A 72089-nucleotide genomic window follows, 5' to 3' on the forward strand; every position below is an offset into this window, starting at 1 on the left:
ATCCGACGTCGAGCACAGAATCGATGTCAAAGCGTATTCCACCTCCCTAGTCAGAGTAATCATAAATCCTTGATATCATTTCATAATCAATCATATTAACACTTCTTGAAAATTGATGGCGCTAAGCCTTTGTTCTGAATCCCACCCTCAAAGACAACATATCGATATGTCGATTTCTGCTTTTAATCCATAGAAAGTGGTCTTGCGTATTGTTTTTTTTTTGTTGTTGTTGTTGTTGTTACATGAAAGCGAGGTTGCATACTAAAGCACTTTACTGGCTCCTATAATCTATGTCATGAAACTCACAAAAATGGGTGATATTAGATTATAACAAGTGGAATAATACTGGTTGGTGTTTGGTTCTCTGTAAACTGCATACTAGAGCATTCTTCATCATCAAAAAGTTATCACAGCAATCCCAAATAGGAGTTATCGCCTTGATTGACGACTAATCACAATCACAGATTGTACCGACTTCGCGAGGAGGAAGAGTATGGAGGACATGGCATGAACACGACACACTACTGACAAAATCAAATCAATTAATTATTGCATGATTACCTGGAAAGTATGGGACATCCCTGGACCCATTAAAATTACATCGATAGATGATACTAATCGACGACAGTATAATTATTTCTACTCAGCTAAGACTGGTACGTAGTGGTTCTAAAGTTAATCGACAATAAATAACTGCAGGATGAATATAGAGCTTATCTAAAATGAGATATTTGATTTCATTGATTGACTATTTCGTTAATACCAAGCCCGTTCAGGTGATTGTAATTGAGAAGAAACTCAGGTAAACTGTTTATGGGAGCTGGGAGTGAATATTGTGTCATAATGTGTCATAATCAAACGTAGATGGCGTACTTCCATGAAAAAGGACCATTGGACTAGAGTCCCCTTTACGAAGGACACTCTTGGAAGCTGCAGTGGTGTCACACAATAAATTGATCAGGTTTAGTGAAGTAACAATGTAAGATGCACAAAATGCAGTGTATTAGGATAGTCAAAGTAGTGATTTGTAACACACTGACATGTTGACATTATGCTAAAAATATACAATCTCCGAGCGTAAATTTCATTATGTGTTTTAGATGTAATCACAACAGTGAAAACAGTTGGATAATGAATGAAATGCTATGCATATTATATATATATATATATATATATATATATATATATATATGAAGAGATTGCTTCCAAACGACGCTAAATCCATTGAAAATTGATTTAGCGCCTTTTGGAAGCAAGCTCTTCATATACATGCAGAGAGAGAGGGGGGGGGGAGGGAGAGCTTCAACGGTAAACTGTTGTTCATTTTATTTCCATTGGAAAGAGATGTCATGTGCCATGGTTTTGAGAATAATTATACATTTAATAACAGCACTGTGTATTTGGAAAGCTTTTGAGATTGCAGAGTGCCATTGTAGGTCTTTAAATACAAATGTACTTCACATGGATGTTTGTCGTATCTGTAGGCAGAAGTTGGATCCTCATGGCTGGGTCGAGGATACAGGTGCACGGCTGGGCATGTTCCCAAGGAGAGCCAGTCGTCTGTGAGGGCGCTCTATCAAAGCGTAAAAGGATGAGACGAAAGGACGAATAATGTTGACGAGTCTCCTTGAAATTTGGGAAACAGAAGTTGATTGTTGCGGAGTAGTCGACATGCAGACAGACAGATCGACTCTATCTTTATTTACGATGCAGAAATGAGGTTTTGCGATTCTCAGTCCCCTTCACAGCAATCTAGAGGACGGCGGAAGTAAATCATTCCTGAATATAAAGCCCTCTCAGGTCGTGACCTTTCGAGTAAAGAAGAGAAACGCAAATTAGCTGCTATAAATCTCTCAAACGGCGCGTAGCGCTGGACTCTCCTCGCGTCTTGACAAACTCGATTTATGCGCGATCAGTTTCGATTTTGACTTTTATGAAATTGATGTGTACATTAGTCATTACGGCGGAGAAGTAAATTCTGATTTACGGTCGTTAAAAATCCTACCGCCCAGCTAATCATGGAAGGTCATCCCCCACCGTCTATCTTCATCACAAATGAAATCACAGGGGCGAATGTTAGAGTAGTAGCTATGTATATCGCATAGAAGTGGGAAGATGGGGCAACAAACGGTCAAAATGATACAATTAGATACCTCCAGTGCATCCACTTGACTCAGCTGTACGTTTAAAGTAGAATGCGATACGGGCCTACATGTTATACTAAAAAACTGAAGATACCCTATAGCGTTATTACCCTGTACGATAATACTATTGCATTTCTGTTGTTTGTTGCTGCTTTGTTGTTGTTGTTGTTGTTCAAGTCAACTGCGTTTTCCGTGTTGAGGTAAATGTGTACCTCCAGTAGATAAGTAGATCCAGTAAATATGTTTTAACTATGATTTAAAAAAAAATACTTTTTCGGGTTTAATATCAAAGTCTCAATGCAAGGTGCATACTTCGACCATATCATCAATAATATTGAGCCGAAGTTGTGTAGAAAGTAGACACAAGCACTGAAGACGATACACGGCTATTCGCGTGCTTACCACCAGAGTTCACTTTGCGACGAAAAGACATTGCGAGTCTTGTCGGACTTCCATCGCATCTCGTGGAAGACGAGACTCTAGCGACGACCCGTGGGCGGGGACGAGATGGTAGTGAACCCTATTCATGGTATCGCGGGGGTGACTCTTGATTTACGGGTGGGCCTCGCGATGGCAGCCCGGAACCAAATATGTGTACATTAAGCCGATTCTCCCGTCGCCTGCTCGTGGCCCGGGGTCCCTAGCTCTCCCGAGATGTGGGTAAATAGATAAAGAACAGTCATGACACGTCGACAAATCACCCGCCAAATCAGTCTGGATTTCAGATGAGGACCAGGGAAGTGGAGGAGGAGTGTGGGTAAGGAGTGTACAGAACTGAGCACAAGGCTAGACAGGGAGGGTTAATGGATATAGGTTGGGGAAAGACTGATCCTTAGGGCATTATTTGGGGTATAAGATGACAACGATAGATGAGATCACAAAGAGTGCTTGATAGATACGAATAACAAAGAAATGGTGACAACGACAATTATGACAATAACGACAACATAAATTAATGATGACAGTTAATGATGGCGTATCAATCGTTCTAATCATAGTAATGATTACAACCTCTCTTATTCTACATCCTGTTATTTTCTTCTTTTCCTTCTTCTACTTCGTCTTATCATCATCATCATCAACATCATCATCATCATCATCATCATCATCATCATCATCATCATCATCATCATCATCATCGTCATCCTAACATGACTACGATGAAGCATGTCTGTGCGCAAAACTTCGTTACGAAAGAAGAGGAGGACGAACATATCATTTTGTTTGACGAAAAGAGCTGAACATGATTACAATGACAGCAGTGATGATGACCACAGACGGGATGGCTTGGGGACACTAAGACGGCAGTTTACTTCCTCCAGTTTTCAACTCAGCCACTTTATTGTCGATATCACGTCGGTGAAGAAAATGCTTGATATTAGAGGCGACAAATGATAGCACTGCACTCTTTTCCTATTGTCAAGCCAAGTCCTTTTCCTCCCGACGGGATGCTTTCGGTCCTGCACTTTAACTTGCAATGTTTCGTAGTTGGAAGGACTTAATGAACAATACACGATTACAAAGGCGTTTAAGTTGTTTTATACTTCCTTTATAGGAGTCACAAATTGCAAGAGTATAATCTCTAAAAGACCAATGTAATATCTATGGACAAAATGGAATCGCTGTATTTGACTTTAAAGATATGAACCGACATGCTAATCCAACATTTTAATTAGCTGCTTTTTATAAGGTTACTGACAATACTGAATACAGATTATTGACACTGTGTCGAGAAGGGAAATATTACCTTGCACTGCATTGATGAGATATGCTAGCTAACATGGATATCAAGATTATGTTGTGTTATCGTTTTTCATACGGTACAAAGGTCACTCTCTTTCCTCGTTCATGAATTATGTCACACATGCAACAAAGATTTTAAAATATATAAAATGTATAAAATGCTTTTTGCTTTGTTCTGTTTGTTTGTTTGTTTTAGTATAGAATTGGTCCACAGTTATGGCCACTGCAGGGGGAACAAATCGCGAGCATCTTTACAATGGCAGCTAGCTGAAATCGGCAGCTTTTTGAATTATCACGATGTGCGGACGGAGCTGATACCACGAAGTTCGATGCGTATCTCATCCAGAAGAAGGGATACTTCCAGCATACCTTTATGTGAATCTTTCTTGGTTCTCAGATAGCTTATACAGTTCTACCGCCTCCACCGATTTTCATACTTTGGTTTGTGCGCAACTTACAAATTCTTCCATTCAACTGACCCACGACTTTGTGTCTGACAGCTGCCCTGGAAAACAGAAAAAAGGGAACACGGATAAACAATGGATTTACTTTTTGATATGACTGCAAAACGCAATTGCAGAAACGCAGACGAGGGAAAGCGAAAACAGACAAGGTAACATCTATCATTTGAACTTGATCTCTTGTTTGTTGAAGTTTTCTTCTCTCTGCGAATTTCACCGTAAATACGAAAACACTCGCTGGTAATATATAACCCCAAACTCTATCCAGGATCCACAAATTGCAAGTGTTTGTCACTCTGTTTATGCCCTGATCTGTTTGATTTCCCAAATAAATGTTCCAAGAAGACAAGGTTCCAGTCACATAACAGAAGGCAAATCCGAGCTGGTATCTGCTGTTTACGTTAATGCAGATAAGTAGAAAGTCTAACATTCATTACGCGCGGGCGATGTCCGCTTCGCGTCAATACCTTATCACTCCCGCAATATTTCACGAGCGCAACGATGTGTCATTATGGATGAGAGTGTATCATGTCATTTTTCCAGCGTCAAACTTAACCTCAAACTAGTCTTTATCTGCGTACATGTGATAATTTCACCACGTTTTCTGCAGACGTAGTTTTATGATCCTTTGTTGAGCGGGACCAGAATATTAAATCCGACTGCGTATTACACCACAATTATTATGATTAATCTACTGCTTATTCTGTTTTGCTTCTTCCACTCAACAGGACCAGCTTACAGGCTTAAATTTCCTACTGACCATGTATGTCAAATTCAAATCTTTGTCCTTACATTGCGGATCGTTTCTAAACATTCGTCAGCGTTGATAAGCGTGTTCGGTCCCAATGCAAAACAGATCTCTTTATCATTCCAGATTTGAGTTTTGTGTTTGGTGAAACAAGACACCCTCTGAGATCGTCCGTAGATTTGTTGACTCCGTAGAGACACATAGCTAAATTTAATGTTATTTAGCCACTTATAACAGGTACTACATGAAGTAAGTAAGCTAGAGACAGCATATCTAAACTATCAATGTCAACCAATATATGTGGGAGGATAAATCTACTGATGGCGCTATAGGCGAGCTATCCTGAAAGTCAAATAGTAGATACAAAATATCCTATTACAGACAAGCAGAAAAATATATGTCTTTAAAATGGGGTGGGCGAAGTGTATGGAAGATAGGCCTCGGATGTAGGCCCTACAGTTTTCAATCTCTGCCACATTGCACTTTTCGACATGAGGCATATTAAAAAAAAAAAACAAAAACAAAAACAAAAAAAACCCCGATAATGATTCTATAGGAGAGTGTCTGTCAGGGGTGTATTGTTTTATCACTGCAGTGTATATAGTCATTTACAAAATTCTAAACCTGCATAGCAATTATCTCTCTCTCATTTTCTTTTGTCGTGAAACAGTTCTCAGAACGTCATAAGACAAAAAAAAAAATGAAAGAAGAAATCAAAGTTTGATGACAAGACTAATGTTGGGAAATTAACGGCGAACATGCGCATTTTTAGCATTATGGTAACATGAAATGAAAGGTGACTATAACATCTCATGTTGATAAACAGTGCGCCCGTGTTACAACTCCCTTGAGAGATCGTACAGTCAGTCTGAATCTGGTTCTTCCATCTGTTGTGGGTCAAAACGAAACTGGTCTCGATCATTATATAATTGGAAACGACTTTGAGCTTTGTCGCGTACAAATGTTTATTTTTAGTTGTATCTATTTTCTAATAATTTCCCTCACAGATTCTAGTTTGAAAACATCTAGGAAGGTTTTATGAAAAACTGGCAATAAATCATGAAGATTAAAGGCAACAGAAAATATTCTATTTTTGATGTAATGTAAGACTTTGACTTTTTCATAACGCATCCTTTAGTAAAGTGTGCCAACCAGGTTCATGGTACTAGTAATACCTTGAATAAGACTTTGTAGGGTTTTTATTCATGTACATGTATTAAAACTGTTCTATTTTGTTCTAGAAGTAAAGAACATATCTTGAAACACCGTGAAGTAGAAGATTATTTGGATGAATCTAGATCCCATGTTCTATTTACATATAACAAAGTCAAGCTGAGGGCAAATATCAAGCGATTTTTTTTTCAATGTAGGAAGGAGGCCAATTTGCTAGACATAAGTAGCACGTAACATAGATGTACATGATGCATTTCACCAGAGAGATGAGACTCACGTCCCTGATTTCACCATTGTACCAGCACTATTCAGGTGCACCCATGGAGATATGGCGCGCCCAAGGTTTTCAGATTGGTCACAAAAACGTCATTTTCTTTTATTTGTTTATTTGTTGTTGTTGGTGTTTTTTTTTGCAAGTCATAAAATGCAGTGATATAAGGAAGATCGCTGTATACTTTCCGTCGAATTTCGTCATAAAGATGGTTTCAATAGACTCAGTGGTATGTCAATGCATGATCTCGAACAGAAAAAAAAAATCCGTGCTATTGTCTCCTTTTGGTATACGTTTCTTTGTCATATCATGTAACCCGAGCGAAAATAAGTTACCATTTGCCCCTGAGAAATCAATTATACATCTATTTGAGGCACAATCTGCCCTTCATTCCAAAGAGAGGGTGAATGACACATTAGCCCCGAAAACTTCTTATAACAAATAATGGAATCATGGCAGCTTGCGGGCTCTGCACCTCACCCAGCCAGTCAGTGACCACATTCATTAGCGTTGATCGTCACTATAGCATAGGCCTAATCATACAACTACTTTGAAAACGCGTAAGTAATTATTGGATGGAAACTTATTACTTCACAGCTATCGATAAATAATTCTATCGACATCATTACCGATGACAGTCGGCGGCGTTCCATAATGATTTATTCATCCTCGTGCGCCTGCGCTGACTATTTGAAAATATTGTCATCAATTTGGCAGTCTAATGGCTCCATATATCAGGGGGCTAGTCGTCAACGAGTCGCTACGCTGTGACCTCTCGTTGCTTCTACGACGGGATGATAGACGAGATCCCACCGTGACTGGGCGAGATTATTCCGATAATCACCTTTTTTCCTCCTCCTCTTCCTCCTCCTCCTCCTTTTACCCCCTCTTTCTCCATTCTTTTGGTGTCAAGATGTTTCGAGAAAGTCCCCTCCGTCAGACTTTACTCTATCGATATGGATAGCTAAACTGGCGTCAATAGTTATGCCTCCCCCACCGTCCATTTAAGAAGAAAAATACAAGCCACACTTTGTGTGTCTACACGATTGGCTTCACCATGTCATCAGACACCTTTCGACATGATTGCAATTCAGAAAAGATCTGCGTGTGCGACGCGATTCGATTGCGATTCCAGCAGTACCAGTAGTGTCCAGCATGCGATGTTTTCGTCGTTACATGATTATGCGCCTGCGCCCACGCATACGTCAAGCAGACGTACTCCTACACAATGAAGATCCACCCAATGTTTTAGATGATATCATCCGACACTGCGAAATGAAATTAACGCAGCAGGGTAGGACTAAAATAGAAATTATGGAGATTTTTATGTTTTCCGGTCAGAACATTGCGATCGGTCACAGTCAAACGTGCAAACTACCAAATAGATTTATTAAAGGTTTCTTATTGTCTCTGTTGTCGACAAGACATGAATGAACATCCAAAGGCTTGCATTAATGCTAGTTAGACTTACATTATTGTCATGTTGTGATAACACAAAGAAGCAGATAACACAAATTTCCTCTAAAAGTAATTATAATTATTATAATCTTGAGTTTGGATTGCTGGTATGCAAAAAAAAAAAAAGCAAAACAAAGTGGTATCTACAGTATATCGGATGAGGTATGAATGAACGATGAGCTCCTGTTGTCAGCGTTGGTTAATTTTTGTCATAAATCTTGAAACAGATTGAATTACCGAAACTACAATCGTCTTACACTTGAGAGACAGTGAACAGTTCCCTGCAGCTGTTTATTTTCATATTTCACATCACTTAGTCTGTACATGTACTTAACAAAAACAAACAAAATACAAACAAGCAATTAACAAAATACAAAATATGATATAAGGTTGGTCATTACAAGGAAGTGTGTCAGCATATGTACACAAAAGACAATTCTCTATAACATTGTGAAGTACGAAGGAATCGCAAAAGCAAAGCTTGTATTCGCGTGTTCCAGGAAAAAAAAATCAATGTAAATTCGTTTTGCAATGAGATACCGTAGACACAAAGTACTAATGACGAAACTATTTTGAAAGCTAAAACAGCAAGGTACAAAGAGCAGAAGAAGTAAAAGAAAAGAGAGAAAAGGAAGAGAATAAGTACTGATTGATAAAAGATAGCATAAAAATACACTGGTAAACGAGCATGACCTATCTACGATCAGTTTCATAACGAGTTCAAAGTATGAGTACTATAGTGCAGTGATTACAATGGGAGCATAAACACGATAAAAGCTGAAACCAGCGGTAAAGCAAACGTACACTTCAAATTGATCTCTTGAGAAGGGAACAGACTGCATGAAAATGATCGGAAATGAGGTTTCTTTAATTCTCTTCTTTAGATACTTGATTCTTTGTTCACTCGTTCTGTAACCAAATTATTTGCCGATACATCACATACAGGGTATCAAGTCACAACAGGTTATATCCAATGCTATTTGCTATTTTAGAGGTTATAAAGCCCATTTCTGGTGATCACACACGCTAAAATACGAGTACACTGCAGAGGGACTAATGGGCGTTTATTAGTAACTGTTCTTCACAGTGAGAGCAGAGCAGTGCTAAGAGTAGTATCGTCTATATCTTCGTACATCTCCGTCTGTCATTGTTTTGTAGGGAGCTTTCGCAGTGGCGACGCTAGTCTAGCGGGCGACGTATTTTTAGCCTAAATCAGTGATTGGCAGTCAATAGAGGGCGCGACGATGTGGAAGTCAAGGAACTTGACTTCCACATCGTCGCGCCCTCTATTGACTGCCAATCACTGATTTAGGCTAAAAATACGTCGCCCGCTAGACTATGGCGACGCGGGCGTCCCTGGGCCCCCTTGGTGTGAACATGTAGGTCCATGGTGTGAATAACGAAGCGGCGTTTTTATTCAGGGCGCCCTCTGTGTCTGAACAGTATACACTGCACAGACATGAACAACGACCACGGTACTGACCTCAACAATGGACCTACAACGTAGGTCCATGCCTCAACTAACAACGACCAATGATGACAACGACCAACCCAAAAAGTTCTTTGATATCCGTGCTAAGAGGTCTTATAGTACTGTGACCTTTTTCTAGTCAGGTTTCTCTTTCACTGTTTTGTTTGTTTGTTTGTTTGTTTGTTTGTTTCGTTTCATGTTGGTGTGTGTGTTTTTTTCTTTGTTTGTCTCAGATGACTATGTGATAGGTTTCCCCCTTTTGATAATGTTCATTTGGGGGTTTTGTGTTTGTTTTTCTCATAACGATGCAATCAAATTCCTTTCCAGAGAAAACGTAAAGGTATAGCTTAGATGGATTATTCACATATCTTTGATACGGCTTTTCTTCTTTTTTTTTCTTTTTTTTTAGGTTGTTGTCGATAAAGATGATCATTTGAGGACTGAAATATTGATCATGATGAAAATGATGATTATAATGATAATGACAACACACAGAAGACCAATAATCATAACATCATATGTGTCATTGATCAATACTGTATATCATCAAAATAATAATAAATTACACAGGAAATTAATTAATACATAAATTATCGAATGAATAGATACAAGTAATCTACAACTTTGTTTGGTGTTGAATTGAATCAACTGCATTCATCTGAACCAAGGAGGTACGAGAGAAATGAATTTATTTCTTCGGTACAAAAACATTAAAATAATAACAAGCACAATCATGACAAAGTGTAGGCCTACAGAGTATTGCAAATCAATATATATTTCATGTTTATGCGTGAGGGAAGCAGTCAACAAAGTACACAGTGAAATAAAAAATGTATTAGCTATACATTGAAAGGACCTAGTTGATGTTCTTTAAAAAGAAATCAACAAATAAACAGAACTAATGCACAATATATAAAGAGGGTATACATCAATTATTTAATATAGCCCCCCCCCCATGTAATTTCAAGCAACGCGGTTAAATGCAATATCTTGTTGACCTATCCTAATGAATTATTTTTTGTATTCTCTTATTCTCATATTTCTCACATTTTTTTTTACATTAATGTAAATTAAGTCATGAATATTCATGACATCGAAAAGTGATGATGTAAAAGACTGCAATCCATGCTTCACCATGCTACAGTATGTCTCCTACCTGTGTAAAATTAGTCCAGATACTGGACGATTTTTATCATCCGCAGTACCCACACACTCGGCACCCACCCAATGCGTCCAACCGCTGATTGCGACACTCCACCAATTGGTACTCCCGAAAAAAAATCATTCAGGTGGGGTGAATTGTGTAATACAGTGTACATACAGACACCATCAACGTACGTCCGTACACACGCGGGCACACTACATTGTACGAATACAGTCCAGGAAGTGGACTAGTGTAAAATCCGATCCGATTCAACTACGTACTGTACATACTAGCTTGGCCCTTCATGCATCTGCGGCGACGCGCGCGCGCGCGTGCACGAGAGCTAGCTGCTACCGTATACCGCTGCGAGAGGAACGGAGAAAAGCGAGGTAGCTTTGCGGAAACTACCTCTCGTCTACGACTACACTGTCCGTGAGTTAATTAAAGGTCGTGTCATGTTGTTTATTTTAATGTATCAAATAAGACTAATGTAGTAGTTGTTAGTAGGTGGCCCAGGAGTATTACACTGAGCACATGAATGGAAAAAAATCGCTGGGATCGGAACCGATGTTTCCCCAGTTCGTAATAGTCCCATGTATAAGGTTTGTTGTGTGCTCAGGTAATGACCATTGTCATTGCCTATAAATTGCCATTGAATTGCATTGTATAATATAAGAGCCCTATTGCATTTGAACTTCAGATTGAAGAGCCGTCTTGGACGTCTCTAGGGAGATCTTAATTCTTCATCCTCTTCTTCTTCTTTTTCTTCTTTTTTTTTCTTCTTCTTGTGCTTCTTCTTCTTCCATTGCTGTTTGTAAAATTACAGTCCTCTTTCTTGTCAAGTATTGTCGTGTATGAATTGGTGAGGCCACAGTTACACATGACATTAGGTGAAGGACTAGATATCTAAACTAAACAGTGCAAGTAAAAAACATCTCAACTGGTGGAGAGCTAACAAAGTGTGAGTGGGCCTACTTTTCTAGTACTTGTACATGTAGACAGAGCAATACTACTCACTAGATCTCAATCATGTCAATAGACAGAGCAAAAACCACTATTTCAGGTAGAGCATGCTACTGGCAGATGGCAGGGCCGGTAAAAAGGGGGGGGGGCAAACAAACTGTGTTTGAAAGTACTGTGTTTAATTGGCAAGGATTAAGCAGTGTTGTTTGAATTGTAGGTCAAAATGATGTTCTCTGACTCTGGTTTGGTGTTCGGAAAAAGGGTATCATAGTAGAACTCGGCATGCATGTAGGCCTATAAATGGCTTACTGAGAATAAAAGTAGAGGTCTGCTGACAAGGGGTTTATACACTGTAGTTATGAAATGCCAGGACTAGTAACAGGAGCAAGAAATATCTATTTAATCAGCTTATTGATGTATAAAACTGCACTTTGAAATTTTGAGTAGCACTGAAAAATGAAATGAATAAAAGAGCATGGACAGGCTTCCTTACAATTTGTCAAATGATTTATATCTAAATTAGTCTTTTTGTCGATGACATTGATAATATTAGAGTGGTACCGGTAGTCATATGTAATGTATATTGTGTTTATGAATATGTGATAACTGCAGAAAGTAGACTGCAAGGGCTAAACTTAGATTTGTTGTGCAAACGGATGTTTTGTTGTTTACAAAATCATACAGTTTGTACCCAAGCTTGTATGACATAAAGATATAACTGAATGAGCAGACATAAGTTTTGGGAAAGGGGGGGGGGGAAGAAACCAATTTGAACCACTCAATGACATTCTCTGTGAAGGTTTATGATACGAAAACTGAAAATATTAGAAAGTAAACCTCTAATATCCATTTGTGTGTGTGTGTGTGTGTGTGTGTTTGGGCAGAAAGATCATTTGTGCCCGTGCATCACTAAACCAATAAAAAGTCGAACACACTGATTTTGTGTGAGGACTCGAAAAAGGCAAAACTGGCCAACCGAGTCAACCTGTTATTTTTCATATTTTCTGAAAGAGCTATTATTCTTCTACACTATTCTAAACTTTGGGATCATAAAATGAATGAGAAATTGTGTTTTGAGCAATTTTTTTAGAACACTTTATTTTTGATTTTTTTTTTTTTTTTTTTTTTAGAATAGTGTGATTGGATATGTCCTGGAGGCCACTTTCCAGGGCTGCACACTATCCCATTTCTTCTACTGGTCCGACCTGTCTGTCGGACTAGTAGGTACCCAGTATTTCCATTTTTTACTGGTATCGCAAATTCCTGAAAAAGTTACTGGTCTGTCAGTGCTTTTTACTGGTCAGGGACCGTCGGACCAGTGCCAGTGTGCAGTGTTGCTTTAAGATCCTTTACACACTCTTCATTTTCAACTCTGTTAACTTTTGAAAGGGTGATGCTACTGCTTTGAAAGTTGGTATTAGTCATGGACAGAATGTGCTTAAAGCAGGCTTAATTTCAGCTTAAACAGACAATTCCTTCATTGTTGTTGCTATGGTCATTTATATCCTGCTTTTTGTCCCATTCATTGCACAGATAGCATGGCTTGGTAGAGAACACTTGTAGACCCTATACTTTGGAGCCTCTTTTTCAGTTCACACCCCCTCCTAATATTTAGATAGGTTAGGAGAGTCTGTTTGAATTGAGTTATACATTGTTGTAAAGCTTAAAGTCTGCTCTTTTAGAATCAGCCCTTAACTATTGTATAAATCCATTTGGTGACTTTTTGTTGGTTTTGTGATGCAGGGTCGACGACTGATATCTTAAAAACTTCAAATGTAGCAACTTTACTGTTGACATAACATTTTTCTTTTTTCATATTTGTTCCTTTTATTGTAGGTTTCTAATCAGGCTTCATGTATGAGGGATCTTGATGTTTACCAGGAGATTCCAGTTGTTGCTACGTCCCATCAAAGCTGCATCTCTGCTTCATCCATGGAAATCAGAATATGGTTTGCTGAAATTTGTTGACATCAGTAGTTGCAAAACTCTCAGTGCCATGGCATCAGTGCATTCTTTCACTGAAAATGTTTTCAGTCTGTCAGATGGAGTCAAACCGTCAAACACTGTTGACAGAGATGCATTTGCCAAGACTGCTATCGTTCCAGCACTGAAAATCGACAAGCGGAAAATACACAAAGTCCTCAAAGCCTTCAAGGGTGCCACGTTTGAGAGAGTCCGCTTCCAGGCTGTCCGTGATGTTCCAGGCAGTCCCGACGACCGGTTCCTGCTGTTGGACCCTGGCAAGTTGTCGAGAGTCGAAGCTCTGACAGAGAGGCAGCGTACAGTTCTCGAGGAGAATGAGGTGGAGAGAAAACTACACGAGTTCCAGTTGAATTTGACCTATGATGACTGGCAGGCCCATGAGGTGCTCCAGGGTCTGTTGCCTAGCAACGTGGAGGTGCCAAAAGGATTCAGCCGGATTGGGCACATCATTCACCTCAACTTGAAAGATTCACAGCTAAAGCACAAACATCTCATAGGTCGGTTGAGTAGTAATGGCAAAGAAAGTTGCTTTTACAAAGATTCTACAGTGTATTCTACAGTATCTTTGCACCTGCAATCTACAATATATCTTTTTTATATGTTGTGCAAGTTTAAACTCTGACCCTGAAAGATGAGCTTCTATACTTTTTGACATATCTAATTTGTAGAGAACAGATGGTTGTAATATCCTGTTGTTTATGTATGTGCATACCAGAATTGCTCTTAGCACCTAATGCCTTGGAATGTTGCTTTTGACTTCTAATAGTTCTTTGAGAATATGAGCTTACATGTTATGAATCCAGTAAATTGTACTAATTCTGCATTGTATGAACTGACTTTCAAACCCCCACAATGAACATCTGGAATGGATTACTAGAGTACTTGTAGATATTCCAGTTACACAAAACACACTTTGTGTGAAATCTGTCGCAAATGATTAGGTTTGTCACATTCAAGCCTTGTCCATATTGGCCCAAATTCACGAAGGTGGTACAAATGAAACTATGGTTTAAACCATGGACGAAGACCGTAGTCTTTTATGGGGTGCCAAGTGTTGCATAGCCTATCTTATTACGAATCCAGTCATTTCGTCGATGAAATGACCATTTCGATAACGAAATGATCATTTCATCGACGTAGTGTTAATATTTTAGTAACGAAATGAACATTTCGAGGAAATTGACAAAAAGACTGATTTTGTAACTAAATAGGCCATGCGACACTTGGCGCTCCATCCAAATTGTCCATGGTTTAAACCGTGGTTTCATTTGTACCACCTTCGTGAATTTGGGCCATTATGTACATGTAGGTATAATGTGCATAATCCCAGCCTTATGAATAAAAACTTACCACATGTTTGACATTGTGGTAAGTGTTCCCTTAAAGATTATCTTATTCCTGAAGACTATGATTATATGCAAACATACAAGCAGGTTCCCATGGACAATATGTTTAATAACTACAATGGCCTACTCTCTGTATGTGTTGGATATTGGTACATATATGTCAGAGGTCAAAGCTGATGTCTGGTGTATAAGGCAAAAGTGTCGGAACATAGCAAGCGATGGGTTAAACTGAAGAAAAACCTTTTTTTTTCTAAAAATAATATATCTTACTCACCTAGTTTTGTCTGCATGTGAGACTTACAAATGATGAGTGTTCAATATTTTCCCTCATTCATTCATTTACGATACCATTTTCCTCAGGTGAAGTTTTATTGGAGAAGAACCCCGGCATCACAACTGTAGTCAACAAGCTAAACGAGATCGACAACACGTATCGCTTCTTCAACATGGAATGTATAGCAGGAGAGCAACAGACAGTGGTGACGGTCAAGGAGTGCCACCTGTCTTACTCATTTGACTTTGCTAAAGTGTACTGGAATCCCAGACTGTCGACTGAGCATGAGAGAATAGTGACCAAACTCTGCAAGAAGGATGTCGTGTACGATGTGTTTGCCGGAGTTGGGCCATTTGCCGTACCGGCAGCAAAAAAGGGCTGCCAGGTGTTTGCAAATGACTTGAACCCAGAATCCTACCTCTGGCTGCAGGAGAACACGAAAAAGAACAAAGTCGGTGACAGAGTCACCGCTTCCAACTTGGATGGACGACAGTTCCTGAGAGACGTTGTCAAGTCAGACTTGATCCTCAGGGCGAGGGAGTCCTTCCAAGATGCAGCCCATGTCATCATGAATCTTCCTGCCCTAGCTGTGGAATTCCTTGACACCTTTCCTTCACTTCTGGCCGAGGTGTCTCCTGATCTTAGGAGTCATGTGCCAAAAGTTGTCATCCACTGCCATGGCTTCTCAAAGGCAGCTGACCCAGCCCTAGATATACGGCAGCGTGTTGAGTCCATCCTCAAGTGCCCATTGGACTCACCAGAAATCCACAATGTGAGAGATGTCGCACCAAACAAAGAAATGATGTGCATCAGTTTTACTCTACCTCAAGAGATTCTCTTTGCCTCACCCAAAGGTATTAATACAGATGGTAAGGGATAAGAATTCAAAGGAGATTTTGGGAAACTTGTGTCAAAACAGTTTTTGGGATTGACCTTCGCTGTGGGGGTTTGCTTGTTTGCTTTCTCTTTTAGTGTTACACCAAGCAAGACTTAAAAAATATAGAGAAAAACCATAGTAGTGGTATTTGTCAGCTCTGTTGGATTTAAGAGAAATATCATACTGTAAAACCAAAATCGTTTGTGGCATGAAACTTTTGCTAATCGGTGCTGAAGGCCTTTTTCGTGGCATGGAAGTTTTGCGGATTGCTAAGGCATTCAGTGCTTTGTGTAAAAAAAAAAAAAAACTTTAGCATGCATTTATGACTTTTACTCTCACAAATCTTGGCTCCTTGCAAATTTGTAAAAGTTCCATGCACACAAAAATTTCTGGTGTTATAGTAAGTATTCATGATAAAGTACAAACTTTAAGAATATAGGGCTTTTTACACTTGTGTTTCTTAACCCCGGACTTTCTCTGACCCAGGTCTATCGTTAGTCCCGTACCAATTTTTTCAGCTTTTTGCACTCGCCAATTAGTCCCGTACTATCTCTTGTCCGGGGCTAAGGAGAAAACTGACCTTTTTACACTCGTATTTCTTAGCCCCGGACTTTCCAAACCACATGAATATTCATAATTACGCTGTGTACTGTACACGTACACGCACGCACCGGCAGCACTTGATTACCTCGTTTCTGATTGGTCAGTGAGGGTTGGACTTTGTCTCCGTCGCTTAGCCCAGGATTATTTTTTCGTTCTGTTTACACTCACTTGCTTGGCACCGCAATTGCGGTGCTAACCCCTGCTATTTTGCAGGGCCAGATAGTACCGTACTATCGGTGGGGCTAGCCCACTTTGGCAAAAACGAGTGTAAACAGAAAGTGGGCTAAGGATAGTCCCGTACCAACGGTGGGGCTAAGGCCCCCCCTTAGCCCCACCGTTGGTCCGGGGCTAAGCAAAAATTTACAAGTGTAAAAAGCCCTTATGCTAACTGATAAGCCTCTTTAGCATTTGATATGCATTCTTAAAGTGTTATATAATGCTGTAATGTTTTATTTCAAACAGTGCCTGATGATATCTCATATCTTATTTAGTGGGTGTCTTTTGATACCAAATGTACAATTGTAAGTTCAAGGGATATTGTAGTCAATGTTGAATATCCATCATTATCTGCTTCACCAAATACATGCTTCAGTCACTTGAAAACTGTCAATGGATCTTTTAAGTGTTCTCATTCAGCAGTATATCTTATAATATATGTAATTCCGGTGTGATTCTTTTGAGCGATCAGAGATGGCATTCCACCTGATGAGTACATTGACCCACAGTATATACTTCCAAGCATTAATCTTATCAGCACCACAAGTTCTCCCATGATAGATGCACCCATTACACATTTCTCCCACTTCTCACTTCCCACATCTCACATACAGGGCAGGAGGCTGGAGAAGGACCTGATGGATCTGAAGAAACAGAATTGCCTTCCAAGAAAGCGAGGACGTCATGACATCCTCCCCTTGTGACATCCTCCCCTCATCATGGTGATACCCTCCCTTCGACATCGTGATGTCCTCCCCGCCTCATGACATCCTCCTCGTGTGACATCCTCCCCTCAACATGGTGTCATACTCCTCGTTGTGGTGATGTCCTCCCCTCGAAATCGTTATGTCCTCCTCTCACTGTGGCGTCCTCCCCTCCTTGACGCTGTAATATCCTCCCCTTGACGTGGCGACATACTCCTCTCGTCGTTGTGACATCCTCTGACTTCCTGACATTCTCCCATCTTCAAAGGTCACTGCAGGAGTGGAACAAGCTCATGAGTGGATGGGGTCATTGTCTCATGATAAAATAGCCATGTAAGCAATTCAAATATAAATTATCTTCTTGAATATGCATCCATTTGTAAAGTTAAATGTTGACTCTCTGCAGAGTTGACAGGGCCAGAACAATTGATCCAGTTGATTCCAGCATAGCCAAGGGAATAAAAGGCGTAGTGGTTTTGGTAATACTCATTCTTTTGACCATCATATTCTAGTGTATGGTGTTAGCTGTCGATAAAAACAGTTCCGAGTGCAATAACATAAATTACAATCATGTCAGCTTAAATCATGAAAGAGATTACATAATCATGACAAGATTTTGAAGCACGTTTTCATCATTTTGATGAAAAAAAGATGTGACGAGACATTCGGTTCTTAAGCAACTATTCCTAATACTTCCCCTCCCCCTTAGGCCGGCCCCCGTCTAAAAAATGTTCTATGACCCCCAATTCAAACTGTAGGGGTTTCAACACGTCATACAATACTCCCTATCGCATATAGCTCTCCGAATCTGAACGCCTGTGGTGCTCTAATTTTCTTACCTTAATTCTTGGGACAGTAACTTCCGGTTTCATGCGTGCGAGCTAGCTGATCGATGCGCTACCGGCGAACATTTTTTTTTTTCCATACATGGAAACGCTATGGGACATCATTCATCGTGCATCGTGATTGTCAGCCAAGGCAGCCCGCGCCGCGGCATGGCGAGCATGGTTCGAAGAAAATGCAGTCGACTGTGGAGAGCAGGTACACGCGCAGAGAGCAGGCCCATAGCGTTTCCATGTACGGAAAAAATATTCGCGGCCTGTGCATGTGGTGCACCTCTACTGCTCGGAGCACGGATATTTGTCCACTTTTTTTCCTTTTAGCATCATCAGAAGTACACTCTGCTGCCTCACAGAAAAATCCCATGGTGTAATGGATAGTTATATTCCGGAAATAAACAAACTAAAGTCAAAACAAATATATTTCTTTGGATCCAAAACAAAGCTTGTAAGTTCACCTATAGAAAAGCACACACGCAAATCAATATTAAACCGGAAGTTACTGTCCCAGCCTAAGAGGTTCGATATCGGAGGTATCGAATGATATCTCTTGATATCGCCTTGATATCGGCTATATGCGATATGGAAGATTGAATGTTTTGGCACACCTATGTTCAGACCATCACACCTTGAAGGTGAGACATTGATGGGATTTGCTTCAAAGAGGCAGGATTGGTTGACATTAAGGTCAGTGTTATTTCCAGTCAAGGGAATTATCATGTCCTGTAAATGTGGAGCATTAGCCTCTGCCAAAGTGAATCTCTCAGTCTTGTGCAATTTCAGCTTCAAGTGTCCAAGTGCTTCTCTTTACTCAAACTGTCAAGTAAGCCTTGTTAGGAGGCTAGTATTTGATAACAATCCACCTCCATGAACACCAGCTCCTGCATATTCAGAACTACAGTGAATTCCTGAAAAGCTTCTTGTAAGAAGATTAAAATGAAAGCATGATATTTGTTTGTCCAGAACACTGAAGTGTAGATTGGAAGATTAATAAATGGATTTTTGTACAAGTTACAGTATATTCCCTTTATAGAAAACGGAGTGTATGTTTGTCTTGTTGCATGTGATGAAGGTGTTATAGCCTGAATAGTTATGGCAAAGTGAGTGCAACACTGAGATATGAATGTATGTTGAATGCTTGCACAGGATCCTTTAATGTGTAACAATTGTGGTAGCTCACTTTCAAAAAATGACTGAGTTGTATGATGTTCAAAAGTATGAAAACACTCCCACTTACAGAAGTTTTGAGAATTTATGCTGTCACTGTCAATAGTTTGACTGCAAAACTGATAGGCGCCATTTTTAAATATTCTAAAATAAGTCTATCGTCGGAGAGAGCATAAAAAGACCTTTCCAATGATACTTCTTTTGTTACCTATTAAGTTATGACTGAAAATACAAATGTATCCCCTATGTTCTCATAATTTTCTTTGTTTTTGAAGTCTATATCTCAAATTGACAAATATCTCAAATTGACAAGTATGGAATTAGCTTGCTCTGTGATGAAACTCCTCAAATATCACAACGCAAATAAAATCTGTAGTGAGTGCTTTATTTGAACACTGCTTTGTATAGGAAAAATTGAGTATGGCAAACCTATCTGCTATCAATGTTTTTTTCACATTTTGAAGTGTGTAGTTTTGATTGTCAACTCCTAATTTTATCATAGCTTCATATCTACTCAAAGACTTTTGTAGCATGTAGGACCATTCATCTCAAGATTTTTACACTGGGAACACTGTTAAACAATGCTTTTATTAATTTACACACAACATTAATTACACATGCATCAGTGTACCTACAACACACAAGCTCCCAATCTGTAGTCAATAGACCAAGTGAACCACTCATACCCACAAACCTCTACACTCTTATGGGAACACAGTCTTTTGAACTTGTGAGAAATACACTGTACACGCTGTTTGGTCCTCCAAACAAACAATGACTAACTTTTCAAATAAGAGCTAGTTTGGAGCTTAATCTTCTATGACTGCATAGCATTCCTTCAGGAAAAAAAAAAAACAAATCTTTATAAGCTTCCAGGTAGAATACAATGTAGACAAAAAAAAAAAAAAAACAAACCAACATTTTCTCTATATAAAGATGAGAAACTCAACTTCTTCATACCAGAAATTTATTCATTCATGTATAAAATGTTGGCACATTTATGTCTAGAAGGTTTCTAATGTCATTCTCATTTTGACATAACTTTTTTTTCCCTTGCACCCCACATCACTGCTTCAGGTCACCCTCATACAGGAAGAGTGAGATATATTTGTGTACAAATCAGATCACCACATCCTTCCCCTCCAAAGACTTTCATTTCTTGTGGTTTGTACAAGGTGTTTTCCCTACATTGCACTGATAAATCATTTCAAACAGATATCCTCTCATTTGGTTCTTTTTCCTTTTTTTATTACAAGCGCTTCACGGATGACAATGAAAATACAAAGTGTATATGATCTAATCAAAATTATAGCAACTGTAACATTACCTTGTTAATAACCACTATCAGTTTCAAGGAATTACTTTGACGAATGCGTAAACAAGCATGTCATATCCTCTCTTCGGTTTCGTACATTTAAGATTGTCTAAACACACAAAAATATTTCAAACAACACAGATTATTACTGTAGTACATCATATTATCTAGTTAATACAATTCTTTGTTTTACAACAAAATCATTTGTTATTAACCTTCCCAATTGTATGGCATACTCATTTTTTCATTGCTTCCATATAAAGGAATGGAGGGAATATTACTAAAGACACATGAAAACACAGACCTTCTGTATATCGATTTCAACGACGATTTTCCCATCTTGACCTTTCTGTTTCGGTCTCTGCCACCTTCTTGTCCAGAAACACAGTGCAATAATTTGCCACTGCATTAAAGATTACTTGGGAGTTCCTTATTTTTTAGGACTGTAGAAAGCATTCTTGGTGGGAAGATTACTGAAATGAAATATCACATGGATGAAGGTCTCAGAAGTATACAATCTGTTGTCTTTTGATACAATAGACAATGAAGTTTGCAAGTGTCACATCATTTACTAAAAATGTGTTTTCAAGCTATTTTGTGGTGTGGTATAATTAGACAAAAACACAGTAGCACTATAGACTACACAAAGAAAAGAATCCAATGACATGGTAATACAGATTGAACTTTGTCAAATGCATTTGATTGTGTACAAAAACATGTGAAGCAGTAACTTGAACATAACTTTAAGTGCAGTTTGATTTATTTCATCTCATTTTTAATTTGATCTATTTCACTGTGTCTTGAGCATCTTTAACCCCCTGAGGACGGACTGATTTTGCTACTACACGCATTTCCCATAGACACCCGCCCGAGTATACTCGGGACTCGTCCTCAACGGGTTAATAACATGTTGAAGTGGTATATTAGAGATCACTATCATTCAAATGATTATGCAATATCATTTGTGACCCGCTACAACAAAAGGATCCGAAAGTCGGGGGAGGACAATTTTCTGAAAAATGATATGACATTATTCCCTTACTCTTCTACTTTAAATTCATATATAGCACAACTCATAAAAGTACTCGGTTGAGGAGATATCAATGATTTTATTAGCACATGTCAAGTGGTTGTGGAAATCAGAGTTTCGAGAAAAACGCCTTAAGAGTTTTCCTTCCGACGCTATCATGATAAAGGGGAGGTGAGACAGGACAATAGAAGGTATGCTCCTAGCAACCTCCACAATGTTCATTCAAGCTTAGGGCAGCGGTCTACACACGACCAATCAGAAATCAGGATGCCACGCACTGACCAATAAGATCACTCCATCGTTGCTAGGGGCGGAGTCTAGCTGCGGCCCTAAATCCAAATCTTCGGACACGATTCTGTTACGTTGAAAGTTGGAAAATCACAGCCCAGAAAAATGCTGATTTCTTGCCTTTCCTTTGATCATTTTTAGCTTCGAAATTTCAGCAGATTATAGACAAGGCATTAGACTACAAAATTATGCCAAAAACAGAAATTTGATTGTTTTGACCAGTTTTGATGATGTGACATCGAACTTGATTTTCTCGGCTCAGCCGTCAAAAACCGTCAGCGACTTTAGGATCCTTTTGTTGTAGTGGGTCACATTTTATCCCCTACCAAGGCAAAGGCATTGCAACATGTGAAACCACATTAACATGTGGCAAAAAAAATCTTCTCTGGTAGACCACAACAATGAGAACACATAGAGTACATTGTATTTCTCACATCCTTTCTCTCGGCTGAAACAAGTCACATGAAAGTCATTCATACAACACATGACAAGCCCAGCATCATGGTCCAGAAAGTACAGTTTACAAGGGAAATCCCAACTGTGTATAGGTCATGATGCCAACCTGGAAATTAGCAGAATCCCACATTTTGCCATAAGGAGGATACGCCTCAATTGGATTATTGTGATGTCTATCTGCAGACTTTGATTATCTCCACTCAACCAGAAACTACTTCATAAAAAGGCTATTGTATTCTACATCTTAACTGGTAGGACAGTACCCAGAAATTGCAATACTCTAAATGTACCTGTCATAATTCGGTTCTCGGTGAATCTCTGGTTATCAGATACAAACATTATCTTGGATCTTATTGCAACCTGTCCAACTTATTCCCTGTACTTCAAAATTATTGTAGTGATATATTGTCCTGCAAAAATCTTTGGCTTATAGCTAGTTGAACCTGAATCTGAACCTCTTTGAAAACAATTTCTAGTGTTTGGTAAAAATTACTACATTCACCCACTAAAGAGCTAAAAGTTTGAGCTTAGAACTCCATCTGAATAACACAAAGAAGACAAAAATCAAACCAGAGTTTACATGTAGCTTCCATGGGTTGTCCTTGGTCCTAATTTGACCAAATCCATTTCATTTCATGTTCTCTTGAGTTTTTATCTCAAGCTGTGTCTTTATCTTCTCCAAACTCAAGTCTAATCAGTTAAATCTTTCAAAGATTCTGCACATATTGAGGTTAACAGGGCAAGTCAATGCAGAACTCAGTTGATTGGCAAAGCAGAGAGTATTACCGGTATGTGTAGATAGGAGGGCAGCTTGACAACATAGTCCCTCTCATATACCAGTAAGTGATTTACCCTTAATTTTGCTTCATTCATCTATTGGTGCACATGCACTGGACTGCGTTCTTTTTAGATTGGTTTAGATGTGTGGAAACCAATTGCCAATGAATAACGATTTCCTAATCCCCCTAATCCTTATTGAGTCACAATGGCCTCCCTGTTGGACTGGGGCACATTGCTACACCTGAGTGGGCTTGTTAAAGTTACAACTCGAAGTTTGCATGGATTACTGAATGCTGAAGAAAAAAGCTGGGAAGTAAGCTAAGTGTGTCAGCACCTAGTGGACAGGAGAGAATGACTGTAAAAATACCTTTGCACACAAAGCAACAACAAACTAAACTAAAGATGTATTTATTTAATCAATACTTTGGTCATTCTTCGTGATTTCTTTTTTGTTGTTGTTGTCATTTGTATTGTATTACATACATGTATGTATTTTCTCATTGTATTGTTATCATAGGAATTGTTGTAAAGCGCTTAGAGACTTCAGTGTAACATGCCCTATATAAGCAGAATGTATTATTATTATTTTTATTATTATTATTATCATTATTATTATTATTATTATTATTATTATTATTATTATTATTATTATTATTATTATCATCATCATTATTATCGTTTACAACTCTGCTGTGTTGGCAAACTGAGTAGTGGTACAACTTGTCAAATCTGACACATAATAACTTGCTACTCTCACTCTCATGATAGTCTTTGTGTGCTTAGACACTTCCATTTGAATACTACAGCCAAACCTGCCTTAGCAGCCACCTGTCTATAGCGGCCATTGAAAAATCTCCCCGAGAGAAAAGCCCTCTTAAAGACCCTGTGTATAGCGGCCACAGACCCACACGGAGCCGCTGCTGTAGCCCAGCCAATAATTCAGCGTGTTTTTCTGCTTTGTAGCCGTGCCAGTCATTCATGGATAACGTTCAGTGATCGCCACTGCTGCATTCATCACTCATTCAGTCATAATAATGCACTAGTGTAAAGCTTCCTTCACGACTGTACACATGCTACTGTGCAACAACTTGATTAATACCGGCATTGTTCAATGCATGAAATACACGTGAGCATACATATACACATACAGTACTTATAGATATGTATACAACGATGATACATGTACATGTAGGCAATGCACACAAAAGTTGGATAACTCGTCTGTAGCGGCAACCTGTCTATAATGGCCACTCTTTTCGCCTCCCTTGGGTGGCCGCTACAGACAGGTTTGACTGTACTCTTAAATAACCCCATGCTGAATGTGATGTGCATGAGTTATCAATTGAAAATATAACACAGTGAAACTCTCTATATTTTGAACAAAATTCAAATGTCCCTGGAAATCACCATGTATTCTAATATTTGTCTACTTCAGCATTTCCTTGATGAGAAAATCCTCAGGATGGTAGTGCATACACTTGGAAATTAGGATAATTTCCTAGAATCAGAACCAGCAAAGCACTATCCTCATAAGTGTCGGCAATGACAACAAATACAATTCAATTGCGTATTTGGTATGGCGTCGGTTTGCTGACAAATACAGCGGTACTGTCCATCGATTGGCAATTTGTTCATTCGTCATCATCTGGCCTCTATACTGAGAGGATCCTGGAACTTGTGTTTGGAAGGGAAGAAGAACATCCCTGAGAAAGCCTCCTCTAGTGCCCTCTGGCAGGCGATGTGTTGAGTGTACCCTCCACCCAGGCCATGGGGAGATGCTGGCCGAATGTGCTTTGTAAACCTACGAGGTGAAAGTACATGTGTTATGCACATTACCAGAACGAAAGGAAGGAATTATATGCAAACATTCTTCTGCCTGAATCATTGCTTAATATCTATACATAGGACTAAAGAGAATTATTGACTTAGTTAAGTTTGGACATTTCCATTTGTCTTTCTTTTGCTATTGAAAATATGACATCATTATGTCAATCCAAATCATTTTTGAAGATTAGAGATGACTGGATTATGTTAATCAAGACTTTATACATTGTACTTATCCACATTTTTTGAACTTCATGATTGGGGCACAGCAGGTATCAAAATTGCATATAAAACTGTGATGATTACAACAGACGTTAAATGTGACCCTGCATCACAAAACCAACAAAAAGTCGCCAGACATGGATTTTTAGTTAAGAGCAGATCCTGGAAGAGCAGACTTCAAGCTTTAAAATGATGTGTAACTCAATTCAAATGGACTCTCCTAACCTATCCTAATATTGGAAAGAAAATCCACACTCTGGAAAGTGTGAACTGAGAAAAGAGGCTCTGAAGTACAGGGTCTATTCAAGTGCTTTAATCTTTACCAAGTCGTGCTATCTGTGCGATGAATGGAACAAAAAACAGGATGTTAACCATCGGAGCAACAACAATGAAGGGATTATCAGATTAAGTTGAAATTGAGCATACCTTATTAACACATTTTGTGCATGATTAATGCCAACTTTCAAAGCAGTAGCATGATTCTTTTCAAAGTTATTGGAATTGAAAGTGAAGAGTATGGATGGGTTTTGACGAAATGAAAAGAGGACTCTAAGAGAAACACCTAATCACACTATTCTACCAAAAACTGTTCGAAACAAAAATGCTAAAAGCATAATTTCCAGTTGTTGTTGGGGTTTTTTTATGATCCAAATTTTAGTATAATGTAGAAGAAGACTTGCTCTTTCAGAAAATATGAAAAACTCAAGATTGGCTGGGTTGACCCATTTCACCTATTTTCAGTCCTAACACAAAATCAGTGCGTGCGACTTTTTGTTGGTTTTGTGGTGCATGGTCACAAATAATGAAGTACTGTTGAAAATGTAATGACGATTTATGAATAAATATCATGCAGTTTTCAAAATGTAGCCATACTCATAACAAATGCAAACCCTCTTTTCTCCGTCTGACTAAAAGACTGCCTTTAATATGGACAAGAAAATGAGAGGGAAATTTACAGGTTCTGTTCATGTCACATTGCCAAGTTCAGAGGCAATAATTAGAAAGAATTGTGATGTGGCATTATAAGTTCTGTATCGCTAACATAAAAGATAAAATGTAGAAATTTGGCAAAAATTACAGATAGTGACCAGAAAGATAGACATGGAAGCATAAGCATCGATATATCTCAGACAAGACCCAACTCACCCCTTGGTATCTAGCTCCTCCTGTGAGACAGGTGGATCAGGACCAAAGGTGTAAACCTCCAGCTCTTCATACTCATACGGCGTCTCTTCAGTCTTGGGGATGGGCAAGAAGCTGTCTTGGAAACCAAGGCCCTGTATCACAGTTGCCATAGGAAACGGGATGAAGATATAATAGTGTATTGTATGATGAGTTTTAGTTCATTGAAACTTTGCTTTTGTTGTGGATGCACAAAGACCAAAACAGGACTTCCCATCTACATGAATGCAGGAATTTGTTTCTGCTGTCTTCAAAAAAGTGCCATGACATAACAGGCTTGATGTATAATGGGTAGTTTAGAGCAATTTGATTGTGACACTGTCAACTGGCATAGTGCCACTCTCTAGCAATGCCCTTAATTGACGATAAAAATAGATAGGTCAAGAAGTGTATTAGTGGCATTTCTTATAAACTGGACAATGACCAATGGCAAGTGAAATCATGCTCACAGGACAAATCATGTTAAATGACTCACTGATAATGAGTGGTTATAACTTTCCCAATCACTTTTCCCACTTTCCTTTCTTTACATCTGTGGCATTTTTATTACTGTGTTCTTGAAGTATGAATTCCCTTGACATATGCCCGCATTAAAACAAATTGTTGGTTGAGAAAGACAATGGCCTTAAAGGGATGGTACAGTATTGTGGATTGGGCTTATAACTTTTTGCAAGATACTCAGAAACCAAGAGCATACAATTCTAACAGGAATTCAAAGTTTATTTGATGAAAAACGGTTCTGAAATGGCTGAGATGCCCCAAAACAAAGTAAAACAAAGTGACCCTAATCAAAGGCGGGTCCCATCTTTTATTAGGATAGCTATGTTTTGGATATCTCAGCCATTTCAAAACCATTTTTTCATCAAATAAACTTTGAATTCCTCTTAGAATTATAGGCTCTTTCATATTTCATAAGAGTTTTCTCATTATCTCAAATAATTTTCACCAAAAAACGTTGGAAACCTGAAACCCCATCTCAACCGAAACTATACCAACCCTTTAAGGTTTCAATAACCCTCTGGCATTAATGGCCTTATCTTCATCAATCAACGGAAGGCAAGTGATTACTGATTAACCTGTTCTATACGGGAACCTGGTGGCCTGTGTATTGTAAAGTCTATGGCATTTCTGAATTCAGTATAGAATGGGTTAATATAAGTTTTTGTCGTCCCTTTCCAAGTATCAAAGTATTGATTCCATTCAGTCAATACATCTTAAATAGCTGCACCATGTGCACACGCTAAACATGGCAGTGCCTGAAGGAAAGACCAAAACATGCACTCACCAGCTTCGCACCAGAAGACACCTCAATGGCTTTCCTTTGGGGAGGCTTGTAGGTTGGAGCCTCCTGACTTTGCTGATTGGCAACATGGCTGGCAATCACCTGATCAGCTGGTCTGTCTGAGTAGATCTATGAGGATGAGAATGAAGCCGATCAGAACTAGTCACTGGGTGTCGAGTACAGGAAAAAATACTGCCTGTATGACTTACGATGTGTAATGATTGACTGGCCTAGGAGTGAACATAAAGATCAATCCATCCGAAGGATTTGAATTGCTACCAAGTGAGGCTCTAAGTCTCCGATGAAGCGAAGGAAGCTATAACCTTTCCAAAATACAGTTGAACCTCTCTTATCCGGCCTCCCTTTATCCGGATCTCTCTATTATACGGACGCAATCTCGCCGTGATTTTTTTTTAATAATTACGGGAAGACAGGGGGATTCCCAACTCCTTGACAACTCCTACCCAAACACACATGAATTACGTATTACTTCTAACATGATTAACATACATTACATTGAATTTCCTTCCACATTGCGTACCTCCAGACATTTCAACATCCCCAAACATCCCCAAATGTAACAATGAAAAGGTTGCAGTATACACATTACTACATGTGGTACTACAATGGGCTACATCAGTACATGTGTACGTATATGTACATGTATAAAGCATTGAGTCTCCCGTATCCGGCCAAATCCCTTATCCGGATGAGCCCCGGTCCCGACTTGTCCGGATACGAGAGGTTCAACTGTAGTACAGTCAAACCTGCCTTAGCGGCCACCTGTCTATAGCGGCCATTGAAAAATTCTCCCCCCCCCCCCATTTTGGCCCCCCCCCCTCGACTTTTCGCGTGATTATTCCGCAACTCATGATGCTCTCGCCGCGACATTTTATGACTTTTTTCCTTCAAGTATCGCGCAACATTTGAGACCTAATTTGTCACTCCCGGGCATACCGTTTTGAAGCCACGCCCCTTTGAAAAAAATTTGTCGACCCCAAAATTGCTCAGAAACATGATTTTGTGTTCAAATCCAATGTAAATTGTGTTTTTGCAAGTAATTCTTATAAAGATAAATATTTTTACTTTCAATGGCTGATAATGATTTATTTCAACCTCATTATGCTTTAAAAAGTTTCTGCGACAAATTTTGAGGAAAAAAAACAACAAAAACAACAAAAACAAAAAGAAAAAACAAAGAAATACATAAATTCCATAAACAATATAATACATAAGAAATAATTATGAAGCCAAATTTTTGTTTCAGTATTATTGTTGAGGAAATTGGAAAAAATTAGAAGTCTTGGAGCTTTATTTTTTGATTTACGTACAGGCAAAAAAAAAAAAAATTTGTTTTTGCATAAATTAGCATAAATTAATATAAAATACATAAAGTAAAATTTGAAAAATCTAACTATACAGTCTTGTAGATCACATTGGCCTCTACCTTAGTGCAAATTTTCGCGAGGATTGCGCAGTCCAAGACCGAGATCTGAAGGGGGGCCAAAAAGGCCCCCCCCCCCCTTTACTGATCACAAGTAAATCGTCGCTGGGGTGACAAGACCTTGTATCTGCAATTTTGGTGAAAATGACTTTTTTGGATTGATGGTCAGTTAATCAGTTAAGTGATGTCCTGTCCAAATCCTGGATGTCTTACCCAAAAAATGAAGCCACCACAGCATGTCAAAAGGAATGTCTATCCCATTGGATATAGTGCTTTGGCTGCCATGTTTTTTTTTTGCTCTCCTGAACATTTGACATTTTGTAGATACGAGGACTTGTCGCCCCAGCGACGAAATAAACATCAGCAAAAGGTGGTACAACCAGCAAAACTTTGATATGGCATACTTACCAATTCATCTAGAAGAGCTTCTTTATTCTTCTTCTTCTGATTCAAGGCTTGTTTGGCCAAAAATTGTTGTTCCTGTTGTCTTTCCTCGTTGATCTGTCTTTCCTCGTCCAGCAAGGCATCCAAGTACATCATATCATTGCTCTGTAGACATTCAGGTCATCGAAACAAGCATCAGTATATTAATATGATGCAGTTTATGGTACCATGGGGTACCAAATGCATTTTGTTGAACTATCTAATTTCTTTCTAGGGCCGTACTCTGGGTTACCAAAAATAAGTGAAAGCAATTTTTAGTGCTTTATGCATGAAGATATGTTGCACTAATGTACAAAAAAGTCAAAATACACTACCTTTGTAATCATGGATTTTAAAAAATTAAAAAACAGAGCTCTAAGTGTAAGTTTCTTTCATTTATCAGTAATAAAGCAATGCTATAGTCAATGTGTGTGAATTCCCTTTGCATTCCCTCAATAGCCTGTAACTTTATGATAAAAAATATTGTACGAAAAGATCAAACATTACCTACCATATCTTGCGCTTATCAAATTCGCTGGTTCCATTATTCCCTCAATGATTATAACAAGTATTGTTATTGTTACTGTAATTATGGTAAACACATAACAGTGATGAATTGGTATAGGGATCATTGCTACTGATTGCTACAATTTGGCTGTCGTTACAGCAAAGTGTAAGTGTACGTCTTATGAACACGAGATGGTGCTACACCACTGTAACCCATGGTATGGTGTACCCTAAGCAGTGGCATGTTGCATCATATGTACAGTAAACCTTGTGTCAGTCAACATACATTTCACTGGAGAAAATCTGCTGACGTTAGGCACAAGTCATGCCAGCAATGATATGATGTATATTCATACAAAAAGTCTTACCCTAATTTGCCTGTTCCTTGTAATCTGTTCCTTGTTTTCTCTCCTGTAGCTTTCAACCCGTTTTCTTGTCACCTCTTCATCTATGCCATTGGTGAGATTAAATACTGTAGGAGGAAGACAAAATTCAGTTCACATTAGTATATTTTACACAAACAGCTTCAGAAAATCATGGTCACCATCAGATTGAATTGCAATGACTTCACAAAGGAGTACGTCTGACATGAAACAAATCATGCAGTCTATCCTCAGGTAGCAAAGGATGGAAATTATTCACACTTCTGTATTTAGTAAAAATGTATGTAAACATAGAAGGCAAACTGAAAAAAAGAAATAGCAAGAAATAAAGTGCCACACATAATTATATTCTACTCTTGTAATTGAGAAGTAAGACAAGCTATGCAACGCTCTAAGCAAGTGAGTCAGAATTTGACATGTCGCAAGAAACAGGAGGTACATGAATCAATTCAGTAATTGTGGGTACAAAGAAAACGGATGCTTGAGAGAAAACATGCTTGAATTCAAAATGAAACATTAACAATCACATGAAAAAAAAAGAAAAGAAAAGGAAAATGAAACCTAATTTCTTTTAACTTACAAGTTATCAATATGCCTCGGTGATTTTGAATTCTCTTCCTTAACAAAATGCTCAATACAAAGATAGTAAGCAAGCAAACATCCAGAACTTGAATACTATTGGGTCAAATAAGAGAGAAATATGAAATAGTTACTTCCTAAAAGACAATGTTATCAGTATAAATGCAACATCAACAAATGTGAATTGGAGCATCACTGTTTCATCCCTATTCATTCATTCTGCCCCCCCCCCCCCCAAAAAAAAAAAGATCTCCATTACACAACAGGTGAATGGTTATAAATGAAATGATGACAACTTACTGATGGTTTCTACTTCTTCCAAGTAGTCATTGTACTCCCTCAGACTGTCAAAGTCTGACTCCTGCTTGTTGAAACTGAAACAGTGAAACAAAAAAACAAACAAACACAATCATTATGCACAAGTCGCATCAGCCCATGTCTAATGAAGTCCAGTTTCTACTGCTAGATACATGTATCTACAAGAGTAAGTTCTTTATTTTGGTACCCAGCATTTTTAATTTCTCCCAAACCTAGGCAGTACAATGATATGCCCTGCTGTAGTTCCAAAACCCATTAAAAAGGGTAAGAAGTCTGGCATTCACAAATTTATAAAATCACCTTAGTAATTTAGATGCAGCCATGCATGTAGGAAATATGGCATCCAAAAACCCAGTTGGCAGACTCCAAACACTACAGTAACAGGCTTAATAACAAGTGTAAATTTTAAAACACTATTCAACTTAGAGCTTTGGATAGAATAATGAAGTTGACTTAGCAGACTATTAATGATTAAAAAGAAAGAAACCTAATTCAGATCTTGGTTTCTTCATTTTCTTAGCTGACACATGCAACTTTATTACACTGGAGCACTTATGGGTCACATAGGTGTTTTTGTGTTAAGAAGGAAGTTGATTTAATGAGCAGAAATATGCTACTTCTCAGCTCCAAGATTATCTCTGGGAACATGATTTGTTTAATAAGAATAGATGGTGACCAAATACCTCCCATCATTTCCACAGCTCTTTTGATTAAGTATGCTGATCAGGATGAATTTAGATAATTTCTTTTTTTTTTTCTGTCAACTGACACACAAGATTTGGAACACAATCAGTTTTACCTCTTGTCTCCTCTCTTGCCTCATTTACTCTCTTTTCATTTCCTCTAGATACAAGATTATTTTTTTTTTCACATATTACACTTGAACTCTGAAACAAGAACAATAAATCCATTGACAAAATTGATTGAAGACAAACAACATGGGCAAATTCAGTGGCGTCCTGGTGTGCTGCTGAGTCTGCTGCCATTTACCTCTTTGAATTTCATCAAATGACCAAAAACAAAAGCTAAAGAGCTAACTTACTCCTTGAGTATTTTCCTCCTGATATCAACTTCTTTCTCAACAGTCACATCTTCAAAAAGCTGCACTCTGAACTGATTTCTCCTGAGCGGTGTCTTGCATTCTGGGCACGCTCCTGATCCTCGTACAAAAAGAAGTTCCACACAGTTTTCACATCTATGATGTGGGTGTAAGAATAAAGAATTGGGCAGATGTTAAAATGCAATTCAAAACTGGTAATATATAACCTAAAATCCTGCTAGTGTATCACCTACCTTTCAGGGTTGTCTGTCCTACAAAGTATCAATAACTGCTAAGTTGTTGTATCGTCAAAGGAGAATCCATACAATCCATTTTTTTTTTTCTGCTGCCATTTAGATGTCTCATTTTTGTTTGTTTGTTTGTTTGTTTTGCCAAAAATCCATTTTTCGATCATGTTACCCAATGGCAAATTCACTGGATGCATTTCCTTTTGGCTTGCCATAGATGAAAGCCCAAAAATCATGCATCCAGTCCTTCAAAACCATGCGTCCAGTAATTACTGGATGCATGGCAAAAGTACTGGATGCATGATTTTCAGCCAATATAGGCATCTTATATTGAGTGCGCGAACGTTTGCTTAGTGCACAAACCTTTGTGCACATACTCCTTGCAAGTCTTGGTCTTACTACAAGTGCACAATAACATGTTTACCACTGTGAGGCAGCGTGTGCTGTGGCCAATAGACAATCCACACACGGTTCTTGACCAATCTCGCTACCCATTCTATGAATTTAAAAATGGTTAAATTAATAATAATCAACATGTACCGGTAAATCAAATGCACCATCACTATCAGCAACAAAGAAACAGTATAAAACAGCTAGTTTAGTACTTCTGTCGTCGATGCTTCCAAGAACAATTCAAACCCTTCTTAATCATTAATCGAGCTAAAATTAACATAAACGGTACTTGGGAGAAACGAGTCGAGTAGAGGTCTATTCTCAGTCTAAGCATGACTTCGAATGGTCTGGTCTGGGGAAACCCAACACAATATGCAACATATGGGACTATTCTACTCGAACAAAACGTGACAGCATTTCTCGTAGGTTACCTGTAGCTGTACGTCTACAGAGTTGGTTAATACTTACAGCGTATGACCACAAATGTTAACCATAAGAACAAGCGAAGGATTTCTGTATTTTGTCGATTTACATCTTGGGCACATTTGCTCATCCATTTTGGACAGGATGGAAGACAGACAGGACTCCGACGATTCTACAGTGTATCTACACACTTCAGTGAGGAATGGAATTAGTCTGGATTCTAGACAGTCTTCCTGCCTGAATTGTGGTGTTCTGCAGATAGCACTGCGCCATAACCATCGCATCGGGCCAGGCTGTTACCAACAGCTCAGAATTTTAGACTATCTCGGCGGCCAGATCTCGACGGCCGCTCCAACTGAAACGAAAAAAGTAGTGAACACAACTCCTGACTTCCTCGCATGGCAACAACATACCTTAGGTTGAGGGATAGCAAAGCATGCTCTCTTTACAGCATACAGGGACGTTTTACTAGAATTGTATCCAAAAAACCATCCATACTTGAAACGCAAAGCAAGCCTAAAAGAACTTGATAAACTGCAACGTCTTCAGGATTGTGCCGCTAGATTACTTACCTCCACGAAGAAAACAACACATTACCCCAATGAATACTTCGTTTCCTAGTACATTGGCTCCCTGTAGAAAAACATTCATTTCAAGAGTCTTCTTCTTGTCTACCGTACATTGCACAAATTTGCCCCTGCCTACCTTCAAAATACTCTTCATCTTAACCAACAATCACGAAATCTCCGCTCATCGATGGCTCATAAAAATTACAGGTGCAATGTACCTCGAATCGAGGACACGGTGTGTGTGTGGGGGGGGGGGGGGGGATCGTGCTTTCTCATACGTGGGCCCAAAACTTTGGAACATCTTTCCGATATCTCGACGACAAGCACCTTCTGTTGATGCCTTCAAAAAAATCGTTGTTTTGTCATGTACGCGCATATACGTCTAAAGTAAAGTACGTTAGAAGCCTAAGCCCTAAGGATACCTAAAGACAGCTAGAACGGTTTCAGATGTGAAATAAAGTGGGAATATCTAGGACCCTAGATGTGGAATATAAAGCAAATAATCAACTTTTAGTATCAGGCAATGAGACAAACTATCACTTCCTCGGCGATCTGAACGTGTACGCTATATATCTTTCCTCAGCTGTGCTTCGGAAAGCTGGCTACATCCAGATCGCCTCGGAAGTGATAGTTTGCTCACCACCTTCACCAACGTTGATTATTTGCTTATTATATTTAGAATCAATATTTTTAAACAGGAGGGGAAAATGTTTAGTGAGAATTTGTGTGGTGAATGCGATGATGTGGAGGGATTATAATATATTTGCCAGTTGAAGGGCGCGTGCCATTTCTCAAAGTGCTATAACCGAAGCAGCGCGTGATGTCAAACTTGCTTTGTGAAGTCATAATCGCTTTGTTTGAATTATTGTTACGTTTCACAGAATGGCGTGCAAAGCATTGCGCGTGTCAGAATTACTTTGTGATGTCATAATTGTTTTGTGACAGGATTGTTACATTGCACAGAGTGCAGTGACCTTACGATGCAGCGCAAAATTGCTTTGTGATGTCATAATTGCATATTTCACAATATTGTGCGCTGGTTGGAAAACGTCGTCATAATTACTTTGTGACATCATTTTGCCAATATGTGTCAAACCTGTCTATAGAGGCCAAGCAAGGGAAATGAAGAGAATGGCCGTTACATACATGTGGCCGCTATAATAGACAGGTTATCCGACTTTTTTTTTTCTTTTTTTTTTTCGTGCGTATTGCCTAGTACATCCACGCATCTATAAGTACCTATAATTTATATGAACATGTATGCGCATAAGTATGCACCTATTTCATGCATTAAGCAATGCCGGTATTGATCGAGTTGTAGCACAGTTGCATGCTAAACAGCAAGCTTTTCACAAGTGCATTTCTATTACTGAATGGCTGGTAAATGCAGCGGTGGCCATCACCGGACTGCTAGCCATAAACAAATCGGCACGGCTGCAAATCAGGAAGAAGAAGAAGAAGAAGAAGAAGAAGAAGAAGAAGAAGAAGAAGAAGAAGAAGAAAAAAACACGCTAAATTATCGGCTTGGCTGCTGCTCAGTGTATGTGGGTCTATGGTCGTTAAAGACAGGTTAAAATCTAACGAGGGGAACAAAATTGGTAGTCGCTATATGCACAGGGTATTTAGCATGGCTTTTTGTCTAGGGGGATTTTTTCGGTGACCGCATACGGCAGGTGGTCGTTATGCCTGTAGACAGGTGGCCACTAAGGCAGGGTTGATTGTAGTACACAATGGAGTGTCCAACAGGCCAACATTCTTAGATATTGGAAAATACATATAATCACGTTAACTCTTTCAATCAATCACTCGACGATTAATTTTTAATCCCAAATATACTTTTGAATAGACTTTTAATCCGTTAAATATTTGATGACTTTTTTCCGGTACAAACTCAAATGAAAAGGGGATAGACTTTCGTTCAATGAAAAGTATAGCAATCAATAGTTACAAACCCAGACAGAAAACAGAGCACCAGTAAAGCGATTGAGAAGTACACGGCCCCGATATGGTAAAATTGTGTCCTTGATGAGACAGCACCCCATTCCACTTCAAGTTATCTGTGGGTGATTTTTTTTAAAGAAAACTTTATTATAACTGGCCGAGATTACTAGTAAATCATTTCTATCTTTACTTTTATTTGTGCCTCAAGTTCATGTCATCATCAGTCGAGCAACATTCTCTCCCAGTTTAGGATGATCAATGCTGAGGATCTCACTCCATTAAAAGAAAATCGATTTACAGAGTATTTAACTCTTTGTTAAATTCATTAAAAAATAAGTAAATACTGGCCTGCAATTGCCGATTTGTTTAAAAAAGCCATTGGGAAAACTATTTCTGATTTACATAATTAGGTGATACTCAGCAGTATCAGCTTTTTTCAAAACGTAATATTTTATGTGTAACTTTGAAATTCCACTACTTCGGGTTATTTTGCGACTTTGATCAAATTTTCATTTTTTCTTTTCGTGGTTTTCAAGTAATTTTGATGTGTTCATTTGTTGCAGCAAGTGGTCCAATTTCCCTGCCTATCTTCAATCAACTTCAAATGGGGGCGGGGTTTCTCTGTTTGTCAAGATATGACATGGTACATCTCATGTAAAGTCGTTTGCCGGTTCTATAAAAAGCACAGAAAAACATTCCATTCACGTTTACTCTGTAACATCCACTTGAGATGTCAACACATTCCGACTCGCCGAAGAACCTCGAAGAATGTAAAATGACACCTATAAAGCAGTTAGAGCAATGAAAAGAAATGCATATATTAGTGTGTCGTACAATGTTTGTCTAAAAATGATGAGCAGAAAACAGCTAAAAACAGACGGAGTTTATTCATTTAAAGGACAAGTTCACCTTCACAGACATGTGGGTTGAGTGAATGCAGCAATATTAGTATTAGTGAGAGTTTGAGGAAAATCGGACGATCCGTTCAAGAGTTATGAATTTTTGAAGTTTCTGCTCAGTCACGGCTGGATGAAAAGACTAAGTAAGCTTGCGATGTCACATGAGTACAACGATATAAAGAAAGAATAGAGGAAATTCAACATATTTCCATTTTTCTCGCATAACAAAAGAACACTCGATTTCTCTCTTTCAGAAGACAGGGGGAATAATATTACCCTTAACATACGTCAGTATAGCAAGTCGAAGAAATGTGCACTTTATTCAAAAAAGTAAAGTTTTGTGAAATTCTCTTTTTATTTTCCTTATATAGTTGTACGCATGTGACATCATACACTGTAGTAGTCTTCTCATCCAGCAGTGACTGCGCAGATACTTAGAATATTCATAACTTTTGAACGGATTGTCCGATTTTTCGCAAACTTTCACCGATGTGTTCTACTAATATTGCTGCATTCTCTAAATCCTAATGTATATGAAGGTGGACTTGTCCTTTAAGTAACCTGCTCTGCATGCATGTTAACATTAATTTTGTTTACTAACAACAAAGAGGCGTTGACATTGTGAGTCTATGTTTTAGTACTGAAAGTCAGTCATATTGTGCAATTACCTCCGTGGTGAACTTTCACTTTCAATTATGACTGTATGATGAATTTTTTCTGTGTCGATTTTACAATATACGCTGCATGCATATAAGCAGTTTTCCTTTCAGAAAAGACAAGCTCTAGTTAATCGTAAACTGTGCTGAACGCATTCAACCGATCAAAAAAAAAAAAAAAATCAATTTGTTATGCACAATTTGAAATAGAAAACGTCGCTTGGTCTTTTTCAGCATTACCTTCGAATTTCAATCACCAGTCATTATTAGTCATGTTCTTTGATTTATGTGTATACATATATTCTATATAATCTGTTATGCTTAGTAAACTGATGTCAATATTATTACTTTCCCTAGTTCTTTTAATGATATTCAACTGATGTTTTGTTATATGAGTTTACATCTTCGAAGTTATCCTGATGTATGATTTCGTAGCTGTTGAAAAGGGAAAAGAAATAAAAACGAAACAAAACTTCGCAGTAACAAATAATGTCACATCTAGAAAAAAAAACAAAAACCCACAGGCAGAAATCAATGTAAGAATAATTATTATAACGCCTGTTTCCAAATAAAAAAAAAAGTCATTTTTATTGCATCATCATCGACATTTAGAGATTCAAACAAGTGAATGAATATATATTGTGTAAATAATTGATAGATTTGTATGATGCACTCGAAAGATAATTATTTAAAAACTTCGTGTGTAGCATAATGATTCATTCTTTTTTTTTTTTTTACTTTTGATTTTCAAAACTGTTGTTGCTCGGTAATCTCACTACTCTTTGTTTATCAGTGAGCCCGAGCTTCTGTGCCTCCAGTGCCCTGGTTATGACCCATCGTTTCCCTCTCCTCTCCCCCTCCCCCCCCCCTTGTCCACCTCGGACTTACTACCTTCCTCACTATCTTTCTATCCTCTCATCAATCTTTCCTTACAAGAGAGCCGCCTTGTGTTTGTCAATGTGCGTTGGTATGTGTGCATGTAGGTGTGTATCACTCTGTCTTTTTTTTTTTTTTTTTTTGCTACCGCTTAGGGAAATTGTTGTTGTTTTTGCTACTATATGTTTTTTTTTTCTGTATGAGGGGACTGCATTCTACAAGCTCTGCTTTTTAGCAGTCCCCTCCATTTCCAGCAATATTGTTTATGCATTTACCACAGTGACATAACAGTTATTTTTTTTTTGTATCTCTGTTGATAATTTACCTGTATCGTTTTTACAATGTTATTTCTGTTCATCGCATTGTGGTACTGATTTTCTGACATCTGTGTATATGAATGTTTCATTGTACTTCCAATTATTTTGTTTGTTGGAAATGAAATAAATCAACTTGAACTTGAACTTGAAGAAAAAAGCAAAAAAAAAAAAAAGATATTATACTTCCGTTATGTGTCATTTAAAGGGATCAAAACATAATAATCATAGCCAGAAAGCATTTCAGCGAACATGATAAAACATCAAAGCATCCTCACAACCAAGTCTTTCATGCGTGTTTACATGATGTAAATCAACTCTTCTTGATGTGATGAGGAATAAAAGAGACAGTCGGAGCTACAATCAAAGTCAAAAAGCGAAGTCCACCCTTCGTCGCCCGGCCAGCTTATATTATGGTCTGTTGAATCACCCTTCTATCAGCGTGGCATACGTGACGAATGGCGAGTGACGAGTTGAAATCCGCACGTACGCACCACAGTCGAGCGATACGCGGACCTGGCGCCTGAAGAGATGTGAATGAATGGAAGAACTCGTGCTTTGACACTGACTTCAGTCGAAGTTGACTAAAAGACCCCATCAGAAGCGATTGGTCACGCAGGCTGGAAGCTCCCAGGGTATAGGGATGTTTTTCAACGTGTCGGCAAATAGGAAAACACACGTGTATTCGCACATGTAAATGATACGACAAGCTCCTCATTTTGTTCCACCTCACCACTGCAACTATGCTGTTATCACCACTCATGACAATAATGACAGTTATGATGAAGGTGATATTATGATTGTGATTATTGTTATTATTATCATTATCAGTAGTAGTAGTAGTAAAAGTAGTAGTTATCAATGTGATGATAAAAATAATGATAATAATATATTATTGTTATTATTACAATTATTATGATAATGATTATCATTATCAAATTGTCTTGCTATGTGCTCATTTAATGAGACTTTAAGATGTTGTAATGTTTTTCTTGATTTTTTGTGTGTAAAGGTATGAATGGACTGTTGATCATGACGGGATATACGAATTATAAATGCTGCCTTTCGGTGGTTTCGGCAGTAGGCCTACATGGGCTATAAGAGTGTTAAAGAGTTAAAGTTACAAATTTGTAGTTCCAATGGAATACAAAAATACAATGCTTTACTTGATGATTTTGTTCAATTTCGAAGACAATTACCTGTCACGTTCTACCTATCACCCTTTCATCACGTTGTTCAGAGCTTTAATTGACCTTATTTCGTGTAAAAAATGAATGAAATCAAAAGACATTTCACGACAAAGAGTCAGTTCAAAGTTCCATTTTGTAAATTAGCAGAAAAGGGTGAGAATTGTGATACAGTATTACAGAGATTTTTCTTTTCCTGATTAACTCAGATAAGCACCTGTGTTGTAATGATTATTCATGAAATCATTATAAATGGTGCTCACCAGCATATCCATCGTGTAGCAACAAAGTGTTCCTTATATAAGGTCTAGTTTTGGGCAGTATTGATATTGGCCTAGAAAATAGGCTTACTTTCAGGTGGATGTGCTTGCAACCACCATTTAAGGATTATATAAAATAATCATTACATTACAGATGCTTATCTCAATGAATCTAAAAACCAACATGCCTGCATGATTGCATGTACAAAATGACTCTTTCATGCTCATGCTCAGTGGAACTTTAGTATTGGCTTGAGAGACTTGAGTTTCGCTGGTCGTGGAGTGGTTGCGTATAGACGTCCCCTTGATGTCTCCTGGAGACTAGCCTGGTCTCCAGGGCGTCACGAGAGAATCGAACACGTTCATTTTTTGTTTCAGAGACTTTCGCCATGTCTCCAGATGGCTTCGGAGGTGTATCTGCGACGCCACGGTCTCGGAGACGAATTTGTCCGCGAGGTCTCTGAGACGGGGTCACCCCACAAGACCGACACCCACGGGTTATACGGTCCACGCGTTCGACATTGAAAAGAGGTCCATGAGTTATACAGCTCACGAGTCATCACAGCCCATGAGTTCGGCACTGGGCAAATAAAACCCATGAGTTCGACTCGGTAAAAACAGCCCACGAGTTCGACAGATACAGCACGTGTGTCGGTCTCGTGGGCCCTGTTAGCTTAGTGTTGAACTCATGGGCTGTATGACTCGTGAGCTGTATAACTCATGGGCTGTATGACTTGTGAGCTCTATGACTCGTGGGCTGTATGACTCGTGGGTGTCGGTCTCGTGACGTCCACTCGAGCGCAAGCCACTTCTTTGTCTTTAGTCGCGGCGACTGATCAGTCACATCAGTCACGGCGAAGTCACCTAGAGTGAGATAGGCCCTTTATTACGAACATGGCTTATTATACGAAAGTATAGGTAGGCCTACTCCTTTTCGGTAATTCCACCTTCAGTTCGTTGAGCAATAAATAAAATCTATTTATCACTCAAAACATTTAACGTTTCTAGATATAGGTCTTGCTAAATTTTTGTTTTTCAACATCTTGCGGCATGCCGCGTCAAGTTATTCCTTTATAGGATCCCGTGTTAGGGAAAAATTATATTGCATTGAATCACACTTTCTTGTTCTAAAAGCACCAAATTATGACATTATTAGTGGTAGACCTAGTATATGTGACAAAGCTAGTGAGCCGATATGATGTCTGTCTCAAGTCACTTAAGAATGAAGGAATAAGTATAGATAAATGAAATCAAAACATCCTTTAAATTTCTAAACCGAAACAATCGTCCTAATATTTTCAGTCGTTGTTAAAGATTAAACTGACACAAAACGCACGTATCGCAAGAAGAATGTACGAAGCGACTGTCACGTATACAATCTCTTATTATTATCTTTCCTCTCATTCATTACATTGTGAATGTAATGGATAGGGAGCTTTTGCACGCTAATGATATCCGCTGTTACACAAGTAGCTTCTGAAGAGCTAGATACCATCAGAGTTGCTCTTGAATGTTAAAAGCGAAAGTTTGTACTAGGTGGTAACGATGATCAATCAATATTATATATTATCATCAGCATTCCTTCAGCGTGGGAGGTTCCTCGATTGGTTCATACCCCGACAAACCACATTATTTACATCCTACACTTCCCTTTGGTGCAACCCAGACATCCGCAGCTATGTAAATTTGTTAGATCTTCAAAGTACGCAGATGTAATAAATAGTGTCCTATCTACCATCATGTACAGTGACATGACTGTCACCCCTTCTGGTCATCACTATTGTTGTTGATATTGTTCGATCATTCTTCTTATCATAATATTTGCAATTACCTTTGTTGCTGTTATCGTTGCTAATACTGTTATGTGTTATACAAACGGTAGCTATCCCTTTCCGTTCTACTGGCAATATTCCACGAGGCTTTCCACGATAACACGATAACCCCAGTTCCGCGATTCGATTGGGCAAAAGTTGTGGTTACTTTAAGGAGGGAAGTGCTGTAGCCAATCAGAGGTTTGAAATAAAAGTAGGGCTTTGCCGTGTTTGCGGAATGGCAAGGTTGATACTGGACTCTTGCGGGCGAATTATTGGTCAGCTGTCAACTGGATGGAATGCAAAATGAATTGCAGATCTGTTCTGGAGCCTGCACGTAACTCTACTCATCTATTCGAGAGGCGGTTACTTGAGGGTAGATGTAAATATTGGGTCATGTGATCAATGTAAACATACGCTCCGCGGCCGAGGTTTCTCACAACTGTATGACATTTAGCCAGGCAGGCCTAGTTTATTCACGTGCGTTTCGTGGTACCTTGGTCCGCTTCTCATCACAGAGCAGCATTGTAGTGTACTATGGGCTCGCGAATGCATGGACACCCGTAGTGGTAGAGTACCGGTGATTTCTTCACGTACAAGTGACAGTACAGATGTACTTCTATCTACCATACAATCTGTTTGGGAATCTGTTCGCCGCAAGAAAATCATGACTCTCTAAGCAATTTAGAGAAACGCCGGGTACGCATTAACTACGTTTCCGTTTTGACTGTCACATCACATCGAATAACACCGACCGCATAAATAGGGGGATTCGCAGGAAACACAAAAAACACAGAGAGAAATTATTATGCGATGGACACACACAGCGGCAGTGTACGTGACGAACGTGATCGGAAGGAGCCCCTATCTCCAGTGTGCTCTTATGAACTCTGCACTGCCATGGACAATCTGAAATTGTGCTCTCGATGTCGAGATGCATGGTACTGTTCGAAGGAACATCAGATCATTCACTGGCAAACCCACAAAAGGACATGTCGAACTGCACCGGGAGAAACTTCATCAAAATCGAAATCAAGCAGTCATAATTTAAGAACGAGTGGGTCGAGCAGCGGATCACTGCACGGCGCTCGAGCACGGAAAGTACGTGCCAGCCCTGCTGCAGGCGACAGACATGATAGAGTTGGACTACAGCATATAAGCTCCTCCTCATCGTCAATTTCGTCTATGTCTTCATCCTCTTCAACCTCATCGGTCTCAAGGGGATTGCAGAGCCTAGGTCTTATGTCCACCAGCTCCCTTAGCAGTCTGTCTGATGTGAGTGACCTTCAATTTGACCAAGACCCTGACCAATCTACCGAATTATTTTCCCGCACGAAGTCATACACGTTGAAAGCTTTGGATGAGCATGGTGAGCATACGGACTCAGACGAAGGCAACAACGGGGACCCGTCCCGTCCGTTGAGTGCGTCTCCCGTTTCGTTCACTGTAGGCGCGCCCACAAACATTAGCGATTCACAAGTCGTCATGTCGCCTACACCATATTCCGTTGGCGTGTCGCCGCAGCTGAAATACAATCGTCAGATCTCAGGCGACGGCCAAGTCAGCAGCCAAAGAAATCCTAATTTACCACCTCTAATAAAATACATTGTCAATAGCATGAAAGAAAGGGGCATTTGTGTGGTGGACAAATTTCTGAATGAGAGCGTGGGGTCAGACATTTTGACGGAGGTGAAAAAGCTCCATGATGGAGGGAATATGACGGATGGACAACTTGTATACAGTAGAGACAGTACCTCCAGCCAAGATATCAGAGGAGACAAGATTACTTGGGTGGATGGTACGGAAGAAGGGTGCTCAGGAATCGGCGTCCTCATCTCAAAGATGGACTCCATTATCATGCAATGTCAGGGACTTCTTGGTAATCTTGTTATCAATGGGAGAACGAAGGTGAGATTTCTTGATGCACATGTCCTTTCTGTCATGATGCATCTATATCTCCTACTGAGTCCTATTGTTGAAATGAGATGCTACACAGTGAACATGTGATATACATGTATGCCAGCTTGTACATTTCTGGGGGGTGTTTCATAAAGCTGTTCTTAAAGTTAAGAACGACTGGTGATCAGTTCCTGTGCTGAATTATTGAAATTCTGATAAGTATAGCACATCAGAACGTGTTCCAGTCGTTCTTAAGTCGTTCATAACTTTAAGAACAGCTTTATATGAAACACCCCCCAGGTGTACTATCATTGACTATGACGATCATATCTCTCCAGAAAGCATCCAAAATGACATTTCCTGCATCATATCGCCGCCGGTCAGACGAACCGACGAATCCCTCAGGTTTGAATGACAATTCGAGAAAATCGCGTTTGAAGTTAACCCATTTTTGACTTATGGTTGCTACACTTTCATGTATATAATTTCCAATTATTGTTGTAGTACATCAGACTTCAATTCTTGCTCTAACTTGTGAAGTTTTTATCGAATTGTATTGTTAACAAATAAGCGGGAAATCGTCAAAGAGCTGCATGCATGTATTTTCGGTCTGCAAAGAACATTGTCATTTTCCATGTGTGTCCATATGTACATGTACATTGAGCGTTGTCATTGTCAAAGCATGTATTACATAGTACGCGCACTGTGCGTGCGGTCAATGAACTGTTGAATCTCAAAAATTACACGCAAGTCAATGCACACTGATTCGTCGGTTCGGTGACCGCGCGTACGCGCGTACTAGTACGCGCGGTCACCGAACCATCGAATCGCCTCCTTGTTTAACACACGCGTCTATGGGGAAAACAAATAATTTTCACAAATGGAATTACATACTTCTACAAAAGTGATAATTACGTAAAAACTACACCGAATTACACACTGAGAATTTTATAATATGTAGTATGGAATATCTACTATCGAAATGATTGAAAATCTCAAAATTGAAAATTTGACCCCAAATCGAGTGATTCGTCGGTTCGTGTGAACGGCGACGATATGTACATTTACAGCATGTAGGCCTTTACATTAACTTGTATACAATGTGTCTGTGTATAAACTACCTCTGCCAAGGGAGGAGGTTATGTTTTCGTTACTGTTGGTTTGTTGGTTAGTTTGTTTAATTGTTTGTTTGTCCGTATGCAAAATAACTCAAAAAAGTAGTTAACAGATTTTGATGAAACTTACAGGAAAGGTTGAGAATGACACAAGTAACAAATGATTAAATTTTGGTAGTGATCCGAGAATCTTTTTTTAATTTTATGAAGGATTTTTGATATTTTGACAGGTAGGGTCAATGAACTTGGGTGTTCAAGCTGCGTATTTTTGAGGTTTTCAAACGCGCACTAAAGTGCGTGCTCTAGTTTCTGCTAGGGCGAGGCGCGCACTGCGCAGCTGAATGATTATGACGTAACAAAGGCTTCTATATTGGAAAATCGGGCGATTTTTCAGCATGTATACCTATGGGTGGATATTACTGATCTCTTTTGAAGAGCCCAAAGAGCCTTTCCCCAGTGATGGAGAGGAGAAAAATCTCATAGGTGGAAAGTAGCTGCTTGGCGAAGGTCTGCGCTCTCAGAGTGCTTTTCTAGTTGTATCTGCTACGGTATTAAAGTACATCCCTCTTTAAGAGGGATGTATTTTGATAGTAGATACAAATATATAGTCTACACTACTGACAGCGAATTATTTTCCACATATTCACGAATGTTTGCGCATTTTTGCTCATTGCGCGCATATGCGCACATATTCGCGCATCGTAAATTTGCGAATATTCGCGAATGTGTGGAAAGAGGGTGCTATGTACTATATTTCACTTCGGATATCAAGCGCCAATTATTTCCAAATATTCCCGAATATTCGCGAATGTGAGATTCGCGAATATTCGGAAATATTCCCAAATGTTCGCATGGAAAATAATTCGCTGTCAGTACTGTACTAATAGTAGAATATAATCATACTGCATACGTATATAATCTTTTATATTAAAAATATATAAAAAGGACCATGCATAAATGTAGGGTGAACATGCGGATACCCATTGATTTACAGGCAATTGCAGAAATTACATTTTACAGATTCTCTACTTTGCCAGTTCCTCTACACATGTGATATACAAGTATGTGCATATGCCAGGTGTAAAGCACATAATATGTGCGTGCATGTTATGCTTTGTTTTTTCCTGAAATGTGTGACAAATGTGGCAGTTTTCACCATGGTATATTGCTGTTCATATGTTCTATTCTTCACCCAATCAGGAGGAGCTCTAGGCATGACAAGGAGAGAGAGCTGAGATTCCAACTGCTTCTTTTTTTCTTTTTTTTTTTGCCTAAAATACTCCAGGTTTCATGGAAAATACTGTGTTTCCAAAATTGTATTACTGTAGGGCCTACATGTCTATTGCAGGAAAAGTAAACATACTCTTTTTTTCCATAAAAACTATTCCTTTCAGCCTTCAGAATAATGCAGTCCTGTTCAAATACAAGGTTGGTTTCTGTACTGTAGGAGAAAAGAGACTAAAATAACTTTTAAACGATCTACTGGTGCAATGCAAATTTCTGCATTTTCCACAATTAAGGAGCATTATAGCAGAAGGCATACCCCATTATATGCCCTGATAATTCATCCAAGTGGCTGGTTGGTGCATTTTTGCAAAATGTTTGAGTAAGCACATACAAGTAGTGAGCAAATGTTGAAGTGGTATTTGTTACTTCTATGCAACTGTCAGTATTTACTGTGCTATAATTTCATTATTTATTACCAAATTTGGATTGTAATGACATCAAAGAAAAGATGAGACTCATGAGAATACCATTCTGTTACCCAAGGTAAAATATCAGCAAGTCAACCCCTGTATGGCCTATTTATATAATTTCCCACAATGCTCATTCTACTCCAAACCAACAATAACAACATCAACAAAACACAACAATGCAGGAACCAGCACATTTTGTGTTCATTGAATGGCATGCAGAAGGGGTCCATGGAGTCTGGATAAAATGAATTAAATGCCATTGTAATGAAATAAAAAAATCATTTAGATTGTAAAGAATATCATATTTCATTCTCTTACAGTACAGTACCATGTCAAGTTCAAATTAGCTTTAATGATAAAATAGCATAACATATCAAGTAGAATGGTTAACACTAAAAGCTAATTACACTGTAAATGTAAACATTGCATGGGACCACACTTTACATTGTGATGCTATGCATGAACTTGTCATCATAATCTTGCTTAATATAAAATTTAGACAGTAGCCACAATGATCCAACCATGTTAGGCTAAAACAGCAAAAATATGCCGCTGTCATTCACATACAGTAGATGCAAGCATTATTGATCTACAAGTGGTAATTGAAAGACCTGCATTGCATTTAAACACATTCCTGCAAAATTCTGGACTCTTTTAGTGAGTGAGGGTGAGCAGACATAATGTATGTGGCCTTTCACTGTGTTGCCATGGTGATTTTGCAGATATTAAAGCAACAAAATTTGTAGATACCCTTTTTTTTTGCATTAATGTGAATTGTGCTTATTGGGACATACATGTACTTGCAGCAGTTTCCTGGAGTAAACCCAAGAGTTCATATTGGCCATGTATCTATTGGTCACTTATTAATACGAATCTATGAGATGCAGACCACTTGAAGGGGATTTACCTTTTTCTTCTGAAGGAGTGAAGTGAAGTATTGTTTATAAACACCTTTCTGTGCCAGGGACTTTGGACAGTGTGTACAATGCTATAGGGAGATGTCAAGTGCCCAATGCAGAGATGCCAAGTTTCTCAATTGGCTGGGAGTGAGAAAGTGCGATCTAGCAATTTAACAACTGAAGGAGATGGGGGCGGGGGTAGAGCGGATCCCCCTTCCCCTTCCCCTCCCCTGAATGGAGCTTTTTCACTGTGGAATTAGAAATTGTGCAATTTGGTGCACTTGCATGATTCTCATCTATTCGTTATGAAAGATGGTCCAGCAAGATGTCATTTTGAGCATTTTTTAGCCAAAATTTTGGTCAAAGGTAAATGAGTCTACAGAATGTATGACTGACATGACTTAGTAGATGGCAGAATTGTTAGAAACCTCTTCAACTTTATCTACTTTAAAAGGAAAATATCCATTGAGATGTACAGCCATGTACAAATGTAGGTACCATAGTTGTACATTTTTGTATATTCTCTAGCCAACAAAATGAAGAAGGAAAATGCTTGTAAACTGTATACTAGTTCAGCATAATGTAAGTTGGCTTCTCATCCAGTGTTTATTATTGATCAAGTCTACCTGCCGCATCTTTAATTTTATTTTTCTTTCTGCGAGGTGTGAGAAAGTGATTGCTGGGTAGATGAGAGTGAGATGGGTTGCTAGGGAGTGAGATGGGTTGCTAGGGAGTGAGACTCCCATCTTCAGTGTGAGACTTGGTAGGTGGGCAAATGGTACTCATAGCACGCAAAGGGTTAATGCAAGTCATGGCTGCTGCTTACTCAGGACCTGCAAGTATGCTTAATTTGAGTAAAAAGCAGGAAAAAAGCATCACAGAAGATTTTTTGTATGTGTACAATAGCAACCTCATCTTAGATTTTCTCACTGGGTCTTGAACCAGTGACCTCTTGCACTGTGCATGTGGTCTACTAAACCACTAAATGTGTACACGTTGTAGATGCACGAAACGGGCAGCCACTGTCTTTAGTCACCCGACCACCCCACCCCTCCCCTTTTTCAGGAACAACCAATAACAATTGGTCTCAGCCCTCAGACTTTCATGAAACAGCTCAGGGAGATTGATGAGGAATTACAGAAGTATTCCTTTGTGTACTCAGACAGTTAAATGATAATAATAATAATAGTGATAATAAATGTAGTTATAATAATAATAATAATAATAATAATAACAATGATAACGATAAGAATGATACAAATTTATATTAATAATAATGATGATAATACTAGTAAATGATATTAGTAATAATGGTAATAATAACAATAATAATAATGATAGTGATAATAACAATAATAATAATATTGATTATGATAATAATGATAACAATAGTAATAGTAATGATAATGATATAAAAGGTTACGTTTAAAATAGTTCAATTCAATTTTAAAAATAGGTTCTCAAAGGGCTTTACATACACAAATGTCCCTACAAAGTAACAACTGAAGCAGAAGCCACATAACATAATGGTATACATCGTAGTTCTACGTAGTATACTGATGAAATTACTGAGAGTTGTAAGCTAAAGGAAATGAAAAAAAAAGATAAGTGTATAATAATAATTTTTTTAATCTTGAAAAGGTTTTTCCTTTTTTTTTTCCAAAACAGAGAGCTATATATTCCCTCTTTAGATACTGATGAAGTTAATCCGAGTAATAAGTCGCCTGTTTATTTTCAAAAGTGTATTGACAGGTTAACAATATCCGTATTACAGTTTTTGAATTCTTTTCAAGAATATCCAACACAATTTGTTCATGGATTTGCTACATATGTAGTGCAACAGTGAATTACATTGTCGTTCTTGCATTTCACATCCCGGTCAACGTTAATTGGTTTAAATGCCACCAAATGCTTATGGTTGAAATATGTCTATGCAGTGATTGTTGCATAGCGGAACTTGGCGTCTGTCTTGGCTAACACTCCTCCTCTTCATCTCTGTCAAATTCATAACATGCTTTATTCTTGGAGGAGTGACGTGGGAGGAGGTCATTAATTATAGTCACAACCATGAAATAGATATTCTCTGACTATGTAGTGCTTTAGATGTATGACATACGTGTATGATGTTTGTATGTAACCCTTCATCACTGAAGCCTAATGATGTCGCTAGGGGTGATGGAGATGCAGTCATCCATCCAGCAGTCCATCCCGTGTTATCCCAGATCCTGGGAGCACAAGTTAAAAGAGCTATCCTTTCATGGATTGTATTGATATTTGATCCAAGTGAACTACAATGTATAAGAATTGATGCACTGATTGGATTTGGGGTAATCCCAACATTTTGCCTGTTCGTTCAGTAATATGCATGCCCTTGCTTTATTTTCTTTTTTGTTCAAACATAATGCTGATTCCAAAACATCAAGTCATTATTAATTGTATCGTATCTAACAACCAAACTTACTGCATCTTCTCCTTTGCATGTCAGGTGTATCTCTTTTGTTAATTTAGAGTCGAGCAAAATACTACTCTCTAAAAAAGATCGAGTGAAAATGTTCACTCTAAAAAGAGTGAATATAAAAAAGAGTGAATTTTGAGTGAAATTGGAGTGAATTTTGAGTGAAAATGCTTATTTTCACTCATTTTGGAGTGACGTCAGGGATCACTCGAAGATTTTGGAGTGATCCCTGACGTCACTCCAAAATGAGTGAAAATGAACAATTTCACTCAAAATTCACTCCAATTTCACTCGAAATTCACTCTTTTTTGTATTCACTCTTTTAAGGGTGAATATTTTCACTCGATCTTTTTTAGAGAGTATGCATCACTAACAATTATTTGAATGACATCATTGAGATTGTATAGATACACTGATCCTTATTACTACAGTGTAGTACATTCCCAGCTTAGGGTTTATTATATACACATGTACCTCAAGAATATGAATAAATGTTACATACATTGCTCTCTTTTTTTTTCTCGTGCAAAAGGTATACCATATCTTGTTTTTAAATCACATACATTGTATACAATTACAATGTACATGTAAATGAGAAACATGCTTGTGGCATTATGCACTGTACAACCATGCACATAAAAACAGGCAGCGATATCCCAGTTGACAGCAGTTGCTCTAGTCTAACTGTCCAGGCTCAAAGCTTTCTATCGATATGTTTTTCTCCCTTTTGTATATCAAGTCATTTGTTTTTGTACTAAAACCTATATCGGAAACAGTACAAAGTTTACCAGATATGCTCCAAATTTTCTTTCATTCAAAATAAACTGGTTTAGCTGACTATTGGTGTGATTTTATGACTGCTTTTGAGTTTTTGATTTTAGGTCAAAATTTTATAGAGTGTTATGACAATATACTTGAAGAACAAGAAGTACTATCATGATATCAAGATTTGTAAGTACAAATTCAGAGATTTGGAATGTAGGTTGTTGGAATACATGTATTTAACTAAAATTGAATAAATCTTACTTCTTCTTTTAAAAATCAGTTTCCTGTATTTTTCTCAACGTTATGTTCAGTGACTTTATCAGGGAAGACATGGTGACAGGTCTCCTGTGCAATATTTGTTTCTCTGATGGAAATGACTACTTGTGTTGGCATAAATATATATATATATATATATATATATATATATATATATATATATATATATATATAAATGTATGCATACAATTTTGTATTGACATTAGCATGAATCACATCCTCTCATTCTGTGTATTAGAAAAAAAAAGTTAATTCCAGTGCTTTTTATTTCTGTTATCATTTTTGGTTTGTTTAACTAAAACATGCAACATAATGCTCTTTGATGTGGAACAATCAGTTGCAGGTTGCATTTTGTGCTATCTACAATGTATAAAACAGATAACTCCTTCAGAAGGGACTTAAGCCATTGATTATCTTGTTGTATGTCAACAATTTAATACAATCATCAAATTTCTTTCCAAGTAGCCATGTAATGTCACAAATCATAATACAAAGAAATTATTACACAAACGATACAAACAACAGCTACGTGTATGTGTAAAACTTGTAGGCCCCTAACTGAAAAAAAGAAGAAAAACAGTGTTATAATGTACACTTGATGGAAACGTCAGTATTACTTGTATTAGTTACAAAGTCTAATTTGGTTTTGGCAAGCCTCCAAGATCAGTCAAAAGTCATTCCTTGCAAATCTCATCCAGCAATTAACCAAAAGAGATGTGTTACCACGTCCTTTTCCTTCTTCCTTTGTGACAGTAGTTACTCATCTATTGGAGCAAAATATAAATGATAATGATAGTTCACAGTTTTCACTGTTGATTGCTGCCCAATGCAAATCCACTCTAAAAGACCCAAGGATATGGCCTAATGAAATGTTCTAACCCAAATATGGATGGTTTCTGTTTTAGTCATGTTTCATACCAAAGCTTTGCTTCTTTAGGCTTTATAGGATGAAGATTGGTTACAGTATCTAACAAAATTGTAAAAGCCATATATCATGATCATAATATATACATGTGTATATATGCAGAAGTTCTGATAACATCAGTATGGGTAGTAATACACTCACTTTGCACAGAAAATTATTGTTGTATTATGCAGTTTCTGATACTGCTTGTTAATGAAGTAAAAAATGTAGATGTATGTGATAAGTACATACCTTTATCAATGGAATAAAAACAATAACACAACTGAGAAATGAAGCCACACATCAATACTTCCTTTGTAATGATCACCTAATCAAATTAATGACAATGTATGAAGAGTCTCAACAAATATAATTTGGAAGAATGTACGTGCACCTATCTAGATTCTGTAACCTTCGTACATGAGACCCTTCAAAATGTGTTCGGAATTTGATGTGTACGCCATCGGCAGCACGTAAGCATGAAGTTCAGAGGGAAAAGTGTGCAAACAGTTGTGGTATGTTTACATTCTTAGTATCTGGCAGCTATTACAGAAAGAGTCTGTCATTGATCATTTACTGGTGAGGGAGGTAATCATTAAAGTTGAACTGACATTTATAGGAAGGGGGAAGAGTGCTGGTATGTTGTATGTGTGCTCTGGCTATAAATCTTAGGAGAGAAAAAATTTGTTACAGTTTAAATGATACAGAAATGTAGGCTGTTAATACTATAGTTGTTCTTCAGTTATGTTTTTTATAATTGCTTTGATTTATTTTGAAAACTGGGAAGAAAACTCTAAGTACACTGTATTAGGTGACATCTGAGCAGATGAGGATTTAGCCAGAAGTTTCAACCTTGACACAGAATACTGATCTAGGACAGAAATGTTCAGTATCTTTACAGCTGTATATCAGAGTACTGTTTTTACAATGTCCCAGAGATGAAATTCTGTTTTGCAGTAGATAAAATACAGACTATTCTGTTATCATTTACCAAATCTTGACCTGGCATTAGGATTGTTACCTTGATAATTCTAAGAGGAATTCCAAATTCATTTGATGAAAATTGGTTTTGAAATGGCTAAGATATGCAAAAGAAAGCGATCCAAATTAAAGGTGGGACCCACTTTTTATTAGGATTGCTGTGTATTTCTTTGTTTTTTATATCTTAGCCATTTCAAAACTGATTTTCATTGAATAAACCTTGAATTCCTCGTAGAATTGTATGCTTTTTAGCATTTCATAGATAAACAGTTTCTAGGTAGCTTGCAAAAAGTTAAAATCTGAATCCTCATCTCAACCAATACTATACCATCCCTTTAACCTGAAGTGCCCTTTAGTAGTCTGAAAGGAAAAAAAAAAGACATATGATTTTCCTGTCAATATTACTATACACTAGGCAAAGAATAAAGATCATATCAAAATAGCTCTTTCTTATTTAAAAATATTTCAATGTGATGGATCCCTTTAAGTAGTCGCAGTGGGAAGAGATTGTGTTACAGACACAAGTAAAAGTGTGATGTTATTTTTAGCTAACTCCTTTCCAAAACCTCAAAGTATGTGGTCAAGAAATGCATACAGCATTGAGTGATGAAAGCACACCAGGATCCTCAAATATCACACCAGTACATCAAACAATTCAAGGCAAAAAAAAAAAAAAAGCTTGAAGAGGGAATTGTTTGGCTTAAAGGAAAAGGATAATTCAACAAAGTTACGACGTGCAGGAAGTTCAGTGTACGATGACCCAATAATTCTGCACGTACCGTTTGTTGCTCTTCCAAAAATAGTAGTTGGATGCTAAGAACTGCAGTTCATGTTTCTATTTACCCATGTCCCACCTGGGCTGGTCCAGACTCGAAAGTTCTGGATCGTGTGTGATTTGAGCAGTTTTCACTTTTGACAAGAAACTTGTTCCATTATCATTTCTTCATAGTTTTGTGCTCGCTGCCTTTTTTTTTTTTTTTTTTTGTCATCTCAATCTGTCGGTCTGAGAGAAAGCCTTGTGGAAAGCGACAAATCCACTTGTGTTTGCTCATATCATGTTACATTCGGAAATTATCAATGGGCACACAATCATGCTCTCTCTCCCAATTGTATTTTTTTCCAAATTTTCCTTGATATCATATTCAGGTCCTTTAGTCTTGTTGTGCTACTACAAAAGTGATTTATAGATGAGGAGGTGGTATAGTTTTGAGAAGTACATATGGTTTCTGTAGGCCAGCCTTGAACCCAGACCAATGCCACCACCTATCATGCACATTTACCCCGACAAGCTATAAATCTACCATGTCACTCTGAATCACTCGGCATTTAGAATTAAGTGGATAAGCTGAGATTTAGGATCCTTCATTTTTCATCCTTGCCTTTTTGTGATCCCACAAATTTCAAGAGGTATTGGAGTAGTGATGATATCGGATGACTACCCCATCCCAATCCCTATCCATACACATCCATCTCTTGATAGTTCTCTGTCATATCCTTATTTTTGTTTTGATCTAGACTTCCACTTCCAGACTTTGTGTTTACAGTGCTAGTCATTATTTACACAGTGGCAGTAACCATGACCACATGAGGGCAGTGGTCTTTTCATTGATGGCAGCAGTCTTTTCGTTCTCTTCAGTTCAAAAATTGTAGTGCTCTCAGAATAGAATGTGGCATTAAGTCTGTTTGAAAGACCTTGTAATAAATAGAAACTCGCTTTCAAGCTTCAGTGAACCAGGTCAGTGCAGCTTGTTTTTGGCTGAGTCATGTTGGGGTCTGGAGGTAGACTATCTCACTCACTAGAGGGAGCCTGCTTGGCATGGGGTCAACGAACAGACTGCGAGTCCTACACTGCCTACTGCACGTAGGCATATGTTAATGAGATGCAAATGTGCTGGGAATATTTGGGGAAAGGGTGTTGGTGGTACACAAAGTGTGTGGGAACCCTCTGACACCGCTATCAAATCTCAAAACAAAGATCTGATTCATGAATGGTATCTGTAAGTGAAGTAACAACCATCTTTAATCTATTGCACAGCAGTTCATGGCCATTGGTAGGGCAAGAAAGGAATATGCCTCAATAAGATTAATCCTAATTGTTTTCATTTTTATGTAGAAGTTGTTTTGACAGTGAGTCAGACTGGTAGTATTCATATTTCATACTTTTGGTTGCCAAAATGTTTGCCGATTGTGTCCTAATTTTAAAGTTATTTAGAAATATCAGATTGCCAAGATTGTGATATCTTGAGATGTTTATGATATTTCTCTGATTGATCATTGTCATTCTTGAATTTCTTATAATTGATGTATTGTAGCTCTCCCAAAATCAGCAGTTGTGGTTTATTATGGTATTTCATATCAAATATCCTTTGCATTTAAAACATTTTATGTGTTGCTGAGTAATCTTATAATGCTTTATATGACATTTTTTTAGTATGAGATTTCAGATGAATAGCAGTATAAACTGAGTGTACATTATTGTATTCATTTGATTATTTTGATTACTAATCTATTGTGTATTTATACCTTTGTACAATGTAAAGAGGAGGGTTTCTCTTGCTCAAAATTTTTGTATTGATAATTTTTTTTGGGTATTTAACTAAGGTATCTCAATCAATAGTTTCCTTCAAAAATTGTTTGCTCATTAGTGAATCTAAAGGCTGATATTGTCAAATAAAGTTGAAAGAATAAATTGTTAGTGTACACAGGATGAAATTCATTGGGAAAGCAAAGCTAGAAACAAAACTTCATTTCTTTATCATATTTCCATGAAATTATTTTTCAGTGAAATGCATGTATATTGTAAATAAGGATTAGATTGTATTTCAATTAAATATGGAAGTATTGGTACATATATCTTTATATAATATATTTTACTGTTTTTATATATATATATATTTTTTTTTTTTTTTGGTGAACATGTTTTAATTCTACCTTCTATTACTTAATGGCAAGCATATTTACTTCAAAAGAGTGATATTTGCAAATTGATGTCACAGTGGTGGTGCTGTGGTATAGAGGATAAGACTCCAGACTCCTACTCGGAGGATGCGAGTTCGATTCCCGCCCAGTGCTTACATCTTTGGATAAGATGCTGTTACCCACCATATCCCTCTCAACCCAGGTGTATAGATGGGTAGCTGGCAATGCTAGGGTATTAATTATGGCAGGGCCCACTGGGAGAACAGTGGTAACACTGAAGAGGCTACCCTGGATAAAGAAGACATTATCATTAGTACTGATATTACTCTATTGTCATTTTATCTCCATATAGTTTTAATTTGTGTTCTGTTGACAAATGAAGATTTATTTTGAAATAATTCAATCTAAAAATAGTTTCAAGAAGACAGGAAATTAAATTAGCGCAGTGCACAAGATATTTACAGTAGCTCAATGCACAAGGTATTCAGCTCAAGAAGAGATAGCATTCTTTGTGCCATCGGTCAGCATGTGTTTGGCATTCGTATCACTGTATGGTTGGTGTTCTTATCCCTATGTATTTGTACTAATTTGCTGAGATTCACTTCCAGTTTCTTTTCTCTGCTTTCAGGCAATGGTCGCGTGTTACCCTGGCAATGGCACACAGTATGTGAAGCACATCGACAACCCCAATGCAGACGGTCGCTGTATCACATGTATTTACTACCTCAACAAAGGCTGGGATACCCAGGTGAAAACAACTCGAGTCTAGATTTCCTAAAATAGCTCTTTCTTGGTTTACTAATACTAATAGAAAAATCCGGATATTTGATAGCTGCTTGTGCGGGTCCTTGAAGGCAGGAGTTTCACAACCAGTAACATTCTTAGAATTTACATTTACTTTGTTGTCTTTGGTAAAGTTTATAAGATTTAATGACTGAGGGTCTTTTCTCAAGGAGAATGTATAGCGATATCTGGCAATGATACTATAGCAATTGAATTAGACCTATCATGTTTTGTTATGTTTTGTTCTTGTGTTGGTAGGTCTGAAGAGGAAATATGAATTTTCTTCATAATTGATCAATCCCAGGATGCTAGAGTAGGCCCTGGGCACAATGTCACATTGCCAAAGTGTTGGGGGGGGGGGGGGGGTGGGTTGTGGGTGTGTGGTGTGTTTGTTAAATTTTCCTGTTGTGGTATAAGATATGATTCACTGTGTGGGGTTAGTAAGAATGTTGGTACAGAGTCACCTTGGCTTTTCCTGCTTTCTGAATGTCTGAAAAAAAAAATGCAGCAGATCACTATGCACAAATAAAAACATTCTCTCAAATACTGCCGTTCTTTTGGTTGCCACATGCACCATGACTTACGTTGCGTATGAATGTGTGTTTATAGTTGGATGTGCATGGCCAAGAAAAAGACCATTTTTCCAATTGTACAAAACTACTAGTTGAATTAAATTCAAGTTGTGGATTGGATTTCACTTTTGGTATTGATTCATGTAACTGTACCAAATGCTATAGCGTGCAGATAGAAGCATCCTTTTCAAAACTCAACACAAAAGATGTTCGTAGATCATCTCCATAGCTGTGAGGGTGAGCAAAAGAAGCAGGATTAGTGGAATAGTTCTTTGACTTCAGAGCTCCGGGGTTTACCTGGCGATAAACCAAGAAATAACTTATTCCCTTTCCCTACCCCCTTCTCTTCTTTTCTTCCCTCTTTTGTTCACCACGCACTATGATCATTGTGTGTATAGTGTACATGCATTTATGTTAAATGATGTTGTACAAAAGTACCAAAGCAGTATTATTGTTCGTCAAAAAGCCTTTGAATGATGATAGTGCTAGCATTAGTGACACAGTTTTTGAATGTGGCTTTCTATTGAGTTAGGTCTGTGAAGCACAGGGCAAATAATTACACTCCGGGTTGTGAATGGGATCAAAGCAGTTATCTGTGGAGGGGGAGATATTGTCGTGTCCCTGGCCTACGTGCAAAACCTCGGCCATGCAATATTTGTTTTCTGTCGCCCTTTCTTTCCACTTATGTTAAATGAATTGTTTACATGCAGTTTGATTGTATTGGCTTCATATCATTGCAGGATGTATCTGGTACAGTGTTATATTCTCAAATAAGTAGTCAAATACACTCTGAGAATTTTTTTCAAGTATGACAAAAGGGTTCCCAACCAATTGAATGCAGACATTTTAATTGTTTCTGTGTTGCCAACCTGCTGGTTGGATTTTCTTGTTATTTTGCATCAAACTGATATTTCCACTTAAAAAGTGCCATAAGCTATGGTCTAATGATGTATGATTTTTCTCTTAAAGCAGAATACGACTAAAGGAAACGCATATTTTGTTGGATTATTCCCCCATTTCAAGCTTAGAGCATGATAAACACAGCGGCCTTTAATTCATCCACTTAGAAAATTGCGTTTTGGAGAACGGCTGCTTAGAAAAATTGTATCCTGAATCATGTTGAATAGGAAAATCCGTGGTTATTTTGGGGGCGTGTCCATGACGTCATGGGGTGAAGGGCAAACCCGGAAGTATCACACGACAGCCTGAGCTTACCTATGTATGCTCCCGATGAGAGCGAGATGTCGAGGCTCGTACCCCGAAATCCCAAGACATTTTTTATCAGAATATCACCAAAGAAATGAAATAAAATTGTTTTCTACTTCAAGTCTCCTGTTAAATCATACCTTTCATCGTTTAAATAAAGTCTGTTACGTGTTATTTAGGCCATGAATACAGAAGTTGTCAGGCCTAGTGCCTGTAGTGGGTGCTTCGTAGTCGACCAGTCACATGCATGCGCCCATCACCGGCCGCGTATGTCGCAGTGCAGTAGCCTTTGTGTATCAAAAAGCGGAGAAGCCTGTGGGCTTCGTACCTCTTTGGTACGTACATGTACTATCAGCTCCTTAGTACAAAATAATACTACAGCTGTGTATGCCATAATAGCGAGTCTTTTTTTTTTTTCACAAATCGGGACTTGCCAATAATTTCGCGAGTGCTTAAATTCGTGGTTGTGGAGTACACTACGGAAGGGGGAAATATATACGGAAAGAGAGTTAATGTTTTCTCGTGTTTTTAAATTCGCAAAAAGCACCAGGTTCGCGAAATTGGCGAAATAAAACACCTCGCAAAACAATACTAATACTAGATACTACGCAATGCGCGGGCATCGGCTTAGTCGAAGTCTTGACTAGGCCGGCCGGGCTATCTGGTGATAAAATAAACGATACAGAACACTGCGGTTTTCAACGATAGTGATAAAACTTTGATGAACTCGGTGAAGTAATGAATGGATCGTGCAGTGAATTTGTGAGGGTTCCTAGCTAGATAGAATGCTGATGAGCTGTGACCGGGAGTACGGAGTGAGTGAGATGTGATAAGATATGATCATTTCTAATATGTAGCAGGACCAGACACTGCGCTATCATGTGGGCTGTGTATAGTAAGAATTAGATACTAAGGTAGGCCTACTAAGTACTAGTATATCATGATCTACAGTCACAGAGCGTTGTTACGGGCCGAAATCGCCAAAAATGCTACACAAAAATGTAGAAACGCTAAGAAATTCACCTTAATTCACCTCCGATTTAGAAGATGTCGATATATCACAAGACTTTATCGCGAAAATTGTTCGAAATGCTCATGTTAGACCTTCTAGTTCTACTGCACAGTACAATACCAAATTTGTGCCTCCCTTTGCCGATTTTCTCTTTAGTTTGCTCAGTAGAATTAATGGGTAAAGTTGCTGTGGTATATCGAGAAAGACGTCGATTATTCCGTGACGAAAATCGTCCTGAATTATAATGTGACGTTTACATAGCGCTACAGTAAAAACATAACTTTTCGTAGAAGGGTTGATTTGCAGTCTATTATTCCAATAATCAGAGTGAATGATTAGATCTATTTTTTTTTTCGTGCACCCCTGGTAGCTGAATAGAAACTCTAGGTATAGGCACCTATATTTCTTGAAACGACCGCCCGTTTTCCCAGTGAATGGGCAAATAGACCGGTGTTAACAATAATTACGTGTATTTACTACCTTAATGAGGATATTCTTCAATTCTTTTTTCTCCCCGTTTCCTCAAGTTATTTACATGTATCCCCCTATTTTTTTCTTGATTTATATTCTGTGCGAATGTTCCAGCGTATTGCGCCCTGGCCCGGCCCACGCGTATTTTTGATCTTATACGCGTGAAAGCCATTGAGGGAGGAGAATGGTCGTCTTCGATGAGTAGGGCCTATTAATAGTAACAAAGGTCAGTGTAAGATCTTTGACAGTGTCTAAGTCTACTGTAGTAGACTGACTATTAAAGATCGTACACCGACCTTTGTTACTATAGACAATTCCGGAATCCACTCTTCTTAACTTTATATACGGCCGAGCTGCAAAGTTGAAATTGCATGAAGGCCATATCAAGGGCCTAGGCTACATTATACACAGCCCAGTCGCTGCACAGCTGCGTCTGGTCGGGTTAGCTAGGCCTACAACTAGTTAGGCCCTACGTAAGGATATAAATTAATGATAGAAAGACCTAGGCCTACTGTACTGAGATGACACTGAGACCTGAGTCAAGAGCGATATTACGAAGTTAATAATGTGTCTCACATTTACATCAAAGCTCATCACACAGCCGAAATTTTGACATGGACTTCTATTTCCTAAACGTAGCTAAATTACGGTAGGCCCTAGGCCCAAGTTAGTACAGGCTCTACAGCGACCAGCCCGATTTAATATTGTTAGGCCTAGATCTACTGCTGCTCTGAAGTACGAGTTCAAGTCAGCACTAAGCTCGGTTCATTTTCAGTTCAGAATGAAAACAACTCTCACCAATCTAAATTTTGAAGTCTATCTGGCATTGGTCCTGCGTCACCAGCATTGTACCCTGGCCTGCCGTGTGCCAATCTCCAGGAAGTCCGCTTCAACCGGACCGCCCTGGGCCTTCCCCCCTAGCTCGCCCGCAGCGTCTCCCTCCTGCGCTCCGCCGTGCGGCTCGTCATCACAACATCTATCATTCCAACTTCACCAGGGTCATCATCACTAGCACATATCACTCAGTTCATCATCACTCCCACATTCAAATTCCACCAAGAAATCATCCTGATCACCGCTGACCTTAATGTACGATGTCATTATCGAAAAACAAACTTTCAAAACTTCCTTTTTATATGCAAATACCGGGTATCGTACAACAACTTGTATAATACAATGCATGCATTATGCGCGCGGGGGCCTGCGGCGCTCGAGACCTTGCGCGATTCCTTTCACCCCATGACGTCATCGGCAAAGCCTCGAAATTTATGCTGTGACCTGTGTGATGTAATCACACGTATTTGTGATGTATTTAGTGTAAAACAGCAGTTAAACAAACACTTAGGAGATCACCGGATTTGAGAAAATAGAGTAAGATTAGACTAAATCAGGGACTTTACTATTGCATTGCAAAGTATACCAATTTAGGTACTGTGTGAAGAACTAAGATCTGTAATAAAAATTATTTAAAGCTGTATTAAGAGGGGGATATGTGTAAAAAAAAAAATAAACACAAACTTGATTAGTCACTTTATGCCTGGTTTATATGTTTGAGGTGTGAAGTTGTGTTGAATATTTAATGAGCATAATTGCAATAGACATTCATGATAGCTTGTGTAAGACTGTAACATACGGTGTGTAGTTAGCCAGTTTTTTGGGTGTAGAGAATAATCTCAAAGAAAGAGAAGTTGACAGTGTTGTACAGCTTTAATATGTATCACATTTACATCTATTATAAAGAGAACTGTTTTAGGATACATCTCACATTTTCATGAAATGTGATATGTGCTCATTGAAAGAATGTATCAGAATATGTTCTAATAATTTGATGTCTCCGTGCACTCTCTCTGTCTCCAGAAGCAGGGAGGACGATTGCAGATCTACCCGGAGAACCAGAACATCGTGGCCAACATCGACCCGATCTTCAATCGCCTCATCTTCTTCTGGTCGGACAAACGCAATCCACATGAAGTGCTACCTGCATTTGCCACCAGGTGCGTCCAACTTAACTTGTTGAGGACGAGCTGATTTGGTATAACACACATTTCCCATAGACACCTGCCAGAGTATACTCCGGACTAGTCTTCAATGGGTTAATCTCAGAAATTCCTTCATGGGCATCTGATGGCTGAAGGAGATAATGTCTTGCCAAAATTGATGGCATTCGCAATGCTAGTCTCCCTTTATGTGATCCATACAGCATGGCCTGGACCCTTGTTTGACATTATGAGGAGGGGACATAGGGCTAGGGTTAGGACAACCTTGAGAGGTTGAGATGCCAGCCTTACAGACCCGTTGGTAGTGGACCACTTTTGGGCTTGGTTTGAGGCCACTAAGGCAAGCTCAAAGATGACTGTGGCCATGGTTAGCTAGTAGAAACCAAATATAGTCTGGCTTCTCACAATCATTTAGTGAACATATAATTTTGTTTTTGTTGTTTTGTTGTTATCTAAACCTTCATCAGGAGATATCCTGCCAATTCCAATTTAGAAGAGAACAGGAAAATGTAGAATGCAGTTGTTGAAGGTGATTCATGCTTATGCATTTTTATTTAAAAGTCAGTCTGTATTCCTGTATCTTTGAAACAAGACACCATGGAAACTGAAACAAAGCATGCAAATTATTTGTTCATATGATTATGTTGTACAATGGCTGCTCCAACATCACAGATTAGAAAGCTGATGACAGGATGAACTATTGGTGATCTGGGTCTGAATGAAGTGCTGCTAGCTAGAGCCGTCTCAAAGCTCACATGGTTTGTGAGACAATTCAAAGTTACCTTAAGCTGGGCTAGCTGTGAAAAATGGACCCTGGATTGGTCCTATTATTTTATTTGTAACTGCCCTGCCTCAGTAGGTATCATTGTCTTTTCTTTGTTACAAATTGGGGCATGTAATCTGAACATGTCAGAGGAGGGAGGTGGAGATCTTGGTGATAGTCAAGCTTGGTTACCACCTGTCTGTGTGAAAATTGTGTTCAGTGAATGACATTTTGCCTCTTTGTTTGCGAGAGGGCGTGAAGGCTTTTTGGATGCGAAGAAGGTAGATTGAAGATTGGGTCATCTTGGATGAGTGCCAAGTAGTTCGTACCTTCTCAGCTTCATTTCTGGGTTTATATGGGGCAGGAGTTTGTTGATATACGCCACATGATGAGGGGGAACCATCACTCAGTGATACTGTTCAAAGATCATTCTATGTGAATGTTACGTATTTTACAATTCCTCCCCGTTTTCTTTTTTTTATACACAATGGCATTTATGACCATTTGATGGTTTCAAGATGCGTCTGTGTGGTCTCTCTCACTCTCTTGGCTTGTTCAACAATAACAAAACTTGCACAAGTGACCCCTTTGCAGTTTGATCCATGATTGATGTTTGAATGTGACCCAAATCTGCAAACTCGCTGCTCTCCCATATAGGAGAAAAAAAAAAGTTTATATCTCATCAATGCAGTACCTTGGTTACAACAGTTGGTAAAGTAGTGTATATGCAGGGCTCGACACTAACGGTGGCCCGGTGGCCCGGGGCCACCAAAAACGCAAGTGGGGCCACCAAAATTTCAGAAATAAGCAATGTGGTGGATTCATCGGGCCACCAAAAAAGGTCAGATGTTTGCCTTTGGGCCACCAAAAATAAAAGTTAGTGTGGAGCCCTGGTATATGTATGTATGAACATAATCACATTGACTTCTATGTTGATTTCCTCTTCCTGTTACCACTGCACATACTGGTAATGTTGCCCATATGGCTGATTTATCATATAGTACTGTTGTAGTATGACCATGACTATAGTTATAACATATCTCTTCTCTGTTTCTATTTCTTTTATTCTTTCTCTGTCTATCTGTCTTATCTATCCATCCATCCATCCCTCTATCTATCCAGACTCTTGTCTACTTGTAAGAACAGAAACATTCACATTACAAAATTTGTGCAAGTGCCTACAATGAAAAAATCATGAGTATACTACATGTACATTACTAGTAATATAGGAATTTGTGGAACTTTGGAAAGCTTACCTCCTCGTGAAATTCGCAAAAGTTCCATGCATGCCAAAACTTCTGGTTTAACAATATGTATCCATCTATCCCTCCATCCATCCATCTATCTATTTATCTATCAATCTACATCTATCTATTTATCTATCAATCTACATCTATTTATCTGTCAATCTTAAAATCTATCTATCTATTAATCTACATCTATCTATTTATCTATTAATCTACATCTATCTATTTATCTGTCAATCTACATCTATCTATGTATCTATCAATCTACATCTATCTATTTATCTGTCTATCTACATCTATCAATTTATCTATCAATCTACATCTATGTATTCATTTATCAATCTATATTTTTTTCTCTCCCCCCAGGTATGCCATCACAGTGTGGTTCTTTGATGCAGCTGAACGAGCCAGGGCCAAATCCACCGGAGTAGAGACCTGATAGGCAGAGGCTGCCGCTAGGCGGGATGCTGACATGGATTTCTGATCTGTATATGTAAATATACCAATCTCATTTCTTTCACAATCATCATCATCAACCTATTGTTTTGATTTTCGTTTCCAATATGTTACCCATAATTCTTGCATGCTTTATTACTCAAATCATAAAACAAACAAAAAATTATGTAGGGTGAAGATTTTCAAATTAAGATTAATGAATAGAGAATACATCAGATAGGAGTTTTTGTCTTATCAATTCATTTTTTTTTTTTGCTAACTTTAATTTCAAATTTAATACAAAACAAGCCCAAATAGTATGGATGACAAAATTACCAGTGTTTTAATGCAACATGTGCAGTTAGTAGTTTATCTTTGGGTGCATTTATCAACTTACTAGCATAGAACTAACGTTTCCCAACAACTTTCAGGGAGATTTGGGCAATTGCTAAACGCATAGCTGTTTTGATTATGGGGTCAGAAATTTGTTTCTCAAATGCTGAAAAAGTGCGATTGCAAATGCGTTTTAAGCCAGAAATGCATTTCTGTGGAGATAAACACAAAGTCTTTTTGAAACCTGTTTATAACTCAGACCTGCCTACACCAAGCACTGCCAACTACGCATCTCTGCTCCTTGGGTCAAACTGCGCAATGGAGCTGCGCAGTGTCAAGGCCTTCCTCTCAATTCATGATAGAGATGATAAATACACCAACTCGAAAAAAGTGATCAGAAAGGCCTTTGCAAATACATTTTCATAGTGGGTATCGAAACATGTCTGTAACATTGGGAATGATGATAAATGCATCCTTGGTCGTAAAATGTTTGGCAGCCAAGACCTTGAAAGAATCCTGCAGGAAGACATTGAATCTAGCAACACGAAGTGGAGATTATATTCAACTTCACTTGTAATAGATATTACATCACTACATTTTATCGTTGCTGTATGCCACAATTACTGATGTTGCTCCATATTCTTTAAATTCATTTATCGGCGAATGAAAGGTTGCTCAACCCCATAACACACCTCAGCATGCACCCTCATTACTGTGTGTGTAGGTTAAAGAAAAAGTATAGTCATATTACTGTGTGTGTAGGTTAAAGAAAAAGTATAGTCATACTGTTGTCTCCGTAGCATGCGACAATATGTTAGCATACATTAATAGGCTGAGGAGCAGAGACTACCAGTAGATTTGTAGATGATGACATTGCATCAACCAGCGGTCCGTCTCCTCCTCATCAGCTTGCACAGCCGTGGCGGTGTGCAAAGTCTTGCTGTCATCACGTTTCAGACCAGCCAAAAACCCCTCCCTCATCCCCCTCCCTCCTTCTGTCCTTCCCTCACCCAATCCCATGGTACACATACAGACCTGTGTAGGAGTGTAGCCTCGTTGATCATGTGCCAAGTCACATGTTATGATCTGGGATGATACATGAGGTATCTATGGTGGTTGTATGTGATGCGACAACATTCAATCTGTAGAGAGTATTGCCACATGGTAGTGTTCAACTACTGAGTTTAACATTGGATTGGATTGTCAATAAAAAAAATCTTCATTTTATCAGTTTGACTTCCAAGTTAGAGCATGATTTGATTTTCATGAAAAAAAGATATTATTAGTTTTCTGGGTACCTCTGCTCAGAAGGTCCACATTCTTTGTATGAAATCCCTCATGAGAATAGCACAGTGGTACTTCCATTTAACCCATTGACTCTAATGATCTGGTACAAAGCCAATAGGAATTTGAGAATCTTGTAGATAATTGGTTAATTGATTTATGTAACTTCTGGAAGAGGGAAGATGTCTCCATCTTACAATCTAAGATTTCATCTTTTTCCATGGCAATTCATATCCAATATAAATGCATCTTGCTGTCTCTTTTTTCTTTTTCTGGCATATCTACATTTGTAGTGTGCTAGGCTTACATGTCTGGTTAACAAACAAATTTCCCTGCTCCCACGTGTCCATAATGTATATGCCAAATATTTTGTGAGGTCTTTATTTTCGGGTGCTATTCTCAAATTCAAAAGCATGTAAACCTATTAACTCTGATCCTGACCCAAATATGACATGCACACATACATTTCTTCATTCGGTACTGTACTGCACAATCGACTCGCTTTATATATTGCGTATACAGTATTTGTCATAGACACCAATAACTTGCCGTAAGTCACAGTACATGTGCCTTCAATGCACCAACTGTCGTCAATAATAGTTGAAATATATTTCTAAGACATGGTTATTCTGTACCTAGTGTACTGTAGTAATGATCAATTTCCACTTGTACAGATTGAGGCAAATTGATGCTATGAGATTTCACCTCGTTTGTAACTTAGCCTTCATTTACTTTTATATTGTACAATAGAAACTAAGAGTGTAAAACTAATCAATGCAAGACTGAAGAGTTATTCAGGGAAATTGTAAACCAGTGCATTGTGCAGTGAAACTGATATCAGAGCCTTTGGTTCTTGAAGATAGTTTGGATTGTGCCGAGATTTGAAAATGTTTCAGCAGTCACTATCTTTTGAATAGGGAGGAAAAGGAAGAGATGCAATATCTTTCAGTTTTATTGATTTATGATAGAGATTTTAGTTTCATAATGTTAACATGAGGTTAAAAAAAAGTTATGGAGCAGTTCCTTTTTCAATAGTCCCTTCTGGAAGGAAGGAGTGATGCAGTACAGTATGTGTAGTTAAACATTACACCTGTGATAAAAGCCGTTGTGTTTATTTACATATGTTTAAGGAAGTGCAATATGAGTGTGAAATCATTTCCTGAAAGTGAAACTCACGCGCCAAAGATATCTTGTGGAGTCAAAGCACTTTCCACGTTCTGAGAAAGGTGCATAGCTGGTTGATTATATAGGACACCATGTTGGCAGCAAAACTCTTGTCTGTGCCAATAGAATCTTTCTTACAGGTGTGATGATGTAAATAGATAAATAGATATATAGAAAGATGGATAACTATAGAGATATAATATAGATAGAGAGACAGATGGATAACTAGAGTTAGATAGAGAGATAGATGGATAGATAGATAGAAAGATAAAGAGATAGATTGATGGATAGAGATAGATACATAGAGAGATACATGTAGATAGGTAGATAATCATATATATATATATATAGAGAGAGAGAGAGAGAGAGAGAGATAGATCGATGAACAGATTATACAGATGGATAGATAGATACATGTAGATAGGCAGATAGATAGATGGATAGATAGATCTATAGATAGATAGTCAGTAGATATGAGAATATATGGTGACTGATAGTTATAGAGAGATAGGGAAAGAGGACAAAGTCAAGATGATATATGGCTCAATAGACCGGAGAAGAGATAGAGTACAGAAAAATAATGGAGACAGACAGACAGACAGAGAAATAGCGAGAGACAGAACATAAGGGTAATGGGGGGCGGGGGAATGTTAGGTAGGAGCTCGACCTGATGTTGCTCTGACGCCATTGAGTGGTATTGTTTTCACTTTTGCTGCCTGCAACATGTCTGGCTGTCTGTGAGTGTAGAATTTCAGCCACTTTAAAGATCGTCTTTAGTTGTGATTCCCCCTCCCCCAAGCCCCCAAATTACAGTTCTTCTTTCAAGGGTTACGGTATGATCATGAATAATCATATTCCTTAAGGCAGCGCCATAATTCTATTACCAATAGGGATTACTGTCCAAAATGTATGCATTGCACTATTGAAATGACATTTGTATGCACATTAAGATAAGGCTAATGACTTCCAGTACAAGGTAATATGATCGCTGTTTGTTACAATATATTACATCATCAATCGCTTGTGTGCTATGTGTGTGATTAAGAGATGATGTATTTAAACTTATGTCTGCTTTTGACTTGCAAGTAATACTATTAAAGAAAACATATAGTCTGGAATACTGCAATCCATAACTGCAGTCTATTTTTAACTTTGACCAAATGTATTGGCTGACAAGCATGTCTGTCAAGTATACGTCTGCATGGAAGTTAGCCTTTTCAGTAGATGGATAAACTAAATATTGATAGTGAAGGAAAGAAAGGCATGTGTTAAACTCAGTTTTCAAATTCCTGCAAAAATTGAAAAAGATGGGAAAAGAATAAATGGACCTAGTTCTGATGGTTCATGTTTTTTCTTGTTGCTATGTTGTCATCACAATATTTATATCAATGAAATTTATTTATATACAAAAGCAAAATTGATTATCCAAATGTGTAAATTATTCTGTGGAACTTAGTGATCTCCTACCCACCAGCTTATATCATAGTTAAATTCAGAGTTGCCAATTTAATGATCAAAGATTTTTGTAAGGATTTCTTGAGTAAAGTTGGTTTAATGTGATGACATATCAGTGCAATGAACCTGCATCTTGCTCTTCAGTGGAATGTCAAGGCAATCTCCAGACCGACGTCATTTACTCCACCCCATTCCTTCCCAGCCCCAAAGAGTAATCATGACCTTCATCATGCCAGGAGCTTCTTCCTCACTCACCCCATAGACCAGAGGGCCTCAGTTGGTGGCAGTGTTTATGGTTTGGCCATGATTGATAGACTGTCGGATGGGCAATCATAACAGTGCAGAGTAGCATGAGTTGTGACCACAGTATTGCCTGTGTGTGTGACTAACTATGTCAGCTAATTAACGCTTCATCATTTCATTTTCAATGAAACAGTGATAGTTCATTCATTAGTTTATTTCAAAATGAAGAGTATTCTGTGCAGTAAAAGGTATTGTGCTATGATGAATCAATAAGACTGAAAAGTCAACAAATTTTATAGAAATCATACATTTGCTGTAAGACTGGAAATAGTTAAACCTCAAGAGGCACTTCAAGATACAGGATTATGGAAATACAGTGGATCTCAGATATCAATGAGCACAATCATCAATAGTCCTGACTAGTATTGTGATTTCATCAATGAAGATTTGAGGGAAGTTTGTGTAACTTTGCAGCGTTAACAACATTAGTATGCATAGATAGCCTTATCAGTGTGATGGATTATGAGAAGTGTGTTTCTGTGCAAGCGGCTCACATTCCCAATCTGTGCTGGTGTCTTCCCATATTTCTCAACAGGTGAATTGGCCCTCTCCTTGGTAGAATGCAGATGGTATACCCTACAGTGGGTCTTAAAGGATAAAACTGTGATCTTCACACTATATGACCAATAGTTTTTCCAAAGGCACAAAGTACTTTAAAACAAGGAATATTCACGGTGAGGAATATTCATGGCATGAAATTTTCACGAATTGGAGCCCAGTGCCTTTGTGTGGTGAATTTTTGTGAATTGCAATTGGTATTCAATGTATAGGCCTATAGTGTAGGCAGGAACTTTGACATGCATTTTAATTTTGCAAATATTAAATTGAATATTAGAAATATTTGCGATATTAACATGCACCCAAAAATTTTGGGTTTGACAGTACTCCTTTGCCACATCATGAAAGCTATGATGAGACCTCAGACGTACTTCAAGGTTACCATGGATATACTGATGATAGAAGTATGCAAAGCATGAGAGACAATGCAGGTGATGTCACAAGCTGTTTTTGACTGAACCCAGCAAGGTTGATGACACCTCTGCAGGGCTAGGGAGGTAGGGATAGGTCCATTGACACGCCAGAAATCTCTATCAAGACGTGGTATCTGTGGCATGGTTCCCTGCTTAGAAATTGATCTCCAGCAGGTGCGGTGGAAGAGTGCATCTAGGAGTGCATCCTAGAAAAGTGCATCTTCATCATCTCTCTCGGGGTGACATCCAGGATGTTTGCGCCCATCCCCCCACCCCACCACCCTGTGACGTCTTTACTCACAGGCACTGTTAAAGAACTACTGTTCCTCTTGGAACGGAAAAGTATTTTATTTCTCAAGACCAGAGCATGCCTTTAAACTGAAAGAATTGTAAGGTCTGGGTAGGGGTGGGGCAGTAATGATTCACATACTGGAAGCATCGTCAGACCTTCTCCCTGCTCCCCAGTGCTCCTATGAACATCAGTATGCATCCACAGAGCCCCAGGTCCCCCCCAGTTGTGGATGCATCCAGCTAAGCCGTGGCCGAGATGCCATGTGCATGGCATCATGGAATATGCGGGAGCCAGCGGAGGCTGACAGAGAGAGACACTGTGCCGTCATGCGACACATAAGTGAGAGCAGGTGAGAAGCAGTATGATGGTTGGAGTGAAGTGATGTGGTGAAATATCAGCCAACGTCGTGCTGCGGGCCTGGTGCTGCTAACGCCTTTTCATTGAATTGGAATGTGTCCTCTCATAAAGGGTGACATGACTTCTTTCCTTACATTATGACCAGCTATCCTGATGAGATCTCTTTTCATGCATGTTAAAGTGAAATTCTGAAATTCTACAAGTTTAGAATATCCACCTCTCTTACGATTACAAGTGTAGTTAATACAGTATGTCCCCCCCCCCCAAAAAAAAAAAAAAAAATTACAATTGGATTTGTGCATTGATAACACCCAATATGATTAAACTGTCTAAATGTTACTTTAGGGTCCTAAAATATAACATCTTACCTATATTTTGCTGAAAACCCCATGCAATTTGGTTAAGCGGTCACAGAGAAATGTGGATTGTTGTATAGCATGTCATGAGTCTGATTCTTCCAAGTTTATCACTTGGATGCTCTTGGAATTGCATATATCAATATGTAAACACAAGAAACAGAACTTGGAGGGAAGAGATTCTTGACATCCTCTACAAAAATCCTCATTTCTCTTTGACCACTGAAGCAAAGCAAATGGGTTTTTCTGTAAGATGTGGGCATGAGTTATAGTTTCATACCCTGAAATTGTGTTTGGATTGATTCACTATTTTTAGAGTTATCATTGCGGAGGGTACCGTTGTATTTTTTTTTTTTTTTTGGGGGGGGGGGGGACATACGGTATAGATCGGAAATGTAAGACTTACGAGACTCAAATCATCATGGGACATTAAGTTTTGTGTGCATTTCTTCTATGTCATCAGTAGAAGTATTCAAATAAAACAAATTGCAAACAAGGCATATTACACAATAGACATCTTACTCCTGAACTAGTCTGGCTTGTTTTAAAGGGAAGATAAACCCCAAGAACAATGTGGATTGAGTGAAAGCAGCAACATTAGTAGAACACATCAGTGAAAGTTTGAAGAAAATCGGACAATCGATGCAAAAGTTATGAATTTTTAAAGTTTTGATGTTGGAACCGCTGGATGAAGAGACTACTAGAGGTTATGACGTATGAGTGGACAACAATACCAAGAAAATATAAAGAAAATTGTGCAAAAATCCATTTTTCATGAAAATCACAAATTCCATCAACTTGATATTGATATATGTTAAGGGTAGCAATTATTCCCCCTGCTTTCTGAAAGCGGTTGATCCATTGTTTTTTCATAATTCTAGAAAAGTGAATTTTTGTTGAATTTCCTTTATATTTTCTTTGTATTGTTGTCCACTCATACGTCA

The 72089-nt window shown here is 38.4% G+C and overlaps 3 protein-coding genes across 4 annotated transcripts in view; 2 read left to right on the top strand and 1 right to left on the bottom strand.

Moving 5' to 3' along the window:
• Positions 1-13413: 13413 nt before the first annotated feature.
• Positions 13414-19420, top strand: LOC140232008 (tRNA (guanine(37)-N(1))-methyltransferase-like). Of its 2 annotated transcripts, none has more exons than XM_072312162.1 (3): positions 13414-14056; positions 15266-16048; positions 17490-19420. In XM_072312162.1, exons 1-3 carry the CDS (start codon positions 13447-13449, stop codon positions 17561-17563), a joined length of 1467 nt encoding a protein of 488 aa, XP_072168263.1. In that variant the 5' UTR covers positions 13414-13446; the 3' UTR covers positions 17564-19420. The 2 variants fall into 2 exon arrangements, with proteins under 2 accessions (XP_072168263.1, XP_072168269.1); XM_072312168.1 differs by having other exon boundaries at positions 15266-16033.
• Positions 19421-24403: 4983 nt separating this feature from the next.
• LOC140232025 (CDK-activating kinase assembly factor MAT1-like) lies at positions 24404-33905 on the bottom strand. The gene is made up of 8 exons (XM_072312180.1): positions 33767-33905; positions 32661-32813; positions 31601-31674; positions 30707-30810; positions 29817-29957; positions 27968-28093; positions 26647-26777; positions 24404-25255 (listed from the first exon to the last, which is right to left on the bottom strand). The coding sequence occupies exons 1-8, from the start codon at positions 33853-33855 to the stop codon at positions 25096-25098; spliced, it is 978 nt and encodes a 325-aa protein (XP_072168281.1). The 5' UTR covers positions 33856-33905; the 3' UTR covers positions 24404-25095.
• A 9052-nt stretch (positions 33906-42957) lies between these two features.
• Positions 42958-72089, top strand: part of LOC140232037 (uncharacterized) — a 47574-nt gene continuing 18442 nt past the window's right edge. The window contains exons 1-4 of the mRNA XM_072312191.1: positions 42958-44142; positions 56773-56892; positions 62046-62182; positions 64562-64688. Of these exons, the coding sequence (XP_072168292.1) occupies positions 43048-44142; positions 56773-56892; positions 62046-62182; positions 64562-64634 (1425 nt within the window). The 5' untranslated portion in view covers positions 42958-43047 and the 3' untranslated portion in view covers positions 64635-64688. The remainder of the gene's footprint in view (positions 44143-56772; positions 56893-62045; positions 62183-64561; positions 64689-72089) is intronic.

This window comes from Diadema setosum, chromosome 1 (genome assembly GCF_964275005.1).
Source record: "Diadema setosum chromosome 1, eeDiaSeto1, whole genome shotgun sequence".
Lineage (NCBI taxonomy): Eukaryota > Metazoa > Echinodermata > Echinoidea > Diadematoida > Diadematidae > Diadema > Diadema setosum.

What these genes read in the sequence shown, in the direction of transcription:
- LOC140232008 (XM_072312162.1), top strand. Translation starts at nt 13,447, where the DNA reads ATGTTTACCAGGAGATTCCAGTTGTTGCTACGTCCCATCAAAGCTGCA. An exon ending in AAAGCACAAACATCTCATAG is followed by an intron (nt 14,057 to 15,265) that starts GTCGGTTGAGTA and finishes CATTTTCCTCAG; the next exon opens with GTGAAGTTTTATTGGAGAAG. An exon ending in CAAAGGTATTAATACAGATG is followed by an intron (nt 16,049 to 17,489) that starts GTAAGGGATAAG and finishes TCTCACATACAG; the next exon opens with GGCAGGAGGCTGGAGAAGGA.
- LOC140232025 (XM_072312180.1), bottom strand. Translation starts at nt 33,855, where the DNA reads ATGGATGAGCAAATGTGCCCAAGATGTAAATCGACAAAATACAGAAAT. An exon ending in AACATTTGTGGTCATACGCT is followed by an intron (nt 32,814 to 33,766) that starts GTAAGTATTAAC and finishes CCCACATCATAG; the next exon opens with ATGTGAAAACTGTGTGGAAC. An exon ending in AGGAGGAAAATACTCAAGGA is followed by an intron (nt 31,675 to 32,660) that starts GTAAGTTAGCTC and finishes TCACTGTTTCAG; the next exon opens with TTTCAACAAGCAGGAGTCAG.